General features: G+C 50.0%; 2 protein-coding genes across 2 annotated transcripts; both read left to right on the top strand.

Moving 5' to 3' along the window:
* Positions 1 to 24,833: 24,833 nt before the first annotated feature.
* LOC149359769 (uncharacterized) lies at positions 24,834 to 54,617 on the top strand. The gene is made up of 6 exons (XM_089569140.1): positions 24,834 to 25,321; positions 31,488 to 31,796; positions 31,943 to 33,223; positions 47,407 to 47,512; positions 49,688 to 49,865; positions 54,505 to 54,617. The coding sequence occupies exons 2-3, from the start codon at positions 31,508 to 31,510 to the stop codon at positions 33,208 to 33,210; spliced, it is 1,557 nt and encodes a 518-aa protein (XP_089425266.1). The 5' UTR covers positions 24,834 to 25,321; positions 31,488 to 31,507; the 3' UTR covers positions 33,211 to 33,223; positions 47,407 to 47,512; positions 49,688 to 49,865; positions 54,505 to 54,617.
* Positions 54,525 to 56,234, top strand: LOC149359768 (uncharacterized). Its single transcript, XM_089567744.1, has 2 exons — positions 54,525 to 55,970; positions 56,001 to 56,234. Exons 1-2 carry the CDS (start codon positions 54,525 to 54,527, stop codon positions 56,232 to 56,234), a joined length of 1,680 nt encoding a protein of 559 aa, XP_089423870.1.
* The last annotated feature ends 15,855 nt before the right edge of the window (positions 56,235 to 72,089 follow it).

Below are 72,089 nucleotides of genomic sequence, written 5' to 3'. Positions count from 1 at the left end.
GTGCATTGTGGTAATGAACGAGGATGGGCACACTCAAAAGGCTGGACCGATCGCCTTGACTTCGAGGTGGATGTGGAGGCCATTACCATGCCACAAGCTGCATCGCGCCCATAATACAAGCACAAAACACGTCGTCACAAACTCCCAGGCAATCTGCCGTGCGTATGCATCTGGACTGCTCGCTCCCCATGCACAACGCGCGATGAATCTCCCCGATCTCTGCACACTACCCATACTCTGGCCTCCAGGCCACACTCCCATCCTGGCAACGAGCGAGTACACGGGCTTGCTCGAGAACTTGCAGGCCGGTCACACCTCAACTCGTTACCAACACAGCCACCCACATTACTACACCCATGAAGAACGGTTCCTTCACCCCCACCCACCTATCCAGAGCAGACATCACGGCATGGTGCCAGCTCGACGAGTTCGTTCCAAACCCCCACCACAAGCACACCATCATGCATCGGTACCCAACCCACTCTATACCACGTGGGAGTGTCTAGCATCCCCCCGGGCAACCATCAATACCCCACCCTATGACCTTACAGGAAGCTGCTTTGCTTACATGTAGCCTGAGCGATCAGCAATGGCTAATTGCGTGGGTCCGCAGGATAGTAGAAGCTGCTGGAGTCTTGAGAATGAAGGGCCCGCCCACGAGGACCGGTTCCAGTCACCTTTCCTCAACATCAGTTTTTAACCACCATGACCAGGTCATGCTGGTAGTCTCTGCAATGAGCAGGCACAAAGGCTGGCGAGCAAGGCGCGACTCAGTCGCCACTCAGCCCATCAGTTCGATTCCGAGCCTTCTGCAGCCAAACCCTGAAGAGCGACGGCGCGTGAAGATGCACAGGGCTGTCCCTGGCATCTCGGGTTTTCAAGCATGAAATGCTTTGAGCTTCCTTTGGCGCCAGAACGAAAAACACGGAGCCGAACTAAAACGAACATTGGCGAAATTTTCAGTTCACCTGCCCGTGGGGCCTGCGTGCTGTGCTGTCGCTTTAACAGCTCATCCGTCAACAACAGTGTCTGCATGGTCCCGTAGTAAAAGCCAGCGCACGGTGCAAGGAGTGTTCTGTCCCGCAGCCAGAGAGGCACACGCTTAGTCCTGGTGGCACTTGATGGAGGTGACAGCACCAGGTAAGTTGGCGTCATTACGTAATTCGCGCCCCGGTGGGCAGAGGTCCCATGGCGCCATCCATCAACACGGTCAGTAAAGAGCTCTGATCGCGCGGGTCGCCATAGATAAAAAGTGGCAAAGAAAGCCCCAGCAAGCTCTCGCTCGTGAAGGCAAGCTTGGCAAAGAAAAACATGGGACGCTCCGCTAGACTCGAGCGCGGCTATCATAATCTTTGAGCTGACCCGAAATACTCTAGGCCTTTCCTGCAGTGCATTTCATGCTTGCATGCTCTCGAAGACGAGATGGTAATTTTTGTACCAACAGTGCAAAAGCCGGCTATGCCATAAGTGATATGTCGCATTGTAGAAGCGGTGACAGCAGTGACTACAATAACCAGCTTTCATCGTTGCCAGTGCAGTGCTGCGCGTGTGGCAAAGAAGTGATTCCGAATTTGCGCAATCTTGTGCAAGAAAAATGGGGGCACGATGATTGTGTGGTGCTGCGAGTGGATGGAGCGCCTAACCAACGGAAAACGCGTGGCCCGTCTCCAGCAGCTAACCAGCACGGCCCGAGCTCGGCAAACCAACTCGGGCCGTGGTTGGGGATTGACATTGGCCTAGCATGAGCCGATCACCACTTGCCAAGGCCGGGCCATGCTCAGCCCAACGGCGGCCTAACAATAAATTACTTTTTATACTAGGCAATACACTAGAATGGCAGCTCTACAAAATGCATGAAAGATATTCATAAAGCCTATTTTGTGTAGACATGAAAAAGAAAGGTCTGCACTTTATCACAATAGAGTAGTCGTTTGGCCCAGTGCCGGCATATTTACTAGGGAAATTGAATAATATCGCGATGTCAAGAAGGCCATTGCCTAACGACAAGCAGATCAAACTAGAAACACTACAAACCAGAAAAGCTCATGTAGAACCATCATGCTGAGCATACATCCACACAGCGAAGAATTTTCACGAGATTATATACTCCAAATTTAAGACCCTGCTGTTGGAGCCAGTGGATGTGCACATTAAAAAATATTCATTGTGATTCTGTGTTCACACACAAGAAATGCAAATGAGCGGACTACATTGCAGATACCTTCTATTAGAAAAACTTAAAAGTCCACTCTGCAATCTTTGTTGTGAACATTATGCAAACGTAATGAGACGATTTTCTCGGACACCACGACTGCGCGACATCGGCGTCATAAAGGTCGTACTTCCGTAGATTTCAAAAATGTTCTGCTGGCTGTTACGCGTACGATCAAGACGTTGCGTTTTGATCACAGCTGTGCCCTAACTGTGCACAATTGTCTCAATTTACCCGAAGTGGTTGGCAGCCTGGTGTCGGCCTGTGTTTGCTTCCCATGCGTCACGGCCGACTATTGCTAGGCGTTTGCAAGCCGTCAGTTTGCCTTTTGCCAATCATAGGCCAACATAGCAGTTGGCCAGCTGTTGCCCAACGCTGACCCTAGCTGAGTCGGCCGAGCACATCGGCTGCCAACTCGAGGCCGGCGAGTTACCAGCCATTGGCCAATTTCTCTCGGCTTTGTACCTTCGTTAAAGCGCTCAGCGATGCTGGCTTCGGCTCCATGCCTGCTGCGATATGTTCCTAGGTGCACACTTGAGCCATGTCTGTGCACAACCAAATGCAGCTACAGAGAGACGCCATGCAGGTGCTCTGCACCGCCATATGCAACCTCGCCACGCCACGTCGGATGTGACGTCATGCCCAAGCTAACCGGTGCTCTTCCTTTAACACCTCCTGCCGCAGTTCGCAGGTTTCACCCTGACGAACCTGGTCTGGTGAGGCTTGTGAACCCAGGTTGCTCTTCCCATACACCACCTGCCATGGCCGGCAGGTGGAAACTTCACAGACGAACCTTATCCGGTGACATCTCGTCCCTCCGGTCAATAGTTTTCCGACCTTGTGACGTCACTGCCCGTCAGTGACCACGCAGGTACCAGGTTTGCTCTCAAGAGGCCTTTTATTGCGAAAGCAATACTGCTAGCCCTTTGTGCCGTCGGTGGAGGTCGTTCCTTCGCTGCGGCGCACGACCAGAGGAGAGCAGGGGGCCCAACGCGTCTCATTGACGGAGGCTCATTAATTTAATTAAATAAATAAAGTAAGTAAGTATTTAATTATTTCAGTTAATCTAATTAATTCGATTCAATTAATCAATTCAGTTAATTCAATTAATGCCGAAGAAGAATCTATGAGTAGTGCAGAGCGATATAATCACAAGAGAAGAAAACGCCGTTCGGAAGAAACGCCCGAACAGAAAGAAGAGTGGCTTGCGAAAAGAAGATTGCAGTATGCAGCCAAGAAGAAAGAGCAGAGCATTGTGGTGATTCGAGACGGTGACATCGTGGCTCAGCGACGTGAAGAACAAGAGATAAGAGTTGGCGAGTTCGAGTCTGCTACGCGTGAATTCGAGAAACGAAACTACCAGCAGAACCAAGCGCAGCCAGGTGTTATTGCTTTCGCAATCAGCCAGGCTTAACCAAGCTAAGCCTTCAGCCATTTTTTATGCTGTCGCATTAATACAAGAAGCTTCAGGCAGTGCATGACAAGCGCCACTCCCTAAGTGCCGCCCTTGAGGAGTGGATTCAGCCCCAAAACGCAGTGATAATTACTATGAACTTGCCAGGGAGTTTTGCATCCCAAGCCTCTATAGTGGGTCATCCTAGCCTTTACCCACCTCCACTACCCCAATTACTCTTCGAGCCAACCTTTTTCAATAAATTCATCTCTTTGTGCACGTTATCATCAAGTGGTCGAAATCAGTCGGACTCCTTCATCATTTTCTACTGGCGCGGCTCGAGTGTCCACGTTGAGCGATACATTTATTGTGGCTTTCCTTTATTCACAACCCAATCGCAGGTAGCAGCAGAATGTTAAAAGTGTTACTTTGTTTAGGTCAAACTTTAAAATATTAATGCGAAAGCACTATTCCGATGGGTAAACCACGAGCAAGATCTTGAGATGTTTGTGGGTTTATGCCATCACTACCAACGGTGCCGCCATCATCGGAATCGCGCGAGCAGCAGCGCGGCAGCGATGTACGCGTGCTGCTCGTGCCGCGTCTTTTCATGCAGTTGCCTTTGAGGCGGTGTTGCCTCAATTGCTTTCGCTCGTCCTACTCGTTTGAACTGCGTTAAAACCTTACCGTTTACAACATGAAAAACAGCATGATTAGCCAACATTAGAAAGCCAACAGTAAAGTAACAAAAACAAGCCAACGTCCATGCAATTTGCTTTCGCACGTTCATAGAACTTAAAAAAATTCTGATTTTTTGTTCTTAATGTCATTTCTTCAATTTTTTCGAAACATGACAAATAAACGCTTGAAAAACCTTGACATAACCTTACACATTGAAACAACATAAATACAATTTTCTCTAACATTGCAACAAAACTTTGCAGTTTAATGAAGGCCCGCCAGTTTGCAGCGTACACGTTATGGTGGTGCCGCCACGTGGCTATCTCCGGTACCGCCCGAGCGACAAACGCCCGGCTTGGTCCTGCGTCTGCTGACCAAATTTACTAGTAACTCAGCGCATTAGCGTATTGTGTTACGGGTTACGCTTTGCACATAACTGAGGCGAGAGGTTAAAGCTGATACGAGGTGTCAAGCCAATAAGACATGATGACAGATGAAATACGATTTTTAATGGATTTGGGCCTAGCGCCAGCGCTCCGTCCCGCGCCACTGCCCGTTTCTTCGCCGTCTTCGTAACAATATACCAGGTATTTCAGGGAAGTCCGCCACTAATTTTTGAAAACAGGCTTTTCGAGGTGTGGCGATCTTTTCTGCTACATGGTAATACCGGTGCTGGCGGACATAAAAGAAAGGTAAGTCACGCAAACTAGTGAGTTCGCTAACTCATTTCGGAGCTCGGCTACTGACCCGAAAGACATGGTTTCGATCACGGCCGCGGCGGTAGCATTTCGATAGAGGCGAAATGCTAGAGGTTCGTGTACTGTGCGATGGTGCATGTTGAGAATTTCAGGCGGTCGAAATTATCCGGAGCCCTCCGCTACGACGTCCCTCAATGCCTGAGTAGCTCTGGGACGTTAAACACTATAAACCGATTTTTCGGATGATTAGCTATTCAGCTACTACTGTTGGGTACAGCCGGCCAAATCTTTAGCTAGCGTGCGTGATGGCCGCGTTTTCCGTGCTCCTTCAGCTTATGACGGCGCGAACTTGCTGAGATATCAAATTTAAGCACAGGCTCACTAAACCCCTGCTTAATATTGAGCTTTCCCCAACTTTGCTTCGTCGTAAAGAGCAGGAGCGCAGAAAAAGCGGCCGTCGCGCACGCCAGCTAAAGATTTGGCCGGGTGTACATGCTTGCAAATGTAGATTTGTAGCGCACCGTTTGTAATAGCCAAATTAGTTCCTGGAATTTCGAAAACACGATCACCCTTCGCAGCTTGGCTCAAGAAATTGCGGCCATCTCGCGCCTAAAGGCACACCACTCTGTGACGCACATGTCAGGTGACCCTGTCTCTCGTCCGGGCTGGATTGATTGATTGATTGATTGATTGATTGATTGATTGAAAACATTTTTATTTACTGAATATTCGTAAAACATATGGGTGGGCCGCCTAGTCCGGTAGTCCACTGGTTATTGCTGGCCCTCCCCACCAGCCAGTGCTGACGGTCAGGATCATCGCTGAGCAGAATAGCCTCCCACTGCTCCTCTGAGGAATGGGGTCAACTATGGGATTAAATTGGCATGCCCACACCATGTGGTAGAGGTTAGCTACCTCTCCACAGTGGGGGCACTGCGGAGTGTAGTGTAGGGTACCACTGGTGTAACTTAGCTGGCGTTGGGTATGTGTTGGTTTATGGTCTCCTAAGGGCGTTCTCTTTTAACTTATTGAGGGAATTATGTGGTGTTGGGTACTCCTGTCTGGCTGTTCTGTATGACGCGAGATTGTCAGCACACACTGCTAAGATATTGTCTGGGCTGGAGCAGCAGCGCGGGCGGGACAGATAAGGTCGCGTGTCACGTGCACAATGGTGTGACGTGTGTTGGGGACATTGTTTGTAGTCGACAAGGACGGACGCTTTCGAAAGCATGAGTCTTTTGGTGCGAGATGGCCAAAATTTAGTGAACCACAGCGCCGAATGTAGTCGCGTCTTTGAGAGAGGGAATAAACTTTATTTATAGAGTCTTTGAAACGGAAGGCTCTCTTCTGGCGCAGGTGGGCTACTGTCGCTTGGTGGCCTTAATATTTTGGATCTCGGCGACCTGGTCAGCTCTCTCTGTGAGCAACTTTTGCTGCCACAGGTCCGAGTTGCGCACCGCGGTCTCCCACTGCTCCTCTGTGGCTATTCTGCTTAAAGGGTTTTTACTGCAGGCCCACATGATGTGGTTAAGGTTAGCATACTCTCCGAAGCTTTTGCATTCTGCACAGTATATATCTGGATGAATTTTAGCTAGTATTGCGAGGCATGGGAATGTACCACCCGTCCCAAAAAACAAGCATCCCTCTCACAACATCAGCAGAAGGAAAGCCCGCGCGGCAAATATGCACAATAAACTTAAAGACGACAGGTCATCGCTGTATGTCGACGCTGCCGAGTACAGGCACAAAGAGTCATATGTTGTGGCTATAGCTGACCACAAAGGAGACTGCATAGCAGCTGCGACCATACCAGCGAAAGGACCGGAAGAAGCAGAAGAAGCAGCAATAGCATTGGTTTCGCAGCTTGAAGCGCGACTAAGATGTCCACTGCTGCTCACAACGGCGACGCCGCGAAACGCAGAAACGGGGGACAAAGAGCTGCGCTCTAAATAAATGTTTTCACCACCACCCTCTAAAATGAGCGGCGGACTTCCCTGAAGCACTTGGCATACATGTATGAATGTGAAGCATGCCATATGTACAGAAACCATGCATAAAGCAGTATATTTCCATGGGATCTCCTAGATGGTGGTGGTGGTGAAAAACTTTAATCAAAGAGAGCTTGAGGGTTAAAAAAAAATAATAATAACCCTGCTGCATGGTCGGTATCCTTAGTCCGGGACACCGCATGACGAGGCCCCGTCTCGCGCCCGCTTGACCAGAGCCCTTTGGGACTCCAGTGTAGAGCAGTTGAGGAGGGCAGTCTCCCATGCCCCTCGGGTGGGGGTGGGGGAGGGGGGAAGGTGAGGATTCTTAGTACATGCCCACACCATGTGAAAGATATCGCAGATCTCTCCACAGTGCGGGCAGCGCCCATCTGTGTTCGGATCGAAGTGTTTTGCTATTGCAGGACAGAGAAGGGTTCCTGTCTGCAGGCGCCGCAGAGTTCGCTCCTCCGCCTTACTCAGCCCCTTGGCAGGTGCCGGGTAGAGACGGTGGCTGTCGCAATAATAAATTAGGATTTCGCGGAACCGCAGAAGCGGTTTATGAGCTTCTGAGCCATGAGAGCTAGGATGAGGAGCCCGGTGTGTGAGCGCTCGGGCGGCCGCATCAGCGGCCTCATTGCCTCGTAGACCCTGGTGGCCAGGAGCCCAGATCACTTTTGTGCGAGTTGGATCGGCGAGAGCGCGTCTTAGAATTTGCGAGGCCAGAGGTGATATTTCGCCTGCAAGATAATGTTCACAGGCCCGGCGAGAGTCTGTGATAACCGTTTTCGATTTTGGATCGGCGGCAGCGAGAGCTATTGCGACTTCCTCCGCTCGTGTTGAATTTGGGGCCCGAAAAGATAGCCCATCGACATTCATTCCCCGGTGGACTACGGCAGCCGTGAAGAATCCCGGGGGCGACGGCCCTGTGATGTCCACGTAATAGACGCCCTCTTTATACCCATATTGCCTCTCAAGCGTGCGAACCCGCGCTTGTCGTCTGCCTTCATGTGAAGCCATGTCCATGTTACGCGGGAGCGGAGCGACCAAGAGCATGTGGATCCCAAGGATCCCCTGTTGTCGCCGGTGCTAGCACAGGGAATATGAAGGCCTTTGTTTACCCCCGGCATCGTATGGCTGCCGCAGTCGACGCGCGGTTGTCGAGCCTCGCTGAAGTGGCTTGCTGGCGAGAAATAACAAAAGGGAAGACGCCGTCGCGGCCGCCGCTCTCTGTCTGGAGTCGGAGCCAATCCGTCGCGAGTGTGGCGGCTTTGTAATCAGGACATACTCGGAAATGAGGTACCTCGAGCAAGGAAAGGTAAGCATTATAGCCACATAAAAAAACCACAGTCCAGCACTCGTGACACAAGTATGAACGTCTGCCCATTATGAAACTCGAGTTGGGGCCCTGGTTTTCTCAGCCGGTGTGACGTCACACCCGAGGTCAAGGAAAAGGTCAAACGTGTCCACCGCCGCGCTACTCTGAAGGCTCAAACTGCGAGCAGTATTCCTTTCGCAATGAAACACTGGCTTCCCCAACAGGATTGAAATGCTTTAGTACTACCGGGCACAGTACCGTGTTGGTGTATTGACAGAGAAGCCAGTGCTCCGCCTTTTTGAGGCCTTTACACGGCGGGGTAGTGCCCTTGCAAATTTTGGTATAGGAGGGAAATCTCCCGGGAAGCATTTCAATCCGGCATTCTCACGGGCGTGCTCACATTGTGAGGAGGCGTTTGCGGACACCTATCACATGGCGGGGGCTTGCCTTTCAAATCCTTTCTTCCCACCCCACCCTATCCGAGACGACCGGGAGGCTGCCCTGCTCGGTTGCTCCGACCTCCAGGCCCAACACGCCCTGGTGGCTGGAGCGCGGACCGCCGCGGAAGCCACGGGGATTCCGGACTAGGGACCTCCTAACCAAAATCTTCTTTGTACAAAGTCCAATAAAAGTTTAACACCACCACCCTAACAGGAGTTTCAAGAGGTAATGAAATTGAAATAGGTTTTGGAGGAAAGGATATGCAGTGTATATATATATATATATATATATATATATATATATATATATATATATATATATAATCTGTCACATCTCGTGGACACCTGAACCGCGTCATAAGGGAAGGAATAAAGGAGGGGAATAAGAGAAGGAAGGAGGAAGGAAGACAGAGGTGCCGTAGTGGAGGTCTCCGGAATAATTTCGACCACCTGCGGATCTTAAACGTGCACTGGCATCGCACAGCACACGGACGCCCTTTGCGTTTCGCATCCGTCGAAACGCGGCCGCCGTGGCTGGGTTTTAACCCGGGAACTCCGGCTCAGTAGCCGAGTGCCCTAATTACCGAGCCACCGCGGCGGGTATCAAGAGAGGCGCAAAAAACTGTTTCACGGTGTAGTATATATGAGATGACCGCAAAATTGGTTCAACTTTTGACGCAGTGCATGCCATGGTGCAGTTTCAACAGCAGGAGACATCTTCAGGCCGGGCAACCGAACTACAGTTTTTCAAGAGGTGCAAAAACTTTAATTAGGCCGCCCGTCCCGAAGCTGCCTCCTGCTGTTGAACCTGCGGCATGGCATGCACTGGTGTCAAGAGTTGAACCAATCTGTCAATATACCACAGCGTGGAAAAAGAAAAATATATCAAGGTTTTTACTTTGTGCCGTGCCTAGAGTGGCGGTGAAAATATTTTAATAAAATAGTTTACGAGGCTGTAGCGGCGGTTGGAGCTCTCAGTCCGGAACCCCATTGGCGTATACTGCTGTCCGGGCTCTTTCGATGAATTGCTTTTGACTCGTTTCGTCCGAGCTGGTCAGAGCTGCCTCCCACCCCTCCTGCGTTGGCTGGTTATTAACAGTGATCGCCTGATTTCGTTGGCAGGCCGATACAGTATGGTACAGGTCCGCCTTCTCCCCGCAGAATTTGCATTGTGAGTCTAATGACTTCGGGTCTATGGCGTGTAGTCTTCGTGGGTTGTTGTATCAGTGCATAAATAACAGACATGTATCATTACAGCACAGGATTTGCTGGAAGAAGGTAATATATTAGAAGAATGCATGAAAACGTACAGACCTACAAGTGTGACAAGAATATTATGTTTGCAATAACGCGTTTATTACACCACATTCAACATTCCTAACAGCACTCTATGAAGTTATTAATGCAACCAATTGACTCTAAAAGCTGCGAGACATTTCACAGTGCACACAGACATTCTGACAGATCAGTGCTGAACTTAGTAAAACAGTCATTGAAAACCTACAAGTATGTAGCTTTCAGACCTGCTAAAAGCTGTAGGTATTCGAAGTACTAGATACAGCAGCTGCAAGTGGAACTACCACATGAGATCAGATGAACTTTTTACAAGTCTGCAGGGTAACCATTACTCTGGCTCCACCAGAAAAAGAAAAAGAGGTTCATGCACATTCAGGTAACCAGTACATTCAGGTACACGTGCCTAAAACACCACAGAACAGGAGCAACCCCAACTAACAGCAGCCTCTGTCCGAAACATGCATAGCAAGCAAGTCCATGGAGTACTACTAGCCCAATATCACTGATAAAATCTAATCTTTGACTAAAGATGTCAACTATAAATGTGTTACGCGCACTACCGGCTCAGGAATTATGGGTTCGTGACTAACTGTGGTTTACATGTTGCAAAAATTAACAGTACGCACAAGTGATCACGTGCTTTCATTCGCAAGGGCTCCATGCAGTGAACATACGAGACGCCAGTATATTTTAAGGCGAAAGCCTTTAATGGCTGATACTCCCGTCCGTCCGTAGTGTTACATCCACACCCTGGGGTGACTCATCGAGATGAGGGGGGTGCACCGAGATATGTGAGATAGTTACTGCATAATTTCCTTTCCTCAAATACAATTTTCATTTTCTTCATTACGGTCCCTCTTTCTTCTTTCACTCCAACTTCCTCCCTTCCTGTACGGTGCGGTTCGGGTGTCCACCTCAAATACAATTTTCATTTTCTTCATTACGGTCCCTCTTTCTTCTTTCACTCCAACTTCCTCCCTTCCTGTACAGTGCGGTTCGGGTGTCCACCTCAAATACAATTTTCATTTTCTTCATTACGGTCCCTCTTTCTTCTTTCACTCCAACTTCCTCCCTTCCTGTACAGTGCGGTTCGGGTGTCCACCGAGATGACAGAGAATTACTGCGCCATTTCCTCTCCTCAAAAAGAATTGCGTTCAAAGGGCAAGGCATCGAGCGGAACGGGTGGTGGCGTTTGTTTCGTGGACTCCCTGGCAGCGCTACAACACGCTGTCGCATTCCGCTCCTAAACGTGAAGCTCAAGCGTCATTAATTAGCAGTTAATTAGTATATAGCCATTAATCAGTAATAAGACATTAATTAGTAATTAGTCATTAATCATGTATGACATCATCCATTAATGAGTCATTAATTACTGGTGACGTCATTCATTGGTGACGTACGTTACCAGTGCCACAGAGGCAGACAAAGTGGCGCCGAATACGCTTTCGCCTCTACACACTTTAGACAGCCAAAGTGCCCCCTGAAGCTTTTTCAGAACCCTTGGAGGGCGCTTAACACAATAATACAGCACGATATTATTGGAATACCTAAAGTGAGGTTGGGAAATCAGGCCACTAATTATGGAGTAATTTATCATTCGCAGCCGCATGAACATACCTATGTAAATACAAGGGAATGATACTAATTTTTGAGAAAGTTTGCAAATGACGGAAATTTTGTCTGGTTCACCTTAGGGATACTGGACCAATATCATTCCCGCTTCGAGTTGCCGATGAAGCTTTTACTGCGCAGTGCTGGATGTCCTGTTGGACGTGAGTTCTCTTCTATAGTTTGTTGCGACTGAGAGAATGTTTGTTTGTTTGTTTGTTTGTTTATGGGGTTTAACGTCCCGAAGCGACTAAGGCTATGAGAGACGCCGTAGTGGAGGGCTCCGGAAATTTCGACCACCTGGGGTTCTTTAGCGTGCATGATGAAAAGGAAAGTGCACGGGCCTGCCGACTGGCTCGAGCCGAGCCACCACCGATGCGTCGTGCAGATAGAGTTAAACAATAAGAGGAAAGAGTGAAAGAAGAGACGCGCGTGGCAACAACCGTGTCCGCGTCTTGAGATACCTCAAGATCTCCCATTCCAATAAAAGAGAATTTTAGCCATTATAAAGTAAACCTTCACGGTGCAGCTCAAAATTAAAGCAGTGCGCCTAAACGTTGAGGTACAAAATCAGATGCGCTCAGAACTGCGCAGTGAGGGAAGAGAAGAAGCTGGGAGCGAAAGAGGAAAGAGAGAAAGAGGCATCGTAGTGGAGGAAAACTGAAAATTGGTTTTGAGGTAAGGAAAGGGCGCGGAAACTGTCTCACATCTCGGTGGACACCCTAATCGCGCTGTAAGGAAGGGGTAAAGCTGAGGAAGTGAAGAAGAAAGCAAGAAAGAGGTGCCGCAGTAGACGGCTACGCAATAATTTCGACCACCTGGGGATCTTTAACGTGCAATGATGTCGCACGGCACGCGGGCGCCTTTTGCGTTTCGCCTCCATCGAAACGCGGCCGCCGCGGTCGGGTTCGAACCCGGGTACTCCGGCTCAGTAGACGAGCGTTTTACCCAATGAGCCACCGTGGCGCGTCAACTTACGTTGGGGCGCGCACGTTCTCTGTTGGGCATTAAATTTTTGTTCTCTCTCTCTTTCGTCCATCGAACTCCCAGTGGAGGCCTCGAAATAAGTTCCAACACCTGAGGATCTTAAAATGCACTGACATCGCCTCTGTCGAGACGCTGCATTCGCGGTCGGGTTCGGGCCCGATTGCTCAGGTGAACACTACAAAATGAGTGGTTTTTGAGGAAAGGAAACGGTGCAGTAACTGTCTCATTTCTTGGTAGACACCTAAACCACGCCAGGAGAGAAGGGGGGGAGGGGGGGAGCGAGAAACAAAGGTGCCACAGCGGGATGGTGGTGGTGAAAAACATTTATGGGCAATTGAATATTTTACAGAAAGGTGATTGGGGTAGGACCCTATTGGCCCTTTCCCCTCACAGTACTAGGTGAAGCCCCTATTCCGGGGCCCCATTGGCAAGCTACGCCGCCCGCGTCCGTTGAACCAAGGCCTTTGGCTCTTTAGATCTTGACAGCCGAGCAGGGCCGCCTCCCAGTCCTCTCTGGTGGGGTTGGGGTTGGGGGGGGACAGCGGGATTGTCGGGAATAATTTCGAACAACTGGGGATCTTTAACGTGCGATCTTTAACGTGCACTCTTTAACGTGCACCTTTGCTCTTCGCCTCTATCGAGACGCGGGTGACGCAGCCGGGTTCGACCCTGGCTACTCCGGCTCAGTAGCCGAGTGCGCTAACCGCTGAGCCACCGCAGGTTTTTTTTGTCTTTATTGCCTGTAGCCACCGAAGATTACTGAAAGATTGGACTGGCAAGAGCGCGGGCGCCGTGCGCTCATTGGTAGCGAGCCACCGCAGGTAGCCACCGAAGATTACTGAAAGATTTGACTGGCAAGAGCGCGGGCGCCGTGCGCTCATTGGTACCGAGTGGCACTCAGTGGCTCCGAGTATGCTGCGAATGAGTGATGACGTTTTGGGCGTCGCATCTCTATATGTACCTGGCGTCTCACTGTGCAATTTAAGATTTTCGCCTTTTTATCAACGGCAATTGATTTTGACTGCATATGCAGTGGCATAAATTTTTACATTCTGCATCTTCAAGGCTTTAATTTACACAATTTGGCTTTAAATTCGTCACAATTCGTCAGACTCTTTCGGGGTATGACACCGAATGGCTTTCGTGCTTCCGGTTTACAGTTTCTGGTGGCGCCTTTGTTTTTAGGAAAGGGCGCCGTAACTGTCTTAATTATCGGTGGACACCTCAACCGCGCTGCTGGGAAAGGAATGGAGTGAAAGGTCTCGCATTGCTAAGCTCGAAATGAAATATTTTTGAAAGCACGCGCTTCAATGGAAGCGAAACGCAAGAGGCGCCCGTGTGCTGTGTGATGTCAGTGCACGTTAAAAGATCCCCAAGTGGTCGAAATTATTCCAGAGACATCCACTACGGCACCTCTTTCTCTCTTCCTTCTTTCACTCTTACCTTCCTCCCTTCCCTTACGGCGCGGTTCAGGTGTCCGCCGATATATGAGAGACAGATACTGCGCCGTTTCCTTTCCTCAAAAACCAATTTACCACGGCACCTCTTTCTCTCTCTTCGTTAACTCTACCTTCCACCCTCCCCTATCCCCACTTCTCTTCGACTTTGCACTGCTAAATCTCCCACCTCTTCTCAATCAGGTACAGGGCATACGCCACGCCCTGTACGCTGATGATATAACCATCTGGACAACCACGGGAAGTATGGGAATAATTGAAGAACAACTACAAACAGTGGCAACAGCAGTTCAAAACCATGCCCGGGCATGTGGACTCACGTGCATCGTAGTCTTCCATCAACCCAAGAGCCGCCGCGGTGGCTCAGTGGCTATGGTGCTCGGCTGCTGGCCCGAAAGACGCGGGTTCGATCCCGGCCGCGGCGGCTGAATTTCTTTGGAGGAGAAATTCGAGGCCCGTGTACTGTGCGATGTCAGTGCACGTTAAAGAACCCCAGGTGGTCGAAATTTCCGGAGCCCTCCACTACGGCGTCTCTCATAGCCTTAGTCGCTTTGGGACGTTAAACCCCATAAACCAACCAAACCAACCAACCATCAACCCAAGAATCAGGACACCATCAAGGAAGTTCGGACCCTCAAGATACTGGGTCTGTACATAAATAACAGCGGCAACAACCTCCTCACCCTCCAGAAACTACGGCTTGTGAGCGAGAAAGTCGCCAGGATGATCGTCAGGATAACGACGCGGAAATCGGATGCGAGAAGAAGATACTCTGCGACTGGTGCAGGCTTTTGTCGTAAGCCGCGTCGCCCACGCAGCACCCTACCTCCGCCTCAAGAAGCGTGACATCAAAAACCTCGACGTCATATTCAGAACAGCCTACAAGAATGATTCCGCCGCTAGACTCGGACGGGAGCGGACGCTCTGTCGATGGGCTACGTCGACGACAACCGCTCACTCTCTACCTCGGTCACCCGATCTCCGACTCTGCGTGAATCAAGTATATTGAGGCAGCGTTCGCTACGGCTACTCACGTTTCCAAGGTGGGCCGATTTTTGCACCCATTATTGAGGCTTTTAAGAGCTTAGCGAGCCCAGTGGGGCGCTAGGCCTAGTTAGGCCTAGGCAGGCAAAGGCACCCCCGGCGGCCGAGGCCCGCTAAGAACCTCGGCGAAAATGACTGAACCTATGGAGGGAACGAATATAGACCCCGATGAGCTGAAACAGCCCGGTCAGTGGTTTGTCAGCAAAAAAAGAGGAAAGGTGGTGCCGCTCGAGGGCGAGGAATGCGCTGTCGCCGCTCAGCGAGAAAGAGAACGAGCCGCGTCCAAGCGCGCTGGCAAGAAAATGGCAGCAAAGTCGGTGGAAAGGCAGACAGTCAAGATACCAGACGGAGCTGAAAAAATTATTCGCCCACGGGGTGGGGTTAGCCGCCTCCTTACACACGGCAGCCTAGAATTAGCGGAATTGATCGCTCGCACCGCCGGCGTCGATCGCGCCGAGGCTCAGGAGGACGTTTTCTCTGTTAACACAAAACAACAGTCCATTCTCATCGCCACAACAAGTGACGAGAGGAAAGGGAAATACGTTGGGCTGCGCGTCCTCCAATTTGGCAGCGACAAAATTGACGTTTCCGCATACGTGGCTATGCCCGAGGACTGCGGGAAGGGTGTCGTGCACGACATTCCCTTACGCTTCACTGAGGAAGAGCTTGTGCACCGACTCCGCACCATCAAGGGCAACCCACCCGTGCTAGGAGTCAGGCGCCTGGGTAAAAATTCAACCACGGTCCTAATCCTATTCGAAAATCCGGAGGTTCCGAGGTGGGTGAAATTCTCGCTTACGTGGCAAAGGTGCGCACTATACCGCAAAAAGTACGAGGTGTGCAAAGCATGCGGACGCCTGGGCCACCGCGAAGATGTCTGCCCGGATCCCGACAATGTCAAGTGCCGAAGATGCGGCGCGGAGCGCCCGGCGTCGGGACATACTTGTGACGCGAAGTGTCAGCTGTGCGGCAAAAATCACCCTCTCGGCGACAAGAAGTGCAGGGAAATCTACAGGACTCCCTATCTGATCAAGAAACGGCAGTGGGAGCAAAAAATTAGCCAGCAACGGCAGCAGCTGCAGCAGCAGCAAACATCGGACGCAACACCCGAAGGCGATTGCAGAGGACGCTCAAAGGTCAGAGGAGGGGACACCCGCGGCCGGCGCGGAGATTCCCGAGGCAGTACCGGAGACTTTCGACTACGGAGCGGGGACTTCCCGCCACTGATGGACACTACCGGTCGAGGCCGTTCGAGCTCCCGTGGCAGAGGGCGATCCGGATCCAGGTCCGGAGCCAGGGCCAGTTCCAGTTCGAGCTCCCGTGGCAGAGGACGATCCGTATCCAGGTCCGGAGCCAGGGCCAGTTCCAGCTCCAGGGACGCGAGGAACCCGTGGGCACCCCGGAAGAGAAGCCCGAGCGGGGACCGTAAAATCGTAAGTTTCAGCAGCGCGGCCTCCCAGGCGAAAGATGAGAAAGATAAAGAAATAGAAAATTTAAAAAAGGAAGTCGATGAACTTAAGAAGATCATTAAAAAACTCACTCAGGACCTTCACCGACCTCAACCACAAACATGCGCGGGGTCCCTCCCGTCTCAGCAAGCGTTTCCTTCAGGACAAGTAGTTAAATCGGCTCCCCCACCTCCGGCGTCAAACGTACTCACACCAAACGCGCCGCCGGCGACGGAGGAGGAAAAGATGGTCACTGAGCCGATTAGACCTCCCCCGCAGAAACGGAGGGGTGGGGAGACAGATCCGATGGTGGCATTAGAACAAAGGTTAGACGCGAAGTACCAGGCGAGATTCGAGAGGATCGAGACTGGCATGATCGAAATTATGGGTCTCCTAAATAAGATTCAGGAACAACTTACAGTTGCTGCCGGGAACGCAGCCTCTGGCGCTCTCACGGGGACGCAGCCAGTACTTCACTATTCCGAATATGGCCAGAACTCTAGCAAAGAATGATTCGACTGTGTGGCAGTGGAACTGCCGAGGGTTCCCGCGTAAGCGAGCGCTCGTGCAACAGTACCTCGAGCAGGAAAATGAGAAACCTTTAGCCATAGCGCTGCAAGAAACGGGCAAGGGCGCGGTAAACTTACGGGATATCAAGCGTTTGCTAGCGACCGCGGGGAAAAACCTCGGGTTACTACATTCGTCAAAAGGAACGTAGCGGCAATCGCACACGAAATCAGTTCTCGTGACATTGAGGCGGTTCTCGTTGAAATTCTCACGGGTAGGAAGGTGGAGCCCAGTATTTTCCTCTTAAACATTTACAGCACCCCCAAGCAGCGTAAAGTTAGGTTCAGGGCCCTCTTTCGCAAAGCCATCAAGGCGGCAGGAACAAACCCGCTAATAATTGTAGGGGACTTTAACGCGGCCCATCAAGAGTTGGGATACAATAGGCACGACCCGAAGGGAAGGCAGCTGTGGGAAGACTTTCACGAATTGGGCCTCACACTGCAAACGGACCCGGGCTGTCCGACCAGGGTGGGAAACAGCGTGAGCGTCGACACTACCCCAGATCTAACCTTCACCAGAAACGTTGCAGAGATTACCTGGAGAAACACCGACATCAACTTTGGGAGCGATCACTACGTCCTCGCAGTAACCCTTAAACGGGGAGCCAAAGTAAGAAGCAGCAGAAAACCCAGTGTAACTCAATGGGATAAATTCAGACAACTCAGAGAAAGCTCCGACGTAGAGCAGAAGATCCAGGATATCGACGAATGGGTGGAAGCCCTCATGCGCCAAGTTAAGGCCGCTACCACGACCCTACAGGAGGAAGACGCACCGACAACCGCCGACAGCAAACTCTTGCACATGTGGGAAGCTAAACGAGGCATGGAAAAGCGTCTCCGCACACAGAGATGGAACAGAAATTTGAGGCGAAGAATAGCCAGGCATAATAAGGAAATTGAGGAATACGCAATTAAACTTTCTGAGCAAAACTGGTGTAGTAGATGTGATGAAATGGAAGGCAATATGAGCCTTTCCAAGACGTGGGGCCTGCTGCGATATCTCCTGGACCCTGATAGCTCAAAAACACAATCGGGCACTAGATTGGCGAAGGCCAGGCACGCGTTCGAGGGGACGGACGCGGAGCTCGTGGCAAAATTAGTAAACACCTACATCGGCGACACAGAATCCCTCCCCCTCCCGCAGTACAAGGGCCCTCCTAACGAGACTCTCGATGCGCCCATAACAGAGGCGGAGGTTAGGGCCGAAATTTTGACTTTAAAGACGCGATCGGCCCCCGGCCCAGACAGGGTTACGAACAAATTATTAAGGAATCTGGACGACATGTCCATAACGGCGCTCACGAAATACATGCAGGAGGTATGGAGTAGCGGCCGTCTCCCTCAGCAATGGAAAACTGCAAACGTGGTGCTAATCCCTAAGCCGGGTAAACCGCCCGGATTAGAAAATCTCAGACCAATTTCCCTAACCTCGTGCGTAGGAAAGCTTATGGAACGCGTCATCCAGGCTAGACTGACACGCTTCATGGAGCAGAACGACCTGTGGCCGCACGAGATGGTCGGGTTCCGGCCGGGCTTGTATACGCAGGACGTGATGCTTCGCTTGCAACATGACATTATAAATTCGAGATCCAAAGACGCGAAGGTGATTTTAGGTTCAGATCTAACCAAAGCCTTCGACAATGTTAAGCATGCGGCCGTCCTTGCGGGGCTTCAGGACATAGGTGTCGGCGAAAGGACGTATAATTACATCAAGGATTTCCTGTCGCACAGGACGATAAAACTAAAATTTCAGGACTTAGAATTGCCCAAGGTTTACCTGGGAAGTAAGGGAACGCCACAGGGATCGGTGCTCTCCCCCTTCCTTTTTAACGTGGCAATGAGGGGCCTTCCCGCCGCACTCAGGAATATAGACGGCATAAAATTTAGCTTGTACGCAGATGACATCAACATATGGTTGAACAGTGGTAGTGACGGTAGCATAGAAGAGCGGCTGCAGGCAGCGGCAGACACTGTAGTGTCCTACGCGGCCGAAAGGGGCCTTGTGTGTTCGCCGCAGAAATCGGAACTCTTTGTTTACAATCCGAAAGCGCTCCGGTGCAAGCGCGACTGGAATTTTGAAATTAAGGTAGAGGGAAAAGTTGTACCGAAAGTTAATCACATCAGGATCCTCGGACTTTTTATCCAAGAGGACGGTTACAATGAAGGAACGATCAAGAAGCTCAGCAACTACGCTGCGCAAGTAACAGGGATCTTCAGGAGGGTCGCGCTGAAGGGCAGGGGCCTCAAAGAAAGTAGCCTCTTGAAACTGACGCAGGCGTATATTATTAGCCGAATATGCTATGCCACGCCATTCCTCGATATTAGGGTAAACGAGAGAGAGAAGATCGACGCAATTATTCGGCGTTGCGTCAAGAGGGCGCTGGGCGTACCTATCTCCACCTCTACAGACTGCCTGTTGGAAATGGGGGTGCATAATACTTGGATTGAACTAGCCGAGGCGGTGCGAATCACCCAGCTCGAAAGACTGAGTACAACGAATACGGGCCGGACCATCTTAGAGTGGGTCGGCCGAAAAGTAGATAGGGGCATATGCGACAAGGTCGCCCTACCGCCACAATGTGGCGAGAATATCATCGTTCCCCCCCCTCCCCCGCAGCATGCACCCAGAACATCACAGGGAAAGACGGGAGAAGAGGGCTGAGGCGCTGGTTAAAAGGGCCGGGAACTTCAGGGCAAATGAGGTTGCCTACGTGGACGCAGCGAGTGGCCGGTCGGGGGCGGCGGTCGCCTCAGTAGTCGACGGCCGAGGTGCACCAGTCGCCGCCGCCTCTATTAGGAGTAGAAACATAGATACGGCCGAGGAGGTCGCAATAGCGCTTGCTTGCGCCGGAACCAAGGCTAGTTTGATTCTTAGTGAAGCAAAACAGCAATCTGCAACATCGGAAAGGGCAGGGTCTCGCCAGAAACGGCTCGAATTCTGTCCGCAGCCAAAATTGATCGCAAGATCACCTTAATTTGGGTCCCAGCACACACATCCGTCCCCGGTAACGAGGCGGCCCACATGTTAGCCCGAGATCTCTACTTCCGGGTAACTGTAGAGCCACCCGACCCCCAGGGGATGGACGAACGTTTGCAAACATACGCGGAAATCGCCGTGCACTACAGGTTAGGCAGGCGTCTAATGCCACCACCAGATCCAAACTTAACCAATACAGAGGCCATCGCCTGGCGACGATTACAGGCCGGAAATTTCGTTAACCCTGTCTGGTTATTTCAAACCACGTTAGACGACAAAAAAGGTGACAAATGTAAGACCTGCGGAGCGAGGGGGACCCTCGATCATATAATTTGGCAATGCCCTGGTGCTGAGGACAATATTAAGAGTAGAGAAGCCTGGGAGGCCCTTCTGCGAAGCGAGGTCCCCGCCGACCAGAAACGAGCTGTCCGCCTGGCGTCTGAAGCCGCGAAGAGACAATGTATCTTCGCCAGTCTTTAGTCGCGGAGGTCCCGTCCCCCGTCCCCTAGGCCTGCGTGCCAGGGACGGGGCGTAGGGGGCCTCCTACATCGGTGGAAATAAAAGTTGTTATCAATCAATCAATCAGCCTACAAGAATGCCCTTGGTCTCCCTCTTGCGACATCGACGGACCGGCTCTTACGTTAAGACTGGGTGCGCAAAACACGATAGACGAGCTGATAGAGACACACCTCGCGGCGCAGGTGGTACGGATCTCCACTACTCGGACTGCCGACAAGTCCTCAGGGATTCAAACAACAATTGCCCCCGACAGCTAGACACTAAAATCGACATCCCAGCCCTATTGAAAGGACAATTCAAGGCAGCTACACTACCCAGGATGGATGGATGGATGGAAACAACTTTATTACAAAAAAAAAAACTTCCAGGGTGGTCCCCTACTGGTCCAGGAGTCCACGGGCTTGTGCTTCACGTAAAGCCCGATCCACCAGCCATTTCTGGCCGGCGGGCTGAGCGGTCCGTAAAGCAGCCTCCCAGGAAGAATGAGTGGGATTGTGGATAGTGGGTACTTGCCTTTGGGGAAGGACATTCCCAAAGGCAGTGGAAAAGTGTGGATCTGGGCACGCCACAGGTGGTACAATCAGGAGGAAAGGTGGGGTGAAAGCATGAGAGACAGTGAGGGGAAATAAAACAGCCTGTCTGTAATTGTCGCCATGTGGCGCTGGATGAGGGCGACAAGGTACTGTGGGGTGGTGACAGTGTCATGCCGCTGAGTTTGTAGAATGTTGTGATTTGATGATATGTAGAGAGGACCGATTGGACCTCTTTCGCAGGGTTGGGTGTCTGATCATCCGGGACCCGGGAGGAGAGTTCTCGAGCCAGCGCATGAACGCGCACATTACCGGGGATCGAGGCATGCCCAGGGACCCACGACAGAGTAACCGTTCGGTCGAGAGAGGTGACTGCGGCAAGAATACGATGTGTTGCCGGCGTCGCCACGCCCTTTAGGTAGTGGTGGTACGCGGCCTGGGAATCCGTGAAAATTTCGGTTACGTTTTTGTCAATGGCGGAGTGGGCCAGAGCAAGTGCGATGGCGGCTCCTTCCGCTTCTGCAGGCGAATTAGTCCGGATAGTCGCATTAGCCACTACCCAGGAATATGCACCCCGATTTTCACCAGTCAGGACGACAAGCACGAGCCGAAGCTATGAAAAGGTACTACGGCGGGCGCGAGGGCGTGTTCTATATCGGTGCTCGGATCCCGAGCAGGTAATGACGGCCGTCGCGGTAGTGCACCACAATAAAACAATGGACGGACTGCTATTGGCTAGCCAGGACATACTGGCTGCTAAGGAAGTGGCGACTGCTCTAGCTCCAACGCACGCTAGCTCGGAATACATTCTTACAGATTCACAGACAGCGTATCGCAATTACCTAAGGGGCAGGGTCGCACCGCCGGCAGCTAAGATCCTGCAAGATAGCTCCCCCGTGGCTACCAACCCACACACAAACAGTTAATATAGGTACCAGGTCACCAGGGCATCCCAGCGAACGAGAGCGCACATGCTTCAGCCCTGGAATTCCTCCCCCGGTCACCCAGCACGGATGCCGTGGGACCCCCTACACCACTGCTAACTTACACCGGCATACTTCAGCACTCAAGATTATCCCGTCGGGTCTACCCTCCGCCGGCTAAGACACTAGACAAAAGGGAGGAACAACACCTCCGAAAGCTACAGACCAACACTTACAAAAACCCACGAAGGCTACACGCGATAGACCCGAAGTCATTTGACTCACAATGAAATTCTGCGGGGAGAAGGTGGACCTGTGCCATATGGTAAGGGCCTGACAACGAAATCAGGTGGTCACTGTTAATAGCCAGCCAACGCAGGAGGGGTGGGAGGCAGCCCTGACCAGCTCGGACGAAACGAGTCAAATGCAACTCATCGAAAGAGTCCTGACAGCAGCCTAGGCCAATTGGGTTTCGGACTGAGAGTTCCAACCGCCGCTACAACCTCCTAATCTATTTCATTAAATTATTTTCACCACCACCCTTCCCTTACAGGGCGGCTCAGGTGTCCTAAGAGATATGTAATACAGATACTGCGCCATTTCTGTTGCTCAAAAACAAACTTTATACAAGCTTTTTTCCTGGTGCACACTACCGTCACTTACCTCAAAGTGCGATTGAGGTGTCCACTGACACAGGGAGCCAGTTATGCGCCTTTCTGTCCCTAAAAAACGGTGCAAACCTTCAGCTGGTTTTGAGAAAAGGAAAGGCGCAAAATTGCCTCTGTCTGTTGCTGGACGCAATCGCCTATACCAGCGTGATTGAGGTGTACAATGACCCAGTGAGCCGGTTACACTTGCTACTCAGAGACCAAACACACGCAGAAGCATCGCTAAAACCTGGGGAGAGCGGCTAGAAGTGCTTGCACATTAGAAAGCAAAAGCTAAAGAGTTGCCGTTCTTCCTTGCTATGGTGAATTTCTATGAATTGTTAGAAAAAAAAAATTAGGCAGTGGCTTAGCCCTGGTTAAGCTTGGATATACAAGCGAAAAACTTCAATTATGCTTATTTTGACGTCATTGCTGTCGTACTTCACGGACAATGCACTGGGAGCACCACGATAACGGTGGAGGCGATCGGCCGTCCACACACTGCCTGCACGGAGGCGTAGGAGGAGACGGAAATCGGCGCGGTTAAAACTGCCCGCAGGAATGCGGAGAGGAGGGTTGCCGACTGCCACGCGGGCAACACGCGGCTGCAACGGAAGGTCGAACGGTGGGCGAGGAGGCGAAGCGCGCAGTTTTAGTAATAGCGAGGAGGCAACGCACATGTGCAGTAGCGCGCGGTTGCGCCGAAAGGTCAGGCGACGGAGTCAGCGGCGGCGCCGGCTGCGGCAGCGGCTCGGCTAGGAGCGGCCACCTGAGCGGCGCGTGACGTCACTCGGTTTCGAGCATATGCATAACTCACCAGTTCCGCTCACGCGAAGCTTGGCTTTGACCCGCGTAGTGAAGCTTTTCGCTTCAAAAGGAAATGGAAATTGGTTTTGAGGAAAAGTATGCGCAGTAACTGTTTCACTTCTCAATGGACACCCCAACTGCACTGTAAGAGAAGGGATGAAGGAATCAGACGGCGAGGAAGACGAGTCTTGACCGCCGTCATCTTCCTCCCCTTTCAGCAGCCTGGGATCCCTTGGGATTCAGCGGTGCCGAAGACAAGATGGATGACTTTCTTTTGGTCTTCCTTCTGATTGAACATTCCCAACATGGGGATTTCAAACACACCAGACGAGCTCATAGAGGCTACCAGAGTAGTGAAACATCAACGACTCCTACGGAGCCGATCGGGGCTATTCAGCTTCGAAACTCGAGCGAGGCTCAAACACTCGCAGAATATCCGAACAGACATAAGGAACAAAATCAGAATCCCATATCACTCCCACGGAACATGCACCCGATACACTATGAGGGCAGACGAAAGGACAGAGGGAAAGCTGTACAGAAAAAACGAGCCAACAGACAGTTCGTGCTTTACACGGACGCGGTCGAATACGAACGCAGCACGAGTTTCGTAGCTCTACAGTCAGGGAGGGCGGGGACCGAGTCTCGTGCTGCAACATCCCGCAGAGGGACACAACAGCGCCTGAACAGGTATCCATTGCGCTGGCCCTAACTCAACAGAATGTCAAGGTGATTAAACCGATTCCTAATCAGCTATCCGAAACTACAACGCAGGCAGGGTATCTGCCAAAGCAGTCAAAAATTATGGCTGCCGGCCCGGCACCGGAAGAGTTAGCCGAATCTGGGCTCCAGCCCACGAAGGCCTGCGAGGAAACGAGATAGCGCACGCATTGGCCCGAAGACTCGCAGACCTGGAAGTGCGGGCTGGTCGAGCAGAGAGCCCCTTCAGACGGATGAGGAGCTGAACACGTACCAAGATATTCTTAGTCATTACAGATTAGGAAGACAGACACGCGGTGGCTCAGTGGTTGTGGCACTCGGCTGCTGACCCGAAAAACGCTGGTTCGGACCCGGCCGCGGCAGTCAAATTTCGATGGAGGCGAAAATCTAGAGGCCCGAGTTTTGTGCGATGTCAGTGCACGTTCATGAACCCCAGGTGGTCGAAATTTCCGGGGCCCTTCACTACAGCGTACGTCTCTCATAGCCCTATCGCTTTGAGACGTTAAACCTCATAAACCAAACTAAACCGAAGGCAGACACTACCTCGAGCAGCCAAAGGCCTTAGCAAAAATTGGTTGTGGTTTAGCTCTGGTTAAACCTGGAGTGTGGTTTGGGTGTCCGCCGAGGTATGTGAAACAGTTACTGCATCATTTTCTCTCCCTAAAACCAAGACACCAAAGACGAAGCAGCAAGCGAGCACGTGGTCTTGAAGTCGACGAAGAAAAATCTCGAGAGAACGTGCGGCGTTCTGTTCTGTTCTTCTGGTCGCTATGCACCCTGGCCAATCCCCCGCCGTGGGTATGTGCCATTCAGCCCGAGGACATCATCATCGTCATCATCTTCTGGTCTTGTCCACGCGCCATCGTTGGACAACTGGAACCGACCGCTTGCGGCCATCATCTTACCGCAGGTATTTCTCGAAAAATAGCTGAGTGTGGTGTGTTCCATACGTTATTTATGTATGCCGTGACATTGACTGACAGGAGGATCGAGCCAAGTCTGTAGGGCAATTCTGCCGCTCGCAGGAGCACCTCTACCGTCGTGGGTTTTCGTCTGGCCGGCACAGTGAGTATTACTTTCTTATGCCAAGCTCAGTTTCCTGCCCTAGTGTTCACTGATCAGTGCAATGCAGGAGAGATGCAAAACTTACAGCTGCGTGCCTGAACGGTACGACGAGTGACGTGTTTGCTGGTTCGCGAAGTGATTGATGCGGTGATGGCGTCGCGTGTGCTGGTACGACCAACTGAAGGGCTACAACGGGTCGTCTGTGCTTTTAGAGACGTGTGCGGCCGGACTCGAGGACCTTTAGGCGTACCGCATTTGCAGGCAGCCCCCCGACTGCATCCGACATCCGCTTGACCCATTAAACTTTCGTGATGAATTTTAATGGCATAAGGGCATTTTTGCATAGGTCAAAGAGCGCCGTGGCACATGGTATTTTCTTTTACATAACGTTGGCTCCCAGACCCATTTTTCAAGGATTTCGCCCCTGCGAACTCGAGCACCAGATTAGGGGCAGGTTCTTCTCGTTGTACCACCGGTGCGTATCCTGCGGTCCCGGGGATCGAACCACACACCTTCCGCACGCCTGCACATTTGTGGCTCATCTCTTGGCATGCATGCCAGCCACGGTGGCTCAGTGGTTAACGCGTCCGGACGCTGAGCCGGAGGACCAATTAGGGCTCCAGTGGCCGCGTTTCGTTGGAAGCCGAATCCATGAGACTCCCTTATGCTGTGCGGCATCAGTAGATATGTAGGTAGGTAAATTTTAATGCTTAAAATCAGGTTGAGGCTTGTGGGTGGGGTCCACATTCCAGGTCTCCACTGGCTTGAGCTGTCAGACGGACCTGTTTTGTGAGGGTTCATTAGTCTTCGATACGATCGCTGGTCAGCATCGCCTCCCACCGCTCAAGTGACGTGCACTGCGTCTGTAAATGGCTCGCTTTGGCCCCGCATCCCCACGAAATATGGAAGAGTGTTGGGCGGGCCTGGCACCATGGGCATGTGTCAGGGTATAGTGTCGGGTGTATGAGGTGAAGTTAGTGGCCACAGTGGCCGTTGTTTGAACATCATATTGCAGGAGCACTCAAGAATCCTGGGCAGCAATAGCGGCCCAAGCACCCTTGCAGACCACTGTAAAGTTTGTGATCCTTGCAAAAAAAAAGGATACCACGTCTGGAAAAAAACACGTGTGCTAGCCGAGCGTTCAGACCGAACTAGCAGAGAGATAATTGAGGCTTTCCTTATAGCTAATTGCAGTGAAGGTTACGCCAGCACGCCTTCAGTACTCTATCGGCCAAGGAGATGGCTTTTCTTCGAAGACAGCTCAAGCCGTTGACTCAAGATAAGGATCTTGCGCATGCTCCTTGATGGTTTCCCTTTTCCTTTATATGTCCCATTTCGCATATTAAAATTCAGTTGATAGTTGCGCTTCGTCCAGTCCTGTATCTTCTTGTTCTTTTCATACTCAGTGCATTTCAACTACAGATCTAAAAATGGGAAACCTGCACTGGTGGTGCGAGTCGTCATTGGGAAGTTTGCGATGTTGGCTGTTGAACTACTTGTGTGGGTGGTTGCTGGGGTTGCTTTTCTTGGCGCTGAAGGCACTGTGTGAGGTCCTCTACCTAAGTTTTAAGTTGTTTTGCTGTTCAAGCTGGGATTGGGTAGGGCTAGAATGTAAGCGTTGGGAGGAGTCCAAGGTTGGCCAGTTCACCTGATCGTTAATTTTTTGGGAAGGCGGCGGCGATGGTCTCTTCTTGTGCTTCTTGTTCTTCTAGAGGGCGTTAGTGAAACCCTGTATTATGCTCCTCCTGACAGTTGCGGCCTTTCGAGCGGGACCAGGATCGAGACCTTGACCTGGATGGGGAGGAGTTGTCCTGGTCCGAGCTGAACCATCGAAGGCGGTGGTTCGGTTGCCCGTTTTTCCTGCCGAGGCGTGGAGGGTGTTCTGTACGGCCGTCTGTTTTTTTTTCCCGTGTCACTTGGAGGAGGTGTTCGGTGAGTCCGGTCAGAGTCGTTTTCGGCATTCTCGTGCTCTAATGACGTGACCAATTCTCCGCAGTCCGCACATAGCGGCGAGCAGGTGTGAGGTTCTTCCGGGTCGCGGACGCCACAAATGTAACTTTATATGTTGGGCGTTGGGCATACGTCCGAGACGATGGCGGAGGCTATGAAACACCTGGCGGACTTCAAGCATGGGTTTGTAGGTTGAATACGCCGTTTCGCTCGCTAGTGGGGGGGGGGGGGGGGGAGTTGAATGTTATTACCGCAGTCTTCGAATTGCCGAGCATGCGGGCTTGCAGCATTTCTACGTCCTGAGTCCGAACTCGCAGGTGGGCCATGAGTTCTTCGGATAGGGTGTTGGGGACAATGCTGTGTATTGCCCGTATTGCCCTTCTGAAAACTCCGTCCACGGCTGTCACGTAGGTGTTCACCGGGTAGTTCACGCCGGCTAGCATGATTTGAATGATTTTGCGCAGTATCTGTGCAACCACTTGGTCGGGGATGCTGAGAATAATGATATTAGAGACTGGATGGAGGCGTACCACGTATACGTTGTCGGCAATGGTACCACCGCAGGCCTGGGACACCGCCCTAAACATTTTTTGGTGTGTGTAGTTCTTGACCTGGAGGCCCTTCTTGGGTGTGTTAAAGAACCCCAGTTGGTCTTAACTCCTCCGGAGCTGCACATCGTGTGTGGCAGTGCGCGTGTTCTTCCATGAATAGTTGTAGCTTGCCTAGGATTACGTGTTCGAACAACACTCATACACATGACGTGAGCGAGATGGGTCGCAACTTAGGCATGGCTGCTTCCCCGGTTTAAGTATCATGGTGATATCGGCATGGCGCCACTCTTGTGGTAGTGTGCCCTCTTGCCAGTGGTGTACGTCACTTCCTGTATTGACCTTTCATCGATATTCTTTAGTAACCGGCACTGTACGCTGCCCGCCCCCGGAGTGGGGTTGCGTGCTGTCCGGTGGAGCTTGTGGAGTTTTAATTGGGAAATAAATATGTTTCTCCCGTTTAACCGCGCCTAACCTAGTTCAAAGCCGCCCGGACCTTACACCGCGTTCGCGTGCATTACCCAGCGCACGCGGTGTGCTTACCACGGCGGCCTTCCTGAGGGAACAAAGGAACGACATTCTGGCTGACACAAACAGGCATTTATTGCTACAAACCCAATAACGCCATCTGACAACAAAATACGCTAAGGAAACGAGGACGTCCGACTCACAAGCACAATTACGTGCTAATGTTCGCCGATGCTAGGCCAGGGGAGACACTCCACTGCCGGACGGGACCAGATTCGGGAGAACGTTTCTCCCCACGAGGCTACGACCTCAACGTCATCGCGCGTCGCAAGTTGCCGAGCCGAAGAGAGCCGTCCCCACCGACCCCCCGCGCGCAGGAATCACGCCGTCTGTGGCGGTTGTGTCGCTGCGACCGCGGCGCCCTCCCATGTTAGTCAAGTTAAGTAACCATGCAAAGGAGGGTGCATCGCGGGAAGGCCAACCGCATGGGACCGGCGGGGGAAGGTTCCCACAAGCTGTGCTCCGATTTCTTGCTCAGTTATGTCTCTCTCTAAATTCGTTAGTTCCGCATGTAATCTTTGTCGGCGGTGGGGGGATATGGGGCCTTGAACAAAGGACTGCACCCTCTGAGGCTATATAACCCATGACAACAAGGTTAAGACTACTCACGCGCTTTGATTGCGAAAGAATGCATGCGGAGTGCTCGGCTACGGTGATGGCGTACTACTCTAGTGCAGTAGCCAATGAAGCTGATCTGTTCGCAACGCCCGAATAGAAGTTCATGAAGACGATACCCAAATTCAGCGTGAGAGACTGAGAGTTTAGCGCGGGGCCATCCAAGCTGATCTGTTCGCGCTGTCCGAATGGAAGACGACGATACTCAAACTCCGCTCGAGGCACAGGCATTTTACTGCGCTGGGGGTTGGGCTGCGGTGATGACGGAGTTCTTAAATGAGGTGGCCAGCAGAGCTGATCTGCTCTCGTCGGCATAGGTTCGAAACAGACTTCAGAAGAAATTTTATTTTCCTTTCTTTCCGGATCAATGCCCTGCCGATGACATCGTGAGGTCACGTGGAGGTTCCGCTTCGTTTCTCGTGGACGGCCGACCAACGGCGGATTTTATGACTGATGGCGATATAATGCGTCCGCATCAATAAGTCAGCCAGGAGCCCTCCAGCACTGCCCCTCTGTCATTTACTCGTTCGCTCTTTCATAATTTTCCCTCAAAATAGTGACTTTTCGCGGCGCGGTTGAAATGTCCACCGACAGTGGGACAGTTTTCTGCTTGTTTCCTTTCCCAGACGAACAGAGATCCGAGCTTGGCTCTTCGCCTCGGCTGTATATATGGTCTTCCCCGCGACGCCACTGACGCACCACGTTACCGACGGCAGTTTTATCATCACTGCGGCGGCAGCTACTGCCGTTAACTGTGATTTCGATGGTTGTGAAAAAAAAAACGCTCTTGGTCGCGATTAAACAGTAGCCATCATCTTGGGCATGCTCAGCTGTTAGGCGCTCGGCTAATGAACCAGAGTACCTTGGTTCGAACCTGGCCGTGGCGGCCGTGTTTCGACGGAGGCGGAACGCTGCCTGTGCGCTGTGTGGTGGCAGGGCCGGCCCATTAAAGAATCCTAGGTGATCAAAGTTATGAAGTTCATCACTACGGCAGCTATTTCTTTCTTGTGATGTATTTTAGACATTTTTTTTCGCTCATTGTGTATACTATTCTCCTTTCCTGTGTTTTCGTCATGACAACTGCTAAAATGCTAACAATGAATTTCGAAAATCTGCACTACTTTATATCGCATACTTATTTTTCATTGTGTTCATTACATTTATATTTGCATCTTTTGTACCTGTGTGTTAGTCATCAACAGATGTCAACTCGAAATTTGCAATCCCTTCTGTTGTGTTGTGTACTTTGTGCCAATTTTTACTGAAGCTTACTCTGTATTCTCTTAGCCCCTCCTTTTTCTAATGTACAGAGTACCTTGAGGGCAAATTGCATGAAATGAAATTCATTCTTGCCCGTCGCACTCTTCTTGCGGCCTTTCTGACCGTGCCAAATTTGCAAAATTGCAACTATAATTATTGTGCAGTACTGTTCAGTTGCCAGTCCAGTCCTACTCAGCACTTTTTAGTTGCTAGTCATTTGGTAGATAAGTTGTTGGACGTCCACCTTCTGGTGTTCCATGTCTCGCGGAGGAGTGTGTTGCTGTGAAGTACCAACTGGGCCATACTGCAGTTATGTTATATATCAGATAGCAGGAATAGTCAGAATTGGCAGAGATAACTACTGCGACTAACCTCCAACTAATTAACATTTCTGCTTCGGGTGCCTGAAGTTTTATCAAGATGGTTGTCTGCACTGGCAGCGACTACTTTGATAATATGGCGCTTGTGTTTTAATGGCCATACAAACCCATACAATCTTATGCGCGCAACGTGCTGCATAATGAAATTTGTTTCACAATGGTACGCTTCGCAGTTTTATAATTAACTGTCTCGCTACCCGTTATTTCGTAGAGAGCATTGGAATTTCTCTTTCTCACTAAATTTTTTCAACCAGGTGACTGCCTAACAGAAGTTAAATGGACTGGCGGGGCATGTAACCGGTGGAAAAACGACCGACGTGTTTCTAGGGTAAGAGGATGAGTTGTAAAGAAAGGACTTCGGCAGAGGCAGGAGAGAGTCGAATAGGGAGCTCAGTCTAGGATATTTGCTGCCATACAGAGGGCAGCGGTTTGCGCAGCGCTGGGCTAACTGCACATCGTTGAGAGAGGCCATTGTGCTAGAGTGGACTGGATGCTAATGATGATGGTGCGTGGTTGCGGCAGCGGTAGCGGTAAAAATGTGATACCACCGTTATTACGTTTGGCAGAATTAATGTCTTAAACAGGTGGCTCATTGTGCAAGTATCTAATGTGGGCATCCATCTAGCACATTCAGCTGCAATAACCTATCTAAAAGCCGCAGGCACGTCAAAGGTTGTCAGAAAGGCGTGAGCGTCTGTGAAACCCACCGAAAAAGTAGAGTTTACTCACTTCTGTCTGCTAAGAGAGCTGAAACAACCTTTCGGCCGCTAATTGACTTCCAAGGTCCGGATAAATTTTATGAACCTTGTACTGCAGTCATACGTATACTGCAGGAAAACAGAGCTACGTCGACCGCATGTTACATCTTTTGCGTTTCCATTCCAGGGCGCTGCTTCTAATGAGCCATGGACAACAGAGAAGAGACAGCACTGCCGATCCAGAACCGTGCCGGGGACGCTTCTTCTGAGCAGGCAGCATTGGTGAACCACAACTGTACTGAGCACGCCTCATGCGGAGAGGCTGCATCATCAGTAAACCAGTACTCTACCGGGAATGACTCGTCTGGGCAGGCAGAATCTCCCAACCAGAACTGTGCCGGGGACACCTCTTGTGGAAAAGCAGCAGCGCCGAGCCAGAACTCTGCCGGGAGCGCTTTTTGTGAGCAGACAACTTCACTGAACCAAAACTGTGCCGGTATTGACTCGTCTGGACAGGTAGCAGTGCTGGACCAGAACTCTGCAGTGGACGCCTCGCGTGGACAGGCAGCATCGATAATGCAAAACTGTGTCGGAGATGACGCGTGCGAACAGGCAACATCGCCGATCCAGAACACCATCCAGGCGATTCCTTCGCTTTCTGGCGTCATATTCCTCCCCCTCCGCTCTGGTTCCTGCCCAGATTTCAGCCGAATTCCTACTACGGCGGATTTACATGGCCACCATACAATCCCTACCAACAGTACTGGAATGGTAACTACAATGGTTGGGATGGAGCCTATTATGGTTGCCCTGCACCGTATGTGCCCCAAGCCGCGACAAATTTTCAGTATCATTCTACAGTCGTACAAGAAAGGCCTTCATATCAAGAACCTACCAGCCTTGTGAGTGGGAACCATGATGCAGCGCCAATGAATATCTCACCTTGTGTTAGTCCTGTGAACGCGGATAATTTAGGCCATGCATCAACGCAGACGGAAGCAGAAGCATCCTTAATGAAAAGAACAAAATACTCGAAAAAGATAAACGAATCACTCAACCCACTTAAAGCGCAAAAAGTTGACCCCCGCTTAGAAAGATGCAGGCCTTGCAAGAGAAAAATGCTAGCTCATGCCAGAGGTGAAGGAAGTGCTGATTTGGCAGGGCAGTGTTCGTATGAAGTGAGGTTAAGGTCAGAGAAAGTGCCTCACGAAATCTCCCATGTCTCCGGAACGACGCAAACAGAAGTTGAGAGAATACATGAGGGACAGACTGCCGCTACCGAATCGACGTCTGTACCACCTTGCCGACCTGCGGGTGCTAGCTTTCAGAAAACTAGCGAGTGTCGCCAAACAGGGCTTGCTGGGTACACGAAGCAAACCGCAAAGCCCATTGCCAGATTCGATCCAGTCACCAACGATGCCAGGTCCGCAAGTAGTACCTTTGTGAAAAAGCAAAAGTCAAGGACCCTTGTTGAGATTGACTGTCTGGCCGCAGGTGATACCCTGAGTTCAGGACAAGACCGCCGTCAAGAGCGACCGCCAGCATCTGAAAAGGCGAACATGTCAAGAGACACCCGGGCTGAAAAGGCGTCATTCATCTCGCGGCCACACCAATTTGCTGAACAATGCAGCAAAGCAAAGGGAGCTGGGGGAGTTCGAGCAAAGACAGCAGCAAAGGCAGCTAGGGATGCTTGTGCTGGAGGGGTTTATGCTGATGGTGATGATGCCAAAGGCCGTAAGCTGTCGGGGTTATACTCACCACATCCGGGAGTGAACATTTTTACTAGAAGTGCAGTTGACTTTGAAACCGGCCTATTCTCGGACAGCCGTGTGGAACATTTGGACGAACCGCTGATGCTTTCTTCGGAACTTGAGAAGCTCGATGAAGGCTCGCTGTGGAGCTTTGAGTGACGCTGGGCTGAAGGTAATGCCTTTATTTTTTCCTCGCATCAAAAACGTTCAGGCACTTGTCTACTTGCTCATTGTCAGTGTTTATATTCTGTGTTCAACATGTGTGCTGTTACAAATGAAGTTGGGTCGCGAAGCTAAAGGTCAGTATTCGAGCTCGATGTCTTGTTGATAAAGGTAGGCTTTGGTCAAATGTTTAGGGAAATCCCCCAAGGTGGAGTAGATTTGTAATAAGGGAGTAATTACTCATTGACATCCACCCAAGCGCAGCCATACGGCGACAAAGGATAGCCATACAGCTTTCTCAGAAACTTCGCAGTTAAATAAAAATTCGTCCTGGTCCGGGGTTCGAACCCGGGACCACCGCTTTACCGAAACAGTCGCTCTACCAATTGAGCTAACCGGGACGTCAAGCTTATGGTAGGGCTTTCCTTTGTAGCCGTATGACTGCGCTTGGGTGGGTGTCAATTACTCCCTTGTTACAAATCTACTCCACCTTGGGGGGATTTCCCTAAACATTTGACCAACACTGTTGCCACTTCGGGTTATTGATCAATTCGCTCTCGCCCTACCATAAGCTTGCCGTCCCGGTTAGCTGATTTGGTAGAGCGACTGCTGCGGCGAAGCGGTGGTCCCGGTTTCGAACCCCGGACCAGGACGAAATTTTCTTTAACTGCGAAGTTTCTGAGAAAGCAGTATAGCTTTCCTTTGTAGCCGTATGGCTGCGCTTGGGTGGACGTCAATGAGTAATTACTCCTTTATTACACAGGTAAGTTTTGTGATCCGTGCATAGATACTATTTAAGCGCATCGAGGAAGCGTCACACTGAGGAAGTTTGACCTTCCGCACTGTATATCAGAGTTTAGCAGTGTTGAATTTTCTACCAACTCTATCGCTTGTTAAGTCGGCGAAGAAATTGAAGCTTTAAACTGGGCAAACTCCGCATCAAAGAATAGAAAAGGCAAAGCTTTGCCATTGGTCCAAGAGAAAAGTTCGTTGTCTGTTTTTGCCTTTGAGTGCCTTCAGAATGTTTATCGAGCTATGAGCATTGTCTTCTACAATCTAATTGCCTGGACAACTAGGATGTCAAATTTGGCACCTGTAATGTATGGAATCCAGATCAATAGAGTGGAGGCGAAAACATGGTCTTGAAGGCGCGCCGAAAGAAGTTGGAACGCGCTCAACAAACTCGCTCAGGTGGCCTCTATCTTCCTGCAGAATCATGTAGCGCCAGCACTTTACTCTCCAGAAAAAGAAATATACCTCCTCCCTCGTCTTGTGCGTTTATATCTGGAATTCTCTTAATCAGGACAACTTTTCAAGCTTCAGCTATAGTCAATGCATACCTCTTTGACTGGGCTTGTGCCTTTATATCAAAGGCACAAGCCAATGGTGCCAGAATCACAATGTCGATCCATTATGCATGTTTTCCAGAAGCTGTGCAGTCCAGTCTGAAAGAACATGTGCAATGGTCCAACAACAAACGGCAGTACAGTGAGATATCGTACAGAATGCGGTGTTAAATTCTCTTTTTTTTTTTTCAATGTCTGCTGCAAGGTATCCCCCAAAAGTATTGTACCTTTGCAATCAATGAGAGAATACTCAATCGTTTCTAGAGCATCACAAAGGTGGAAATTTACGGTAGACACAAAAAATACCTTTTTTCCTAACAAGTTTTTAAAGGCAATGACTCGATATGTAGCTTATAAAAATTAAACGTCCGGAAATGCGAAACCTTTTAGTTTCGTTGCCGCCTCTGTTATTTAGGAATGTCATTAATCATTAGTAATAATTATTTAGTCAATCATCAACTCAGTATATAAGTAATTAACTCAACTATAAAGTGATGGCCGAACTACTTACTTTTATTCATCAATTTTAATTTTTGATTTCTTCAATAATTTTATTAATAATAATTAATTACTTTATTTTTATTGCTCGGTTTTGTTAATCACGGAATAATTAGCGAAATTAGTTATATCATAATTGCACTGTTACTAGATGATCGACTGTTCATGAGTGCGCGATCTGTCCACAGCCCGTGGTGACACGTCCTGTCCACGCTACTCATGAGGCAAGAAATGGATTCGCATAAAAAATGCGTTAGCACACGGCGAGAGGGGAATTTTTAATTTTCTTTTCAGTACGCCCTGACGCAGAAAACCAAAATAGTGGGGAACATTGGTGGAGAGGTGAGCATGCAAATTAAATACTTGTACAAGGTCAATCACACTTAGAGGGAACACGGCTCTGCGTGACCACGTACCTGTGCAGCGCCATTGCATCTGACCCGTTCATGAATCAATGCGCAGTGGCACATGAGAAGAGAGACTTCGACGTGGTACTTCGTGTCATCTGCCCCTTTGCACGGGTTTTCTAACGGCTTGGTTTCAATAGTCCTCCGCGTGTGCACAGCCACGCGGAGCCGTGTTCCCTCTAAGTGTTATTGACCCTGTACAACCGTTTCCTCGATAATGAAAACAGGAACTCAGGGGAGAAGCGAACAGGGAGGAAACTAACAGCCAAGTACATACCTTGCGCTGAGCCCCACAAACCAAGGTGATCAGAAACATTAGAAAACATTATGAAGTTCGGTAGAACATGAAATAAATTGACTTGCAAGAACCCACACACTATGCATATTTAGAGTCACGGAAAAACCCTAAATGTGAAACTATTTGTCGGACATACAGTTGGACTAAACCGAGGCCGCCAGCGATTACAGGCTGCGAAATGTTATCACACCTCACAGATTAAAAACACGAATCCACCGCAAAATTGGCGAAAACTCTGAAAACACTGGATATAGAGTCTTGTGCAGTGAATTCTTTTGAGCACACGGTAAGTTTCAGTGGCGACAAACAGATTGCATGCGGTCACTCCGCCAAAAATCGAAGGACTATGGCGACAACAGTCTGAACATAGCGCTGAAGAGTTGGCACATGGTCTTACGGGTAATGTGGACTATGCTTAATGGCACTCAAGGGGCGCCAAGGCGCTTAGGTGGCCTACATCTCCACTGCACGCCACCATATTCAGGACATGTTGATTCCCTCATTCCAAACCAGAGACCGCAATTCCTAGAACTATTAATACGAGCTCTTGACACTGAGCGAAAGTCCTCCGTTAAACGAATAACCTCATCGACGTTTGCCTTATCAGCACAGAAAAACGTGAGGTCATCCGGATAAGCTAATACCTTCAGTTCGTGACTCATAATACGGAAACCAATCACAGTTCTACAATTACACTTATGCGAAGTGGCTCCAAGTACAGTGCGAATAAGAGCGGGGACAGTGGGCAACCTTGTTTTACAGAGGACTGACTGAATGCAGACTGGTTGTGGGAGACAGCCATTTACAATCAGGCGCGTTGAACAGTTTTTGTAGCAATGGCGTATCCTAGAAGAAAAATGAACACACACTGATCTGATTTAAGAGAAAAAAAATTATTGCCACACGAGATCGAATGCCAAGTGAATTGGAAGCAGTTCTAGTTGCTCATGAATGTCGCAGCAATACTGCAACATCGGGCGCGAAACATGTAGATTAGACTGTACTAGCAGTCCCCTCAAGTCACATGTTTGATAAGGTCCAATCAAAGTAGACATTGCAAGCTATAGTCGATTTGCGAGTACTTTAGCGAAAATGTTACGATCAACATTAGAAAGCGCTGCGGGCTTGTCGCCATCTACCAATTGTAGTTTTACCGTATCACAAGTATTTGGTATTTAGATAATTTGGCTTTTTGTAAATGACGATGGCGAACATCCCACGTCAATACCACACTAAAAATTTCGAGAATGAGGACAGGGGATAAAACAAATTTAAATGTCTTGTAAAATTTCCCTAAGAGGCCGTCAGGTCGTGGGGTTTTTGAAAGTGGCAGTCGATCACTTGCACCTTCCAATTCACTCAAGGTTAAAGGACCACTTATTGCCGCGCACTCAACCTCTGAAAGTGGAGTAATCCTACACAGCCAGCGCGCTACATTAATATTGTGACGAAGACGAAGCTGGCAGTGGCGCGGGACGGAGCGCCCGTGCTAGGCCAGCGGCCATTAAATCATCTCATAGCCATGGTTTACCACGTCTCATTCTTCGGCTGGCCGCCACGTAACATTTGGTGTGAGGTGCTGGGGTCCCTTCATCGCCATCCTGGTCACGGAGCTTCGGCGCCCTGGGCCTGCCGTGGACGTCGGCAGTGAGTACCTGGTCAGCGCCGCACGGCCGTGCCCCAGCCCGCCCGACCTGAACCGACCTCGACGCTCACCCCAGCCCCGTCTCCCCCGCCCGGACCACACGACACGACGACCCATGACCCGACGGACCCAAGACCCCACCGATCCAAGACCTCACCGGCCCAAGACCCCACTGACCCAAACGTGAAGACACCGTCCCCTTGCCTCTGCCGTTCGGTGCGTCCAGAGACCTCGGCCGTCAGCTCCTGGCACCCTACGGCCCGGATGCTTCGTGGACCGGGACTCATTCTCTCATCTTTCTCATCGTGGCGGCCAGCACTGCACCATATTCTACATATTGTTCGATCCTTCAGTCAAGACCATCGCCATTTCGCCGTCTGTTCGTCACCGATTGGGACGATCGCTCGGAGGCCCCGGGTAGTGTGACGAAGACGAAGCTGGCAGTGGCGCGGGACGGAGCGCCCGTGCTAGGCCAGCGGCCATTAAATCATCTCATAGCCATGGTTCACCACGTCTCATTCTTCGGCTGGCCGCCACGTAACCATATCAACAGCGTGCATGAACTGGCATCCAAAAGCGAGGTGCAGTGATTTGTAGACTCAGTAACTACTGCTACGGTACTTGTGACCAGGGCGCCACAACAGTAGAGCTCTCAAACTCGCTTGGCAGCCACGTGGCGACGCTCCTAAAGCAAGGCCTGTCTAGTTGGTTGCTCGGAGTGAAAATCACGATTGCCGCGGGATCGTACACGGGCCGCCCGAAAGCGTTCTGCATCAAACTTTTGAAGGCGACACTTAACAATTGCAATTTCCTTTATGTAGAAGCCTGGAGCCTCGCAGTCAAGTTCGTGCAACTTATAAAGGCTCTGAAAGAACCGTTTCTCGTGGAGTCGATCTCAATAGCTAAGCCACGAACTTCTTGCTAAGATATCTGCCAAGCATCAAATAATGGGACTTAGGGTCAAGCAAGATTCCAAAGCTGTCCTGACTCGCTGCTTGGAGTCTTCCTCGTTTAGCAACGAATTAAGCTTCCATAGTGCCCGCTACGACTGAAACTTGGGACGGGCACATTCTCCAGTCCGCGCAATGACCATCGCATGATCGGAGAAAGAAACAGGAATGAGATCGCATGAAATGCGCCTTGTAAGGATATCTGCAGAAACGTAAATGCGATTCACACGTGAATTTGAGGCTTCTCGAATAGTAGTAGTAGTAGTAGTAGTAGTAGTAGTAGTAGTAGTAGTAGTAGTAGTAGTAGTAGTAGTAGTAGTAGTATAGTAGTAGTAGTAGTGGTAGTAGTAGTAGTAGTAGTAGTAGTAGTAGTAGTAGTAGTAGTAGTAGTAGTATAGTAGTAGTAGTAGTAGTAGTAGTAGTAGTAGTAGTAGTAGTAGTAGTAGAAGAAGAAGAAGAAGAAGAAGAAGAAGAAGAAGAAGAAGACCTTTATTCGGCCATAATTTACAGGCCGAGCATGTCGACCGCCTGGGCGACCAGAAGTCGCTGTTCTGCCTCCCCTGCAGCGCCAAGCCAGTCGAGCCAGGTGGTGATGGATAAAGAAGCTGGGGGGTAGGAACCCGACTGCGGTGTAGCCGGGCAATAGAAGAGGCAATGGGCCAGGTCCGCATATATGTGAAGGTGGATGACAATCCTGCATCAATTAAGCCTGCTGATAAAATACCAGGGCTCTTATCGTGGGTCGCACACGCAGTTAGTCACCCACGAAAGATCGGCGCAAGTGTGCCTGTTTACGCCTAGACCGGAGCACACAGGTGAGTGTGCAGCGATCAACTGCTGGATGTGCGCCATGGTGACCAACGTGCACATAAGTCAACCATCCGCCGCATCTGGTGCCCATCCGGAACATGAGATCTCCCTAGAGCTGATACGCTTCCTCCTCGATCTGTAGGGCCGAGGAGATTTCTTGCACTTGTACTTTCGCCGGTGGGATTTGTGCTTGGTAGGGACGGTGTCCTCCTGGGAGGAGGCACAACTCGCTTTGAGGCCTTACTTGGACTTGGCATGTCCACGCCACAGTTGCTGGCATGCAGTGAACTACCAGGCTGGCAATCAGCTGCCTCCACGGCACATCCGGCAGTGGCATCAGGAGTCCCCAACTGTGCAGGGCACAACGCAAACACGTGCACAGAGAGTGTTATTATTGTCGCTATTTATTTCGGGTGTGTGTTCCGCCAGGCACTGACGATCGGCATCTACAGACAGCTGGCCCGTCTGTGAAGTCTGAGTAGGCTCACGCTGCATATCAGGAACGGCAGCAGGCACAGGAACAGTAGTCGCTGATTCAATAGCTGCAATGGCTGACATGCCACCAGCACCATCCAAAACCTCTTTGGCATCCATGAAATGCTCCTGCAAAGTGTCGTCCACGGCACGGGTGACACTGTGGAGTAAAGAATACGACACGACGCCCCCCTCTGTAGTATGGTCAAAACGCCGACCCAGCAGTACGGCAGAGACGGCGTATATGCCCAACCTTGTGATAACGCAGACACAGGGGTGGCCTCCCTGGTACTAAAACCAGGCACTGCAGACCACAAACTGTCAAAAGATTGGACACGTCGTTCGCAGTAGCACCATCAGCAAGAGTCAAGACAACGTCGCCATTAAAAGTACGCATCCCCTCCATTTTCAAAACTCTCCAGTGTGCTCCTCTGTGATGTTGTACTAGATCGAAGAACGTCAGGAAAGTAAAAATCCTCAAGATGTTCTGGGAGCCAAAGCAGCTAGAGCTTGACAGTCTTCAGTATGGGTCAATGACCAGACAACGACGGCTTTTCACCCGTAACTCGCCGGAGATCACGAGCTTAGCTTTGGCTAACGCTGTCGTGCACTTTACCATCCACACGTGAGACGTCAAGAACACTCCGATGGAACTGATTTCACTTAGCTCTATGACGTCATATAAGGCAGCTCAAAAGTCCTGGGCACGATAGGGATAGGGACGGCCAGCAACGTCCGCATGCAGTAAAACGGAGTTGAAAACCAGCTTACTAGCAGGTAGACGCGGCAAAACAGTACGGTAATTATTGCTGCGGCAGACGACCGGAACAGTACCTCGGCTGAGGGCCGATTTATCCATTTCGGTGGAGAACACCAAAAACAGGACCCAACTTCTTCCCCTCCCCAGTAAACATGACACACACCCGCGCGGGGCGATTGGCCAAGGTACGGTGGTGAATGCCACGGAGGTATATGTGCGGAGAAAAAAAATCTAAGCAGAATAGTAGAATGACTGAAATTAGAAAATGTATGCAGTGTTGAAATTCTTAAATAAATTACACAAATTAGGTGTACCAGGAATAAAATAAAATACGCTTTTTGGACGTGCAGTGGAATTTTATATGGAGTTAACACGATATGCGACCAGTTGCATTAATGTAATCATGAAGGTAGCCGCAAATAGTACTTAACTAGAATCCCGTGGCGCTCGCACCAAACGATAGCAGAACTGGTAGAGACAAGGGGGTCGTAACCTCAAAAGAGGCACCTCCAAATACTGTTTTCTCTGCAATGCGAATTGCCAGCAAGAGAGGAGAAAATGGTCTATTGATTCAACTTCTCCGCATGAGCTACAAAAGTTTGTCGTAGCGAACCCGCATCTGCAATAAAGATTTAACTGCAAGAAAGGGTTAGGACACAAGGGAGACACATTCAAGATGCTCAGAAGCGCAGTCCTAACCCTAACCCTTTCGCGCAGTCAAATCTTTATTTCAGAAATGAACCAACTAGCCCGGCAAATCCTTTTGTCGAACTGCATAAGTACTAGTTGAGGTGGGGGATTCTGCATCGCAAAAGCGTCATGGACACTTCACAGAGCCTTGACTTACATGATCGGACATTCCTTGGCAACTTTAAATGTTGAAACTCCACGGTATTCAGCAGGGGATTACCCAAGCTGGCCGATATATGTTGGAACCGCTGGAAACGGGAGGTCTCCAACAGAATGAGGTGAGGTACATTATAGATACCAGGGGCAGTCAGAGCTGACCTTGCCAATAAATCAGCCACCTCGTTTAAATAGCTACCTGAATGGCCAGGTATCGAGACAAAGCTGACCTCCCTTAATGTGCGCGGAACAAAAAACCTAAGAGAACGCTTCAATAGAGAGGTGGCGGAAGTTTGAAGAGTGACTAAAACTTAAAGGCAGTCTGGAAGGATAAGTACCCGTCCTATATGCCTCGGAATTTTAAGAAGAGCCAAACCAAGATCTCAAACCCCTACAAAGAATACAGGAGAATAATCTGGGATACGAACGGAATAGCTTAAAGCTAGATGCTGTGAATTTATCCCAGTCGCCGCCTTCTCACAGCTACCGGAAGCACTAGTGGAGAGAACAGCATGATGAGGAAAATGCTGTAAGTGTTCAGCAAAAAGACTTTTTAGGATATTTGCGGGGATGTGTTTTGCATGGGACGGGAAAATATGGTCGTAATAGAAGACGGGATCAGCCTGCGTGTAACAAATCGTTGCAAGAAGGTCAGATTGACCTGAGGCGAAGCTTACAGGTTCTGCGTGAACCTCACTTGCGGAAGCTGATAACCTGGCCAATGATTAGAGAAAAACAGGTGTGGATGGGGTAGAAAAATGGAAGTATTAACACCGAGGGCAAAAACGGCAACAACCTCCTCACCCTCCAGAAACTACGGCTCGTGAGCGAGAAAGTCGCCAGGATGATCGCCAGGATAACGACGCGGAAATCAGGGATGCGAGAAAAAGATACTCTGCATCTGGTGCAGGCTTTCGCTGTAGGCCGCGTCGTCTACACAGCACCTTACCCCCGCCTCAAGAAGCATGACATCAAGAACCTCGACGTCATAATCAAAACAGCCTACAAGAAGGCCCCGGGTCTCCCTCTTGCGACATCGACGGACCGGCTCTTACGACTGGGTGCACACAACACGATAGATGAGCTGATAGAGGCACACCTCACGGCGCAGGTGGTACGGCTCTCCATTACTCTGACTGGCCGTCAAGTCCTCAGTGATTTAAACATCAATTTCCCACGACAGCTCAGTGACAAGTCATCAATGATTTAAACATCAATTTCCCCCGACAGGACATCCCAGCGGACGAGCGCGCACATGCTTCAGCCCTGGAATTTCTCCCCCGGTCACCCAGCACGGATGCCGTGGGACCCCCTACACCACTACTAACTTACACCGGCATACTTCAGCACTCAAGATTATCCCGTCGGGTCTACCCTCCGCCGGCTAAGACACTAGACAAAAGGGAGGAACAACACCTCCGAAAGCTACAGACCAACACTTACAACAACCCACGAAGACTACACGCGATAGACCCGGAGTCATTTGACTCACAATGAAATTCTGCGCGGAGAAGGTGGACCTGTACTATGTGGTAAGGGCCTGACAACGAAACCAGGTGGTGACTATTAAGAGCCAGCCAACGCAGGAGGGATGGGAGGCAGCCCTGGCCAGCTCGGAAGAAACTAGTCAAATGCAACTCATCCAAGGAGCCCTCGCAGCAGCCTACGCCAATGGGGTTCCGGACTGACAGCTCCAACCGCAGCTAGAATCTCCTAAACTATTTAATGAAATTATTTTCACCACCACCCTTCTCATACAAGGCGGCTCAGGTGTCCACCGAGATATGTGACACAGATACTGCGCCATTTCTATTCACCAAAAACGAATCTTATGCAAGCTTTCTTGCTGGTGCACACTACCTCCACTTACTTCAAAGCGCGATTGAAGTGTCCACTGACACAGGGAGCCAGTTATGCACCTCTCCTTTCATGAAAAAAAATGGTGTAAACCTTCAGCTGGTTTTGAGAAAATAAAAGGCGCAAAATTGCCTCAGTTTGTTGCAGGACGCCTACTGCAGCGTGATTGAGGTGTATACTTACCCAGTGAGCCGGTCACTCTTGCTACTCAGAGACTAAACACACAGGGAAAAGCATCGCTGAAACCCTGGAAGAGCGGCTAGAAGTTCTTGCACACTAAAAAGAAATAGCGAGAGAGTTGCCGCTGTTCCTCGCTATGGTGAATATCTATGCATTGTGAGAAAAAAAATAGGCAGTGGCTTAGCTCTGGTTAAGCCTGGATATACAAGGGAAAAGCTTCAGTTATGCTTGGTTTGACATCATGGCTGTCGCAGTTCGCTCACAATGCACTGGGTGCACCACGATAACGGTGGAGGCGTTCGGCCGTCCACACAATGCCTGTACGAGGTGGAGGAGTAGACGGAAATCGGCGCGGTTAAAACTGCCCGCAGGAATGCGGAGAGGAGGGTTGCCGGCTGAGACGCGGGCAACACGCTGCTGCAACGAAAGGTCAAACGGTGGGCGAGGAAGCGAAGCGCGCAGTTGTTGGTTGTAGCGGCAACGAGGAGGCAACGCACATGCGCAGTAGCGCGCGGCTCCGCCGAAAGGTCAGGCGACGAAGTCGGCGGCAGCGGCCAGGAGCGGCCACCTGCACGGCGCGTGGTGTCACTCGGTTTCGCGCATCACCAGTTCAACTCACCCGAAGCTCCGCTCTGACCCGCGTAGTGAAGCTTTTCGCTTGAAAAGGAAATCGAAATTGGTTTTGAGGAAAGATACGCGCAGTAACTGGTTCACTTCTTGGTGGGAACCTCAACCGCACTGTAAGGGAAGGGATGAAGGTGGGAGTGGAAGACAAAGAGGAACGCGCTAGCTTTGACAGCGCTGCACCTGATGTTCCATGATGAAGAAATAACTTTATTTGCACCAATGAAGGAATCAGACGGCGAGGAGGACGAGTCTCTACCGCCGTCATCTTCCTCCCCTTTCAGCAGCCTGGGACACCTTGGGATTGAGCGGTGCCTGAAGACAAGATGGATCACTTTCTTTTGGTATTTTTTCAGGCTGAACATTCTCAACATGGGGATTTCAAACACACTAGACGAGCTCACAGAGGCTACCAGAGTAGTGCAACAGCAACGACTCCTACGGAGCAGATCGGGGCTATTCAGCTTCTAACCTCGAGCGAGGCTCAAACACTCGCAGAATATCCGAACAGACATAAGAAACAAAATCACAATCCCACCACTCATATGGACCATGCACCCGGTACACCATGAGGGTAGACGAAACGATACAGCGAAAGCTGTACACAAAAAAATGAGCCAACAGACAGTACGTGGTTTACACGGACGGGGCGGAATACGAACGCAGAACGGGTTTCGTAGCCCTTCAGTCAGGGAGGGCGGGGACCGAGTCTCGTGCTGCAGCATCCGGCAGAGGGACGCAACAGCGCCTGACCAGGTGTCCATTGCGCTGGCCCTAACTCAACAGAATGTCAAGGCGATTAAACCGATTCCCAACCAGCTATCCGAAACTACAACCCAGGCAGGGTATCTGCCAAAGCCGTCAAAATTATGGCTGCCGGCCCGGAACCGGCAGAGTTAGCCGAATCTGGGCTCCGGCCCACGAAGGCCTGCGAGGAAACGAGATAGCGCACGTATCTGCCTGAGGACTCACAGACAGGGAAGTGCGGGCTCGTCGAGCAGAGCGCCCCTTCAGACGGATGAGGAGCCGAACACGTACGAAGATATTCTTAGTCATTACTAGGGCCCGGAACTTTAGGCATTTGCCTAAACAAGCCTATAAATGCCTAAATGGAGGATTTTTGCGCTTGCCTGCCTTTTTGTCATTTTTTAGAAAATACTGCCTATTTAACTGCATTTTTTGCCTATAAATGCCTAAATCCGGTATTTCGGTCCTCGGTGCCGTTTTTCAATTTTGAGACATCTGCTAAGTATGGTGAATGGCGCGCGCCGATGCACGCACAAAAGGCGCGGGTTTCTCCAAGCGTTTTTCTCGTAGTGTAACTTGAGCGAAGTGTTTTTCTTCAAGTGTATCAAGAGGCGAGCTTGGAAAGAGACCTGTCATGCATCAGTGCAAACTTCTCAACATTGACGGCAAGGATGCCAAAGTTGGAAATGGCTGACTCTCAATAGATGAATCATTCCGTCGCCGAAGTACCAGCAGCAATTCAGGGACTGGAAGGAAAGGGCGCTACTGCTTCTACGAAGATGCAACACTTTGTAGAAAAAAACAGAGGCCTAAAAACAATGTCACAAATAAGAGACTTTCTACGCGGAGACGTAGGGCCACATTACCCAAGGCCTGAGCCACTATCAATTGTCATGTTTAGGTTCGCGCCACTAACTTCATGTGACGTCGAAAAAAGCCTTTCAAAGTACAAAGCTATGCTTAGCGAAAACCGAAAGAGCTTCAAGTTCGAAAACCTGAGAATTTGAATTTGCTTTATTGCTTCAGTTGAGGACTGCGTATACGCTCCGTGCTTAACTGACAAATCTTGTACTAATAAATAGAGAGTATTATTCAAAGCGCCTATTTTTGCTTTATAGCGCCTATTTCAGTAGTTTTTAGAGCTTAGATGCCTGCCTATTTCGGGGTTCTTTAGTGCCTAAATTTACGGGCCCTAGTCATTACAGATTAGAAAGACAGACATAATGTCGCCGCGGTGGCTCAGTGGTTGCGGCACTCGGCTGCTGACATGAAAAACGAGGGTTCGAACCCGGCCGTGGCAGTCGAATTTCGATGGAGGCGAGAGTCTAGAGGCCCGAATACTGTGCGTTTTCGGTGCACGTTCGAGAACCGCAGGTGGTCGAAATTTCCGGAGCCTTTCACTACGGCGTCTCTCATAGCCTGATTCGCTTTGGGACGTTAAGCTTCATAAACTAAACTGAACCGAAGACAGACACTACCTCGAGGAGCCAAACACCTCAGCAAAAATTGCCTGTCGTTTAGCTCTGGTTAAACCTGGAGTGCGGTTCGGGTGTCCGCCGTCATTTGTGAGACAGTTACTGCGTCGTTTTCTCTCCCGAAAACCAAGCAACAAAAGACGAAGCAGCATGGGACGCGTGGCCATGAAGTCGACGAAGAAAAATCTCGAGAGAACGTGCGGCGTTCTGTCTTCTCCACGCGCCATCGCTGGACGATTGGAACCGACCGCCTGCGTCCATCACCTTACCGCAAGTATTTCTCGAAAAAAAAGCTTAGGGTGGTGTGTTCGATGTGTTATTTATGTATGCCGTAACATTGACTGACAGGAGGATGGAGCCAAGTCTGTAGGGAAATTCTGCCCCTCGGTGGAGGAACTCTACCGTCGTGGGCTTTCGTCTGGCTGGCACAGTGAGTATTGCTTTCTTATGGCAAGCTCAGTTTCGTGCCCATGGTGTCCACGGATCAGTGCAATGCAGGAGAGACGCAAAACTTCGAGCTGCGTTCTTGAACGGTACGACGAGTGAAGAGTTTGCTGGTTCGCGAAGTTATTGTTGCGGTGATGGCGTCGCGTGTGCTGGTACGGCCATCTGAAAGGTTACAACGGGTCCTCTGTGGTTTGAGAGACGTATGGGGCCGAACTCGAGGATGTCTAGGTTTACCGCGTTTACAGGCATCCTCCTGACTGCGTCCGGCATCCGCTTGACCCATTACACTTTCGTGATGAATTTTAATGGCATGAGGGTATCTTTGCCTAGGTCAAAGAGCGCCGTGGCACAAAGTATTTTCTTTTACTTAACGTTGGCTCCTAGACCCATTTTTCAAGGATTTCGCCCCTGAGAACTCGAGCACCAGGCTAGCGGAAAGGTTCTTCTCGTTGTACCACCGGTGCGTATCCTGCGGTCCCGGGGATCGAACCACGCATCTTCCGCATGCCTGCACGTTTGTAGCTATTGTCTTCGCATGCATGCCAGCCACGATGGCTCAGTGATTAACGCGTCCGGATGCTGAACCGGAGACTGCCGTTGGAGAGTCTGCTATGACGGAGGTAGCGAGCACCGGGGAGAATTAGGAATTTATCGCTACAATGTGGTATTTATTGTGTCCCAGTCATGCCGCGGCGTCCACATGCCCCGTGCTGGCGGAGATGGCAAGTCGCTTGCGTATGTAGGAAATTATTGCTTTGCGACTGCCGGTGTGGACATCTTTGAGCATATGCTTCGGTATCGGAGCTATTTTGATTTTATTTCTTTGCAGTTTCTCTGGGGAGATTGAGAATCTGGGGCTCGTATGACCGCCGTCCTGCCTACACATCTGAGAAGGGCGTGGCCGGCTTGTGGTTGTTGAAGACGGACTTTCTCACGTGAGCATTGCTTCCTGGAGTTTGGAGTATGTGCTGAAAAGGCCAAGTGCGTAAAGTTTTTATGTTGAGGTGCTGGGGGGAAGATTAAGCGCCGTTTTATGTGCCCCCCATATGATGGTGTCCATCTGTTGTTCTTCCTGTTTCGTGGTCTTGTGAAAAGGAAGTCCGTACGTTATTCTACTGAGGACTAGCGCTTTAACTAATCGCATGATGTCCTCTTCTCGAATGCCCTGGCAATGTCCGTTTATACGACTAATCATGCGGGTTGTTTGAGTAGTGGTAGCTTTCAGGGTTCGAATGATGTGGGTAGTCTTTAGGTTGCTCTGGATGCAAGTCCAAGTATCCGGATAAGCTCCACTTCCTGTACGGGCTGCTTTTTCGTAAGGTTGATCGGGCCCGATGATTTGCATCGTGGATTATGAGCCCGTATTCCTTTAGACTTCTCTGTGCAGCAGTGAAGAGCGTTTTAGAGGGAAAATCTTCCATTACTTGTACTGCTTCTTTTAACGTGGTTTCTTTGTTGTCTAAGGAGCCCTTAGTGGTACATATCGTTATATCAACATACAACTTATATCCGATATTGGGGAGCGTTTGGAGTTGCAGAGCGAGCCTTAGCATCGCGATGTTGAAGAGCAGGGGTGACATGGTAGAGCCCAGCGGCGTGCCTTTGTGCGGCATTTATCGATCTTCGGAGCGTTTGGCTTACGGCTATCGTCGCTGTGCGTCCCGTGAGGAATGCTCGTACTTAGGAAAAGACCTTTTCGCCACAGTTAAAGGTGCACTGAAGAGGATTCTGAACTTGTCTTTTTGCCGCGGGAACTCGATCTACCCGTTCCCAGCATTCTTAGAAACAGTGACTTATTGCCCTGTGTGGCCGATTTCCCCAATTAAATCGATTTAACGTCCGGCTCCCGCCTTTTTTTTTTTTGAATTCTGCCTCGTACGGTGGGCGGAGTCGACCAACGCGTGGAGCGCCTTTCACCCAGTCCCGTGGCGGCTTGCCGCTCTGTCATCGGCGGAGTAATACGTAGTAGTCCGTAGTAGCAAATAGTCCGCGCGTATTTTTATTTCTTCGGGCTTATTTTGCTGCTATATTATCTGTGAATGAAACTATTTATTCATGGAAACCTAAAAAACAAAATAAAGCGAAAGCAAAGCCTCCACGGGACTGGGTGAAAGGCGCTCCACGCGTTGGTCGGCTCCGCCCACCGTACGAGGCAGAATTAAAAAAAAAGGCGGGAGCCGGACGTTAATTCGTTTTAATTGGGGAAATCGGCCACACAGGGCAATAAGTCACTGTTTCTAAGAATGTTAGGAACGGGTAGATCGATTTCCCGCGGCAAAAAGACAAGTTCAGAATCCTCTTCAGTGCACCTTTAAGGAGGATGATGCCTTGAAGGATTGTTTCGTGCGAGATGTTATCAAAGGCACATTTTAGATCGAGGGCCAAAATGAGGTGTTCGTGATCTTTGGGTGTTCGTGACCTTGCAAAAAAAGAAAACCACGTCTGGAAAAGAACACGTGTGGTGGCCACGAGTTGAGACAGAATTAGCGGAGAAATAATTCAGGCTTTACTTATAGCTAATTTTAGCGGAGGTTGCGTCAGTACGCCTTCAGTACTGCCATCGGCCAGGGAGATGGCTTTTCTTCGAGGACAGCTCATGCCGCTGACTCAAGATAAGGATCTTACGCATGCTCCTTTATGGTTTGCCTTTTCCTTTATGTGTCCAATTTTGTACAAAAAAATTCAGTTGATAGTTGCGCTTCGTCCAGTCCTGTACCGTCTTGTTCTTTTCATACTTAGCGCATTTGTACTACAGATCTAAAAATGGCGAACCTGCACTGGCGTTGCGAGTCGTCATTGGGAAGTTTGCGATGTTAGTTGTTGAACTACTTGTGTGGGTGGTTGCTGGGGTTGCTTTTCTTGGCGCTGAAGGCACTGTGTGAGGTCCTCTACCTAAGTTTTAAGTTGTTTTCCTGTTCAAGGTGGGATTGGGTAGGGCTAGAATGTAAGCGTTGGGCTAGAATGGCAGGGTAGGGCTAGAATGTAAGAATGTAAGTCCAAGTTTGGCCAGTTCACCTGATCGTTAATTTTGGGGGGTGGCGGCGGCGATGGTTTCTTCTTGTTCTTCTTGAGGGCGTTAGTGAGAGCCTGTATTATGCTCCTCCTGACAGTTGCGGCCTTTCGAGCGGGACCAGGATCGAGACCTTGACCTGGATGGAGAGGAGCTGTCCTGGTACGAGCTGAACCATCGAAGGCGGTGGTTCGGTTGCCCGTTTTTCCTACCGAGGCGTGGCGGTTTTCTGCACGGCCGTCTGTTTCTCTTCCCGTGTTACTTGGAGGTGGTGTTCGGTGAGTCCGGTCAGAGTCGTTTTCGGCATTCTCGTGCTCTAATGACGTGGCAAATTCTCCGCAGTCCGCACATAGCAGCGAGCAGGTGTGAGGTTCTTCCGGGTCGCGGACGCCACAAATGTGACTTATCTAGATGTTGGGCGTTGGGCCTACGCTCGAACGATGGCGGAGGCTATGGAACACCTGGCGGACTGGAAGCATGGGTTTGTAAGTTGAATACGCCGTTCCGCCCGCTAGTGGGGGGGGGGGGGGGGGGGGGCTGAGTTGAATGTTATCACCGCAGTCTTCGAATTGCTGAGCATGCGGGCTTGCAGGATTTCTATATTCCTCAGTGCGAACTCGCAGGTCGGCCATGTGTTCTTCGGATAGGGTGTTGGAGTCAATTCTGTGTAATGCCCCTCTGAAAACTCCGTCCACGGCTGTCACGTAGGTGTTCACCGGGTAGTTATGGCGGGCTGGCGTGATTTGGATGATTTTGCGCAGTATCTCTGCAACCGCTTGGTCGGAGATGCTGAGAATAATGATGTTAGAGACTGGATGTGGGCGCACCCCGTACGTTATCTGCAATGGTACCGCCGCAGGCCTGGGACACCGCCCTGGACACTTGGTGGTTTGTGTAGTTCTTGACCTGGAGGCCCTTCCTGGGTGTGTTAAAGAACCCCAGTTGGTCTTAACTTCTCCGGAGCTGCACATCGTGTGTGGTAGGGGGCGTGTTCTTCAATGAATAGATGAAGCCTGGCTAGGATTACGTATTCGAACAACACTCATACATATGACGTGAGCGAGATGGGTCGCAACTTAGGCATGGCCGCTTCCCCGGTTTAAGTATCAAGGTGATATCGGCATGGCGCCACTCTTGTGGTAGTGTGCCCTCCTGCCAGTGGTGTACGAAGTCAGTTCCTGTATTGACCTTTCATCGATGTTCTTTAGTAACCGGTACTGTACGCCGCCCGCTCCCGGTGTGGTGTTTCGTGCTCTCCGGTGGAGCTTGTGGAGTTTTAATTTGGGAAATAAATACGTTTCTACCGTTTAGCCGCGCCTAACGTAATTTGAAGTCGCCCGGGCCCCACCTCGCGATCGCTTGCGTTAGCCAGCGCACGCGGTGTTCTTACCACGGCGGGCCTTGCTCTGAGGGAACAAAGGAACGACATTCTGGCTGGCACAAACAGGCATTTATTACTACAACAACAATAACGCCGCTAAGGAATCGAGGACGTACGACTCACAAGCACGGTTACGAACGAATGTTCGCCAATGCTAGGCCAGGGAAGATAGTCCACCACCGGACGGGCCGAGATTCGGGAGAACGTTCCTCCCCACGAGGCTTCGCCTCACCGGCGGAGAGCGGGGCTTCGTGCCTGAACGTCATCGTGCCTCCAACCTCCCCAGCCGAAGAGAGCCGTCCCCTCCGCGCTCGGGCGCAGCAATCACGCCATTTGTCGCGGTTGTGTCGGGGCGCCCTCCCATGTTAGTCAAGGTAAGTAACCATGCTATGGAGGGTGCATCGCGGGGAAGCCAACCACATGGGATTGGCGGGGGCAGGTCCCCACTTAGCTGTGCTCTGATTTCTTGCTCGGTTATGTCACTGACTAATCAGTAAGTTCCGCATGTGGATAATCTTTGTGGGCGGTGGGAGGCTATGGGGCCCTGAACTAAGGGCTGCACCTTCTGGGGCTATATAAACCATGACAACAAGGTTAACTAGGACACTTAGAATACTCACGTGCTCTGAATGCGAAATAATGTATGCGGGGTGTTCGACTGCGGCGGTGGCATACTACTATAGTGCAGTGGGCAGCGGAGCATGCCCGAATAGAAGTTGATGAAGACGATACCCGAATTCAGCGTGCTAGGCTCAACGTTTTTAGATTAGTTGGCTAGACTGACAGTTTCGCGCGCGGGGCCATCGAAGCTGATCTGTTCGCGCCGTTCGAATGGAAGACGACGACAGCCGACCTTAGCTCGAGGCACAGGCATTTCAGCGCGCTGGGGTTGTGCTTCGGTGGTGGCGTAGTGCTCAAATGAAGTGTCCAGTAGGGCTGATCTGTTCTCTTCGGCATAGCTTCGAAGCAGACTTCGGAAGAAATTTTATTTTCCTTTCTTTTCGGATGTAAGCACTGTCCATGAAATCATGAGGTCACGTTGGGGTTTCGCTTCGTTTCACGTGGACGGTCGGCAAACGCCGGATTTTATGACTGATGGCGATATAATGCATTCGCATCAATAAGTCAACCAGACTCCAGAGCCCTCCAGTATTGCGCCTCTTTGTCATTTCCTCCTTCGCTCTTTCATCATTTTCCCTCAAAATAGTGATTTTTAGCGGCGCGATTGAAATGTCCACCTAGAGTGAGGTAGCTTCTGCGCCTTTTGACATTTCGCCTCGGCTGTATTCATGGTCCCCGACACCACTCCCGTACCACGTTACCGATGGCAGTTCTATGGTCACTGCGGCGGCCGCTACTGCCGCTAAATGTGATTTCGATGGTTATGAAAAAAACCGTTCATGGCCGCGCTAAACAGGAACCCTCGTCTTGGGCGTGCTCAGCTTGGGCGTGCTCCCTAGTGCTCAGCTCGGCAAGTGAACCAGAGTACCTTGGTTCGAACCTGGCCTTGGCGGCCGCGTTTCGATGGAGGCGGAACGCTACCCGTGCGTTGTGTGGTGGCAGTGCCCATTAAAGAACCCTAGGTGGTCAAAAATATTAAGGAGTCCTCCACTACGGCAGCTCTTTCTTTGTTGTGATGAATTTTATAGATTTGTTTCGCTACGTATATATACCATTCTCCATTTCAGTGTTTTCGTCATGATTACTGCTAAAATGCTAGCAATGAATTCCGAAAATCTGCGCTACTTTATATCGCATACTTATTTTTCATTGAGTTCATTAGATTTATATTTATATCTTTTGTACCTGTGTGTTTGTCGTCAACAGATTTCAACTTGAAATTTGTAATCCCTTCTGTCATGTTGTGTATTTTGTGCCAATTTTTACTGGAGTTTACTCTGCATATTCTTAGCCTCTCCCTTTTCTAAAGTACAGTGTGCCTTGAGGATAAATTAAATGAAGTGAAATTCATCCGTGCCCGTGCCACACTTCCTGCGACCTTCCTGACAGCGCAAAATTTGCAAAAATGCATGTATAACTATTGTGCAGTACCGTTCAGTTGCCAGTCCTACTCAGAACTTTTTAGTTGCTAGTCATTAGGTAGTTAAGTTGTTCTAGGACGTCGACTTTCTGGTGTTCCATGTCTCGCGGAGGATTGTGTTGCTTTGAGGTACTAACTGGGCCACACTGCAGTTATGTTACGTATCATATAATAGGAATAGTCAGAATTGGCAGAGAACACTACTGCGACTAATCTGCAGCTAATTAACATGTCTGCTCCCAGTGCCTGAAGTTTTAGCAAGATGGTTGTCTGCACTGATAGCGACTTCTTTGATAACATGGCGCTTGTTTTTTAATGGTCATACAAAGTCATACAATCTTATGCGCGCAACGTGCTGCATAATGTATTTTGTTTCGCAACGGTATGCTTCGCAGTTTTATAATTAACTGTTTCGCTACACGTTATTTCGTAGAGAGCATTGGAATTCCTCTTTCTCACTGAATTTTTTCAACCTGGTGACTGCCTAGCAGAAGTTAAATGGACTGGTTGGGCTTGTAACCGGTAGAAAAATAACGTAAGCAGAGACAGGAGAGAGTCCAATTTTGGAGAATAGAGAGCTCAGTTTAGGATATTTGCTGCCATACGGCGGGCAGCGGTTTGCACAGCGCAGGTCTAGCTGGACATCGTTGAGAGGCTTTTGTCCTAGAGTGGACGGCATGCTAATGATGGTGTGTGGTTATGGCAACGGTAGCGGTAAGAGTGTGATGCCACCGTTCTTACGTTTGGCTGAATTAATATCTTAAACAGGTCGCTCATTGTGCAAGTATCAATTGTGGGCATCCACCTAGCACATTCAGCTGCAATAACTTATCTAATAGCCGCAGGCACGTCAAAGGTTGTAAGAAAGGCGTGAGCGTCTGTGAAACCCATCGAAAAAGTAGTTTACTCACTCCTGTCTGCTAAGAGAGCTGAAGCAACCTTTCGCCCGCTAATTGACTTCCAAGGTCCGGATAAATTTTATTAACCTTGTACTGCAGTAATAATAATCATAGCTTCCAACGTCTATTCGGCCGAACACTCGCGTTTAATTCTTCTGCTATGCCACGTGCTATCAAGTGTTGGAATGGTCTTCCGGATTGCATTGCTACCATACGTGACCCAATAATGTTCAAAAACGAATTGGCCACCTTCATGCATTCCATGATATAGTACATAAATTGTGTTCGTATGTGTAGTCAAATCCATGCAGTGCCGCCATTCGTTTGCTGTTTTTTCTTCTGTATCAATATAATACGGTTTTCTTCAAGTACGTTGTAATAATTGTTTGCAGTCCAATGTATTTAATATTGTTTACTTTTATTCTTTCCACTTTGTACCATCTTTTGTCTGCTAAATATTGTAACCCCTCCCCTCACACAATGTTCCAAGTGAGGAACCTGAGAGGTATTTGTATACATAAATAAATACACAAGTATGCTGTAAGAAATGACAGCTAAGTCGACCGCATGTTACATCTTTTGCGTTTGTATTCCAGGGTGCTGCTCCTAATGAGCCATGGACAGAAGTGAACAGAGAGCACTGCCGAACCAGAACCGTGCCGCGGACGCTTCTTGTGAGCACGCAGCATTGGTGAACCGGAACTGTATTGAGTACGCCTCGTGCGGACAGGGTGCATCATCGGTATACCAGTACTCGACCGGGAATGACTCATCTGGGCAGGCAGAATCTCCCAACCACAACTGTGCCGAGGACGCCTCTTCTGGAGAAGTAGCAGCGCCGAACAAAAACTCTGCCGGGGGCACTTTTTGTGAGCAGGCCACTTCAGTCAACCAGAACTGTGCCGATAATGACTCGTCTGCACAGGTAGCACTGCTATACCAGAACTCTGCAGTGGAAGCCTCGCGTGGACAGGCAGCATCGATAATGCAAAACTGTGTCGGAGATGAGGCGTGCGGACAGGCTACATCGCCGATGCAGAACACTACCCAGGGCGATTCTTTCGCTTTCTGGCGCCATATTCCACCCCCACCGCTCTGGTTCCTGCCCAGGTTCCAGCCGAATTCCTACTATGGCGGTTTTCCATGGCCACCATACAACCCCTATCAACAGTACTGGAGCGGTAACTACAATGGTTGGGCTGGAGCCTATTATGGTTGCCCTTCACCGTATGCGCCCAAATCCACGTCAAATTTTGAGTATCATTCTACAGTCGTGCAAGAAAGGCCTTCATATCAAGAACCTACCAGCCTTGTGAGTGGGAGCCAGGATGCACCACCGATGGATATCTCACCTTGTGTTAGTCCTGTGAGCGCTGATAATATAGGCCATGCATCAACGCAGACTGAAGCAGAAGCATCCTCACTCAGAGGCACTACATACTCGAAAAGGATAAACGAATCCCTCAACCCGCGTAATGCGCAAAAAGTTGACCCCCGCTTAGAAAGACGCGGGCCTTGCAAGAGAAAAATGCCAGCTCATGCCAAAGGTGAAGGAAGTGCTGATTTGGCGGAACAGTGTTCGTCTGAAGTGAGATTAAGGTCAGAGAAAGTGCCTCACGAAATCTCCCATGTCTCCGGAACGACGAAAACAGAAGTTGAGAGAATACGTCAGGGACAGACTGCCGCTACCGAATCGACGTCTGTACCACCTTGCCGACCTGCGGGTGCTAGTTTTCAGAAAACTAGCGAGTGTCACCAAACAGGGCTTGCTGGGTACACGAAGCAAACAGCAAAGCCCATTGCCAGATTCGATCCAGTCACCAACGATGTCAGGTTCGCAAGTAGTACCTTTGTGAAAAAGCAAAGGTCAAGGACCCTTGTTGAGATTGACTGTCTGGCCGCAGGTGATACCCTGAGTTCAGGACAAGACCGCCGTCAGGAGCGACCGCCAGCATCTGAAAAGGCGAACATGTCAAGAGACACCCGGGCTGAAAAGGCCTCATTCATATCGCGGACACACCAATTTGTTGAACACCGCAGCAAAGCAAAGGGAGCTAAGGGAGTTAGAGCAAAGGCAGCAGCAGCAGCAAAGGGTGCTAGGGATGCTTGTTCTGGAGGGGTTTATGCTGCTGGTGATGCTGCCAAAGGCCGTAAGCTGTCGGGGTCATACTCACCACATCCGGGAGTGGACATTTTTACTGGAAGTGCAGTTGACGTTGAAACGGGCCTATTCTCGGGCAGCCGTGTGGAACATTTGGACGAACCGCTGATGCTTTCTTCGGAACTTGAGAAGCTCGATGAAGGCTGGCTGTGGTGCTTTGAGTGACGCTGGGCTGAAGGTAATGCCTTTTTTTTTCCTCGCATCAAAAACGTTCAGGCACCTGTGTACCTGCTCATTATCAGTGTTTATATTCTGTGTTCAACATGTGTGCTGTTACAAATGAAGTTGGGTCGGAAAGCCAAAGGTCAGTATTCGAGCTCGATGTCTTGTTGATAAAGGTAGATTTTGGTCAAATGTTTAGGGAAATCCCCCAAGGTGGAGCAGATTTGCAATAAGGGAGTAATTACTCTTTGACGTCCACCCAAGCGCAGCCATACGGCTACAAAGGAAAGCCATACAGCTTTCTCAGAAACTTCGCAGTTAAATAAAAATTCGTCCTGGTCCGGGGTTCAAAACCCGGGACCACCGCTTCACCGGAGCAGTCGCTCTACCAAATTGAGCTAACCGGGACGTCAAGCTTATGGTAGGGCTTTCCTTTGTAGCCGTATGACTGCGCTTGGGTGGGCGTCAATTACTCCCTTATTACAAATCTACTCCACTTTGGGGGATTTCCCTAAACATTTGACCAACACTGTTGCCACTTCGGGTTATTGATCAATTCGCTCTCGCCCTACCATAAGCTTGCCGTCCCGGTTAGCTCATTTGGTAGAGCGACTGCTGCGGCGAAGCGGTGGTCCCGGGTTCGAACCCCGGACCAGGACAAAATTTTCTTTAACTGCGAAGTTTCTGAGAAAGCTGTATAGCTTTCCTTTGTAGCCGTATGGCTGCGCATGGGTGGACGTCAATGAGTAATTACTCCCTTATTACACAGGTAAGTTTTGTGAGCCGTGCATAGATACTATTTAAGCGCATCGAGGAAGCGTCACATTGAGGAAGTTTGACATTCCGCACTGTATATCAGAGTTTAGCAGTGCTGAATTTTCTACCAACTCTATCGCTTGTTAAGTCGGCGAAGAAATTGAAGCTTTAAACTTTGCAAACTCCGCATCAAAGAATAGAAAAGGCAGAGCTTCTGCCATTGGTGCAAGAGAAGAGTTCGTTGTCTGTTTTTGAGTTTGAGTCCCTTCAGAATGTTTATCGAGCTATGAGCATTGTCTTCTACAATCTAATTGCCTGGACAACAAGGCTGTCAAATTTAGCACCTGTACGTATGGAATCCGGGTCATAAGAGTGGAGGAGAGAACATGGTCTTGAAGGCGCGCCGAAAGAAGTTGGAACGCGCTCAACAAACTCGCTCAGATGCCCTCTATCTTCCTGCAGAATCATCTAGCGCCAGCACTTTACTCTCCAGAAAAAGAAATACACCTCCTCCCTCGTCTTGTGCCTTTATATCTGGAATTCTCTTAACCAGGACAACTTTTCAAGCTTCAGCTATAGTCAATACATACTTTGACTGGGCTTGTGCCTTCATACCAAAAGCACAAGCCCATGGTGCCAGATTCACAATGTCGATCCATTATGCATGTTTTCCAGAAGCTCTGCAGTCGAGTCTGAAAGAACATGTGCAATGGTCCAACAACAAACGGCAGTACAGTGAGATATCGTACAGAACGCGGTGTTAAATTCTCTTTTTTTTTCAATGTCTGCTGCAAGATATCCCCCAAAAGTATTGTACCTTTGCAATCAATGAGAGAATACTCAATCGTTTCTAGAGCATCAGAAAAGTGGAAATTTACGGTAGACACAAAAAATCCCTTTTTTCCTAACAAGTTTTTAAAGGCAATGTCTCGATATGTAGCTTATAAAAATTAAACGTCCGGAAATGCGAAACCTTTTAGTTTCGTTGCCGCCTGTATTATTTAGGAATGTCATTATTCATTGGTAATAATTATTTAATTAATCATGAACTCAGTATATCAGTAATTAACTCAACTCTAAAGTGAAGGCCAGACTACTTATCTTTATTCATCAATTTTAATTATTGATTTCTTCAATAATTTTATTAATAATAATTAATTACTTTATTTGTATTGCTCGTTAAGTTCTGGATGAATTAATAGCAATTCGCCAGTTTTGTTAATCACTGGGAGTAATTAGCGAAATTAGTTATATCATAATTGCACTCTTACTGGATGATCGACGGTTCGTGAGTACGCGATCTGTCCACAGCCCGTGGTGACACGTCCTGTCCACGCTACTCATGAGGCAAGAAATGTTTTCGCATAAAAAATGCGTTAGCACACGGCGATAGGGGAATTTTTAATTTTTTTTTAGTACGCCCTGACGCAGAAAACCAATATAGAGGGGAACATTGTTGGAGAGGTGAGCATGCAAATTAAATCCTTGTACAACCGTTTCCTCCAAAATGAAAACGGAAACTCAGGGGAGAAGCAAACAAGCAGGAAACGAACAGCCAAGTACATTCCATGCACTGAGCCCCACAAACCAAGTTGATCAGAAACATTAGAAAACACTATGAAGTTCGGTAAAACATGAAATAAATTGACTTGCAAGAATGCACACACTACGGATGGTGTAGAGTCACGGAAAAACCCTAAATGTGAAATTATTTGTCGGACATACAGATGGACTAAACCGAGGCCGCCAGCGATTACACGCTGCGAAACGTTATCACGCCTCATAGATTCAAAACACGAATCCACCACAAAATTGGCGAAAACTCTGTGAAAACACTGGATATAGAGACTTGTGCAGTGAATACTTGTGAGCACACGGTAAGTTTCAGTGGCAACAAACAGATTGCTTGCGGTCACTCCGTCAAAAATCGAAGGACTATGGCGACAACAGTCTGAACATAGCGCTGAAGAGTTGGCACATGGTCTTTCGGGTAATGTGCACTATGCTTAACGGCATTCAAGGGGCGCCAAGGCGCTTGGGTGGCCTAAATCTCCATTGCACGCCAGCATATTCAGGACATGTCGATCCCCTCATTCCAAACCAGAGACCGCAACTCCTAGAACGATTAATACGAGGTCTTGACACTGAGCGAAAGTGCTCCGTTAAACGAATAACCTCATCGATGTTTGCCTTATCAGCACAGAAAAACATGAGGTCATCTGTATAAGCTAATACCTTCAGTTCGTGACTCATAATACGGAAACCAATCACGGCTCTACTGTTTATAACACTTATGCGAAGTGGCTCCAAGTACAGTGCGAATAAGAGCGGGGACAGTGGGAAACCTTGTTCTACAGAGGACTGACTGAATGCAGACTGGTTGTGAGAGACAGCCATTTACAATCAGGCGCGTTGAACAGTTTTCATAGCAAGGGCGTATCCTAGAAGAAAACTGAACACACACTGATCTGGTTTAAGAGAAAAACTTTATTGCCACACGAGATCGAATGCCAAGTCAATTGGAAGCAGTGCTAGTTGCTCATGAATGTCGCAGCAATACTGCAACATCGGGCGCGAAACATGTAGATTAAACTGTACTATCAGTCCCCTCAAGTCACATGTTTGATAAGGTCCAATCAAAGTAGACATTGCAAGCTATAGTCGATTTGCGAGTACTTTAGCGAAAATGTTACGCTCAACATTAGAAAGCGCTGCGGGCTTGTCGCCATCTACAAATTGTAGTTTTACCGTATCACAAGTATTTGGTATTTAGATAATTTGGCTTTTTGTAAATGACGATGGCGAACATCCCACATCAATACCACACTAAAAATTTCGAGCAGGAGGACAGAGGATAAAACAAATTTAAATGTCTTGTAAAATTCCCATGAGAGGTCGTCAGGTCGTGGGGTTTTTGAAAGTGGCAGTCGATCACATGCACCTTCCAATTCACCCAAGGTTAAAGGCCCACTTATTGCCGTGCACGCAACCTCAGAAAACGGAGTAATCCTACACAGCGAGCGCGCTACATGAATATCATCAGCGTGCATGAGCTGGCATCCAAAAGATAGGTGCAGTGATTTGTAGACTCAGTAACTACTGCTACGGTACTTGTGACCAGGGCGCCACAACAGTAGAGCTCTGAAACTCGCTTGGCAGCCATGTGGCGACGCTCCTAAAGCAAGGCCTATCTAGTTGGCTGCTCGGAGTGAAAATCACGATTGCCGCGGGATCGTACACGGGCCGCCCGAAAGCGTCCTGCATCAAATTTTTGAAGGCGACACTTCATCACGTTCCTGCAACTTATAAAGGCTCTAAAACAACCGTTTTTCGTGGAGCCGATCTCAATAGCTAAGCCAATAGCTAAGATATCTCCCAAGCATCAAATAATGGGACTTATGGGGTCAAGCAAGGTTCCAAAGCTGTCCTGACTCGCTGCTTGAAGTCTTCCTCGTTTAGCAACGAATTAAGCTTCCGTAGTGCCCGCTAAGACTGAAACTTGGGACGGGCACATTCTCCAGTCCGCGCAATGATTAATATCCAGCATCAATTAAGCCTGCTCTTTCAGTGATAGCTGATACCAGGGCTCTTATCGTGGGTCGCACACGCAGTTAGTCACGCACAAGTACCACATACCGATCACAGTCTAGAAGAGTGTCAATATATCCTGAAGAAAACTGCTAGTAGCGCGCGATTATTGGAAGCTTACACGTTGATGAACTGCCGCGATTGGCCTTGAAGCCGAAAGTCGCAACATATCAGGCGCCTTTCTGTGTCAACCTCGTACATAGAAAGTCAGAAACACTCTTTCTGAAGAACAGAAAGCAACCCACCTCTAGACCCACTGAGTGTAACACACATACACTGCAATCTGTATTCAATTCACTTTCTATCCTAGTCTCTTGAAGAGCTACACTGTCTAGCCTACTGCCGAAATGGATCGGCGCAAGTGTACCTGTTTATGCCTAGACCGGAGCACACAGATTAGTGTGCGACGATCAACTGCTGGACGTGCGCCATGGTGACCAACGCGCACGTAAGTCAACCATCCGCGACATCTGGTGCCCATCCGGAAGAGGAGATCTCCCTAGAGCTGATACGCTTTCTACTCGATCTGTAGCGCCGAGGAGACTTGGACTTTCGCCGGTGGGATTTGTGCTTGGTAGGGACGGTGTCCTCCTGGGAGGAGGCACAGCACGTTTCGAGGCCACACTTGGACTTGGCATGTCCACGCCACAGTTGCTGCCATGCAGTTAACTGCCAGGCTGGCGATCAGCTGCCTCCACGGCACGTCCGGCAGTGGCATCAGGAGTGCCCAACTGTTCAGGGACTCGGCACCGCAGTAGTACCACAAACCCTTTATTTCTTTCAGTTCAAGCACAACGGAAACACATGCACTAAGAGTATTATTATTGTAGCTATTTATTTTGTGTGTGTGTTCCGCCAGGCACTGACGATCGGCATCTGCAGACAGCTGACCCGTCTGTGAAGTCTGGGTAGGCTCACGCTGCACATCAGGAACGGCAGCAGGCACAGGGACAGTAGTCGCTGATTCAAAAGCTGCAATGGCTGACATGCCAGGACCAGCCTCCAGAACATCTGTGGGATCCATCAAATGCTCTTGCAAATTGTCGTACACGGCGCGGGTAACACTGCTGAGTTCTGAATACGACACGACGCACCCATCTGTACTACGGTCAAAACGCTGACAGTCATAGCACCGAGCAGTACGGCAGAGACGGCGTATATGCCCAACCATTTTGCTTACGGAGGCACAAGGGTGGCCTCCTTGAAACTAAAACCAGGCACTGCAGACCACAAACCGTCAAAAGATGAGACACGTGGTTGACAGTGGCATCATCAGCAAGAATCAAGACAACGTGGCTTTTAAAAGTACTCACCCCCTCCATTTCCAAAACTCTCCAGTGCTCCTCTGTGATGGAAGTAACCTTTCTACGAGATCGAAGAGCATGATAAAAGTAAAAATCCTCAAGATGTTCTGGGAGCCAATGAAGCTAGAGCTTGACAGTCTTCGGTTTGGTTCAATGACCAGACAACAACAGCTTTTCACCTGTAACTCGCCGGAGATCTTAGCTTTGGCTAACGCTGTCGTGCACTTTACCATCCACACGTGAGACGTCAGGAACACTCCGATGGAACTGATTCCACTTGGGTCTATGACGCCATGTAAGGCAGCTCAAAAGTCCTGGGCACGACAGGGACGGCCAGCAACGTCCGCATGCAGAAAAACGGATTTGAAAAGCAGCTTACCAGCAGGTAGACGCGGCAAAACAGTACGGTAATTATTGCTGGCGGCAGACGACCGGAACCAAACCTCCGCTGAAAGCCGATTTATCCATTTCGGTGGAGAACACTAAAAACACGACCCAACTTCTTCTTCTTCTACTCCATAGTAAACACGACACATACCCATGCGGGGGGGAATGGCCAAGGTACGGTGGTGAATACCAAAGTGGTATATGTGCGGGGGAAAAAAAACTAAGTAGAATGACTGAAATGAGAAAATATATGCATTGTTGAAATTGTTAAATAAATTAGACAAATTAGGTATACAAGGAACAAAATAAATACACTTTTTGGACATGCGGTGGAATTTTATATGGAGTTAATAGGGTAAGCGACCAGTTGCAATAATATAATTATGAAGGAAGCCGCAAATAGTACTTAACGAGAATCCTGTGGCGCTCGCACCAAACGAGGGCAGAACTGGCAGTGACAAAGGGAGTACAGAAAGGTGGGCAAGTTGGTTATTACTATCCATGGTAAAACAGCGCGGAAAAAACACGAGGACGGAACAAACACGACAACACGAGCGCTGACTTTCAGCGCGGAAAAAACACGAGGACGGAACAAACACAACACGAGCGCTGACTTTCAAAGTCAGCGCTCGTGTTGTCGTGTTTGTTCCGTCCTCGTGTTTTTTCCGCGCTGTTTTACCATGGACAAAGGGAGTCCTAACCTCGAAAGAGGGATGTCCAAATACTGTTTTCTTTGCAATGCGAATTGCCGGCAAGAGAGGAGAAATGGTCTATTCAACTTCTCCGCATGAGGTACAAAGCTTTGTTGTAGCGAACCCGTATCTGCATAAGTACAAGTTGAGATGCGGGATTCTACATCGCAAAAGCGTCATGGACACTTTACATAGCCTTGACTTACACGATCGGAAATTCCATGGCAACATTAAATGTTGAAAATCCACGGTATTCAGCAACGGATCACCGAAGCTGGCTCATATATGTTGGAACCGCTGGAAACGGGAGGTCTCCAACAGAATGCGGTGAGGTACTGGATAGATAACAGGGGAAGTGAGAGCTGACATTGCCAATAAATCAGCCACCTCATTTAAATAGCTACCCGAATGAACAGGTACCAAAACAAAGCGGACCGCCCGTACTATGCGGTGATCAAAAAACCTAAGGAAACGCTTCAATAGAGAGGTGACGGAAGTTTGGAGAGAGACTAAAACTGAAAGGCAGTGTGCAAGGATAGGAACCCGTGCTACATGCCTCGGAATTTTAAGAAGAGCCAAACCAAGAGCCCAAACGCCTGCAAATAATACAGGAGTATAATCAGGGATACGAACGGAATAGTTGAAAGCCAGATCCTGTGAATATATCCCAATCGCCGCCTTCTCACAGCTCCCGGAAGCATCAGTGGAGAGAACAGGATGGTGGGGAAAATGCTGTAAGTGTTCAGCAAGAAGACCATTTAGGATATCTGCGGGCATGTATTTTGCATGGGACGGAAAAATATGGGCGTAATAGAAGACGGGATCAGCCTGCGTGTCGGCCACTCGTTGCAAGGAGGTTAGATCGACCTGAAGCAGGGCTAACAGGTTCTGCGTGAACCTAACTTGCGGAAGCTGATAACGCGGCCAATGATTAGAGAAAAACAGGTGTGGGTGGGATAGAAAAATGGGAGTATTAACACCGGGGGCAACAACGGCAACAACCTCCTCACCCCCCAGAAACTACGGCTCGTAAGCGAGAAAGTCGCCAGGATGATCGCCAGGATAACGACGCGGAAATCAGGGATTCGAGAAGAAGATACTCTTCGTCTGGTGCAGGCTTTCGTTGTAAGCCGCGTCGTCTACGAAGCACCTTACCTTCGCCTCAGGAAGCGTGACATCGAGAACCTCGACGTTATAATCAGAACAGCCTACAAGGAGGCCCTGAGCCTCTCTCTTGCGAAATCGACGGACCGGCTCTTACGACTGGGTGCGCACAACACGATAGATGAGCTGATAGAGGCACACCTCACGGCGCAGGTAGGACCTTTCTCCATTACTCGGACTTGCCGACAAGTCCTCGGTGCTTTAAACATCAATTTCCCACGACAGCTGAACACCAAAAATGACACCCCAGCCTCATGGAGAGAACAATTCAAGGCAGCCCCATACCCAGGAATATGCACCCCGATTTTCACCAGTCAAGACGACAAGCACGAGCCGAAGCTATGAAAAGACTCTACGGGGAGCGCGAAGGCGTGTTCTATGTCGATGCTCGGGTCCCGAGCAGGTAATGACGGCCGTCGCGGTAGTGCACCAAAATAAAACAATGGACGGACTAATACTGGCTAGCCAGGACATGCTGGCTGCGGAAGAAGTGGCGATTCCTCTAGCTGCAACGCACACAAGCTCGGGATACATTATCACAGATTCACAGACAGCGTATTGCAATTACCTCCGGGGAGGGGTTGCACCGCTAGCAGCTAATATTTTGCAGGATAGCTACACCCGTGGCTATCAACCCACACACAAACACTTAATATAGGTACCAGGTCACCAGGGCATCCCAGGGAACGAGAGCGCACATACCTCAGCCCGGGAATTTCTCCCCGAGCACCCAGTACGGATGCCGTGGGACCCCTACCCCACCACTAACTTACACCGACATACTTCAGCACTTAAGATTATCCCGTCGGGTCTACCCTCCGCCGACACTACACAAAAGGGAGGAACAACCCCTCCGAAAGCTACAGACCAACGCATACGACCACCCACGAAGTCTACACGCGATAGACCCTTAATCATTTGACTCACAACGCATATTCTGCGGAGAGAAGGTGGACCTGTACCATATGGTATGGGCCTGCCAACGAAATCAGGTGGTCACTGTTAATAGCCAGCCAACGCAGGAGGGGTGGGAGGCACCTCTGACCAGCTCGGATGAAACGAGTCAAATGCAACTCATCGAAGGAGCCCTCACAGCAGCCTACGCCAATGGGGTTCCGGACTGAGAGCTCCAACCGCAGCTACAACCTCTTAAATTATTTCATTAAATTAATTTCACCACCATCCTTCCCTTACAGGGCAGCTCAGGTGTTCAGCGAGATATGTGACACAGATACTGCGCCATTTCTATTCCGTCATGGCTGCCGAGAGGTGCGAACGTGTGTCGCATCGCCTCCGCAGTTTTTGTCCATTCCGAACCGTACCAATCCACAGCGCCACCAGATTTTATTTGGAGCTGAAAGAACTCACAAGCTGCCCCATCTGGACACCAAGTTCCGAACGGTAGGACCAAATTTTGGCTCCTCATCGGACTTGGACTCTGCGATTCGGACGGCGTCTCGCCGAGCCTACTGGCAGGACATCTTCGACTACGGGAATACATGGGCCGCTAGGCCTGACAAGGCAGCGGTGGTGCGGCCTGAAATCGACCCCGCTCTGCGAACTACACATTCGATCAGACCATGGAAGGATTGCCCCAAAACTTGCCGGACGCCCAGGAGATGGATGAGGACGACCTCAACACCACTGACTCCGAGAGCCCGGTGAGCAACGCTGACGCGGCGTCCGCCACGCAGGAGCCGCCCAACCCTTACAACAACGACGCCAGCTGGGAATTGGCATTGTCCAAACGCCAGAAGAAACTCCAGAGGAAAAGCAGACGGATCGCTGCGGGGAACAATTCGACCACCCAAAACAACCCCGGCGAAGACAACTCAACTCAACTCACCGCGACCGACGGAGGGCCAGCCGCCGCCGGCAGAAACGCCAACGGACAAGCAACAGGACACCAGCCAAGGCGCAGGCTGCCTCCGCTCCCTAAGTACGATTTCAAAATTATCATTCGACCGAAGAAAGGACTTGCTGTCAGACAGCTTCACACCCACCAGGTAGCCCGCGCTGTAGTCGCAGCGTGCAACCAACAATGCAAAGACGAAGATTTCATCATGCGGCTCCGGCCAGGATCTAACATCATTATCGTAAGCACCCCACATGAATCAGCTGCCCAACTCGTGAGACGCATTACCAGCCTCACCTTTGCGGGACGCGCATTTGAGATGAACACCTACGTGGCCGCGCCGGACGATGTCCAACGTGGCGTGATACATGGAATTGATCCCGGGACGACACCGGAAGAACTCAAGGCCCATTTACGAGTGCGCGCCCAAGGAGTCACCATACTCAGCGCCCGGATGTTAGGAAAAACAAACACGGCCGTCATCACCTTTGACGGTCCCATTGTCCCAAAATATGTTATCTACTACGGGGGCGAGACGGCATGCTACCCGTACCGCCCCACGAGACAAGTGTGTTATGTGTGTTTCCAGCAAGGCCACCGCTCCGACGTGTGCCCCACACCTAATGTGCGCGCGTGTAGCCAGTGCGGAACGCAAAACCCGCCGACTGGACATTCCTGCACTCCAAAGTGCGTGATTTGTGGTGAGGCCCACCCTACCGGGTCGAAGGACTGCCGCGAACGACTCAAGAAAGTCAGAAGGCAGCAAACCAAGACCGCCCTCAGCAACGCTACAGGTGAAAACGCCAGCAACAGCGGCGGACGCGACAGCAGACGCCGCAGCCGCGGTGACCGCAGCAGACGGCCGCGGTGGTTCAGCTCGGAGGGAAAGACATCACGGAGCCGCTCGGGATCCCGCTCATCACGGCATCGCTCGCGGTCCCATTCGTTTCCCCCCCTGCCACCCCCTGCGGGGACGAATGCCGGGAACCAGCACCGCAAGAACGAAGACACCGGGTCCGCCCAGAAAAGCAGCAACAAGGTGAGCTGGAGAGCCGATGCTCCCGGGTTTGCTCCACATTCGGGTGGGACTGGAAACAAACTCAACACCAATACAAACAACGCAAACAACCGTGACCTTGAACACGGAGACGCAGAGAAAGCAGCACTTAAGCGCGAACTAGAACTTGCTCGCGTTAAACAGAATGAGTTGGAACGCCAAATTGCGGAACTCAGAAAGATAGTTCAAGACCTAAAATCCAACTGCCACCCGCTGTCGAACGCTACACAAACGAACTCCTCGCTGCAGATGAGCGATGAGGAACGCTCAAACTTCAAAGCGGAAATACAACAGATGATGCAACAAATGATGCAACAGACGATGCATCAGGTACAAGGACAACTAGCAGAGCTACGGAGTGCCTTCCGCAAACAAAAACACGCAGAGAACATTAAGGAAAAGGCCTACAACCGCCCTGCGTTAGCAGCTCTCGCCAATCCATCTACATCCCAGGGAACGGGCAATTGCACAAGCTCAAGAACCTAAATCATGGCTAGCACGAACCACAGCAAACAAGACATCTTAGACATATGGCAATGGAACTGCAGAGGCTATCGCAAGAAACAAGGCCTCATCAAACAATTCATTCAGACGCAGCTATCACCACCTGACGTTATCGCACTTCAAGAAACGGGCGCGACACCCACTCTCACGGGATACACATGCTACGACAGCCACATGACGGGAAAGACAGCCACCTTAGTGAGCAAGACAGTCATAGCCATCAATCACGACAGCATACCCGACACTGACATTGAGCATGTCATTGTAGAGATCGTACCGAAAAAGAAAAGGAAAGGGGGAAGTGTATTCATCGTCAACGTGTACAGCCCCCCGAAGCAAAGAAAAGCAAAATTTCTTTAACTTTTTCACGGTGTCCACAGACTAGCGAAAAACAACACGCTAATCATCTTGGGGGATTTCAACGCCATGGACAAGAGCTGGGGGTACCAAAAGGCCACCATTAAAGGCAAAACGCTAGCCGAGGTTGCAGATAACTTCAACTGCAACCTACTCACGGACCCAGCAACCCCTACCAGAATTGGAAATAGCGTCAGCATCGACACCTGCCCCGACCTCACATTCGTAAGAGGACTCGGACAAACACAACGGGAGAACCTATTGGAAAATTTAGGCAGCGACCACTACATACTCAAGACGCAAGTAACCTCAGACAGGCTGAGACGCCAGTTGGGCGCGGCAAAAATAACGGACTGGAATGCGTTCCGCGAAGCATGCGACAGCAACCTTACCGAGAATGGCATACAGTCGTTAGAGGAATGGGGAAGCATCCTAAGGGATACGCAAGACAAGTACACCAAAACCATAAACCGAAAAGCGGAAACACCCGAGGTGGACGGTCGGCTGCTCAAGCTTTGGGATGCTAGGCGCAGTCTCACCAGGAGATGGAAAAAACAAAAACATAACAGGAAACTCAAGCTTAAAATCGCCGAAATTACAACGAAAGCAGAGGAATACGCCACACAGCTGGCAAAACAAAATTGGCAACAATTCAGCGACTCTCTTAGTGGGACGCTAAGCACGACACGGACTTGGCGTATCCTTAGAGCGCTCCTCGATCCGACTAAGACAAAAGCTGAAAACAATAAATCCATATACCGGTTCATTCACCAGTTCGAGGGCACTGACTCGGAACTCCTCGACAGATTGCGCGCCAAATGCTTTGGCAGCACGAACCCGCCGACCTATACAGGGGAGTACCGGGGAGACGATAACGCTAATTTGGACAGACCCATCACACGAGAAGAGGTCTACGCGGCCATGCGAAACACCACCAGAAATACGGCCGCGGGAGCGGATAAAATAAACAACGCACTCATCCGCAACCTCAGCGATGCGCTGGTCGCTGAACTGACAGACTTCCTCAACAAACATTGGGAAGCTGAAACTGTCCCCGAGGAGTGGAAACATGCTGAAGTGGTGATGATACCCAAGCCAGGCAAGAAACTGCAGATAGAAAACCTCAGGCCGATCTCGCTTACGTCATGCCTGGGAAAACTATACGAGCGAGTGGTAACGCAGAGACTTCAAAACTACATGGAAGACAACGAACTGATCCCTCACAGCATGTTCGGCTTTAGAGCAAAATTATCAGCTCAAGACGTACTCCTCCAATTATATGAAGGTGTACTTCGGAACGTTCCTCGGGACGGAGAAAACGTGATAATGGCCCTAGACATTAAAGGGGCTTTTGACAATGTGAGCCACGAAGCAATCCTTACGGGCCTGGACAACCTGAACTGCGGGCGCAGGATTCACAGCTTCGTCAAAGCATTTCTGTCCAACAGAACTGCAACCATCGGTATAGGAGAACTTCGGTCCGAGAAGTTTCGAACGCCTAACAAGGGAACACCTCAAGGGTCGGTCATTTCACCCACGCTATTCAACGTGGCCATGATCGGACTGGCGAAGCAACTAAAAGAAATTGACGACATCCACCATGCCATTTATGCCGACGACATCACAATATGGACTAACACTGGCTCACTCGGCGAGAAAGAGGATAGGCTACAAGAAGCGGCCACCTGCGTTGAAAACTATGTCAAAGCAAGAGGGCTAGCATGCTCGACCGAAAAATCTGAGCTCTTACGTGTTTGGAGAGGAAAACGGAACCGAACAGTCCCTACCAGTAAAGAACTTCGACTACAAGTTTACCTCGAAGGAGAACCAATACCAGAGAAGACACTCATACGGGTACTAGGGATGTGGATACAGTCAAATCAACGCTGTACACACACCCTTGCGCTATTAAAGGCATCTACACTCCAAGTGGCCCGCATGATTACGCGCATCTCACACAGACGTCATGGCATGCGAGAAGAAGACACGCTCAAGCTGGTCAGGAGCCTAGTGGTCAGCCGGGCGACATACAGTCTCCCGTACTACAATCATATCAAAAGTGAAATACAACAGGCGGGCGCGATTTTACGCAAAGCGTATAAAACCGCGCTTCGACTACCCCATAACACCTCAACTGAAAAGCTCTTAGCCTTGGGACTGCACAACACGTTTGAGGAATTACGGGAAGCGCAGCATGTTGCCCAAATGCGCAGACTACAGCAGACCCCCACAGGCAGAGTTCTTTTAAAGAAACTGGGCTACACTGAACAAATTCGAGAAATATTGAGAACTAAAACGATCCCCGATGAGTACCGCAGCACGCTCAGGGTGGCACCAATACCAAGAAACATGGACCCGAACCTCCACAAAGACCGAAGAGAGGCAAGGGTCGACCGCTTACAGAAAACACACGCATCCCAGGATACAACAGTGTTTGTCGACGCTGCCACATATGCCATGACTAGGGGACAAGGCACCAACAACGCAGTGGCAACTGTAGTCAACTCGGAATTACACGAGATTACCAGCGCCTCCCTGCAAGACTGCACGATAGCTGAGGCTGAAGAAGCGGCCGTCGCTCTAGCGGCAGCGGAGGGCTATCGGACTGGGCGGTCATTGACAATTCTTACTGATTCACAAGCAGCCTGCCGCAACTATCTTTGCGGCAGAGTCGGTCACAGAGCGCTCCGCATACTCCGCTCTGTAGACTGCAAGACGCAACAAACACATGCAAAACCACACAAGCCGATCAAACATAAGATCATCTGGGTACCGGGGCACACGGGGGTGGCAGGAAACCAAGAGGTAGACAGGATAGCTCGAGGATGTACTAACTACCGAGCATCCAACGTCAACGACCTTGAGGAATCCCTGCCAGTACCTCAGGAATACTCGGCCATACTCAACAACTACAAAGGCAGCAGGATGCGGTACCCACCACCGCACAAATCTTTAAACAAAGAAGAGGCTGTCACATGGAGACAACTTCAAACGGGGTCATATCCAAATCTAAACACACTCAGTAAAATTCACCCCACACTTTACGCACCCAATAGAGGGTTTACAAAAGTAGGTCTTGCAACAGTGACAGGCACGCTGACCTCGCCTGACCCCGAGGTGGCGGCCATCTTTGGATCGCTTCGTCCGTCCGCTCCGTGTCCGGCCGTCAGTGCCCGCCGTTGTGTCCGTGCTTGTAACGTTGTCGCCAAGTGCACTGTGCGTGGAACGGATTTTCAATGTCAAGCGAAGTCCTTTCCTGGTCTAGGGACCTCTCTTTTGTCCCTGACGGTTTCTGCCAGCGACGGCTAGAGGCATATTTTGAGAGCCGAGGCGTGGTGTGATGCGTTATAGTGAAGTCTTTCCCCACATCTCTGCGTATTGCAATAATCCACTTCTTTCTCAAAGCCGGGTTGCTTGGGAAGCCATGGAAGGAGACCTGCACAAATAATAAACAGGTTTTGTCAACAAGCACCACATTATAGCTGTGGATGCTATACTTTATAGCAATACTGGAAAATCTGATCACACGAACTCTTGCGCGAAGCAGGCATGGCGCGGTGATAGCTGATTTTTAAAATTCCTTATCATTTCAGCACAGTTCCCTTTTCCCGAGGCCGCCCATTTTAGCTCTTGCATATGAGGTTAAAGCTTGAAATGTCTACTAAAAGAGGAAATAAACAAGAAATCGTCATCTTTACAAAACCAACACTTTTCGGGTGGCTGTCAACTAAGAAACCATCATGGGATTCGAAAAAACCCACTAGAATGAAACGCAAGCTTCGTTATTTTGTGGATCGCGCTGGCAAGTATTCATAGGCACAGACTACAAACCTGAGCTGCGCGCTCTGGACGCGTACCGGACTTCGCACGCGTCATCAGGCGATAACATCTTTTGAAACGGGCTGGATGTGAGCATGACGCTACACGTGTGATGCCTCATCTTTTCCTGCTTTACAGGACGCCGCTTTGGCAGGCGCTTTTGTAGCGTGAAACAGGCAGCTTGGGCGCCCTAGGCAACCTTTTTGCCATCTGCACAATGCACGGCCATTTTACACAATGGTTTGAAAACTAGCTTCGGTAATCATGCCCTTGTAATAAGTCAAATAGAGAATGGCGAATGCAATCCACGTACAAAAGGCTCCAACGGATCTATTCGAGCTTTAGCCTTCGTTACACATGTATTGCTCCTTCTCA

Source organism: Amblyomma mixtum, chromosome 2 (genome assembly GCF_055824585.1).
Source record: "Amblyomma mixtum isolate Tamu chromosome 2, ASM5582458v1, whole genome shotgun sequence".
Classification (NCBI taxonomy): Eukaryota; Metazoa; Arthropoda; class Arachnida; order Ixodida; family Ixodidae; genus Amblyomma; species Amblyomma mixtum.
This window is presented reverse-complemented; position numbering and strand designations above follow the sequence as displayed.

Coding starts and splice junctions, on each gene's coding strand:
- LOC149359768 (XM_089567744.1), top strand. CDS start 54,525: ATGGACAGAAGTGAACAGAGAGCACTGCCGAACCAGAACCGTGCCGCG. Junction 55,971..56,000: donor AAGCAAAGGGAGCTAAGGGA/GTTAGAGCAAAG, acceptor GCAGCAGCAAAG/GGTGCTAGGGATGCTTGTTC.
- LOC149359769 (XM_089569140.1), top strand. CDS start 31,508: ATGGACAACAGAGAAGAGACAGCACTGCCGATCCAGAACCGTGCCGGG. Junction 31,797..31,942: donor ACTGAACCAAAACTGTGCCG/GTATTGACTCGT, acceptor AACACCATCCAG/GCGATTCCTTCGCTTTCTGG.